This window comes from Diceros bicornis, chromosome 10, assembly GCF_020826845.1.
Source record: "Diceros bicornis minor isolate mBicDic1 chromosome 10, mDicBic1.mat.cur, whole genome shotgun sequence".
In the NCBI taxonomy this organism is placed as follows: Eukaryota; Metazoa; Chordata; class Mammalia; order Perissodactyla; family Rhinocerotidae; genus Diceros; species Diceros bicornis.
The window spans coordinates 61,323,522-61,395,610 of record NC_080749.1 but is presented as its reverse complement, the minus strand read 5'-3'; the positions used below and the strand labels follow the sequence as shown (position 1 = coordinate 61,395,610).

General features: G+C 36.5%; 1 long non-coding RNA gene across 1 annotated transcript; it reads right to left on the bottom strand.

Annotated features, from left to right (window-relative positions):
- Nucleotides 1-31,691: 31,691 nt before the first annotated feature.
- Nucleotides 31,692-52,684, bottom strand: LOC131410543 (uncharacterized). Its single transcript, XR_009221278.1, has 3 exons — nucleotides 52,604-52,684; nucleotides 52,309-52,378; nucleotides 31,692-31,949 (listed from the first exon to the last, which is right to left on the bottom strand). It is a non-coding gene; the product is annotated as an uncharacterized LOC131410543 (long non-coding RNA).
- Between the last annotated feature and the right edge of the window lie 19,405 nt (nucleotides 52,685-72,089).

The window sequence follows — 72,089 nt, the reverse complement described above, 5'->3', positions numbered from 1 at the left end:
CATTTATTCCTTTATTGTGGGATATTTAGAAAAATAAGATGTGCACACATATCATCTTAGCACATGTCCATCTGTCATCTGGAATTGCCAATAAATGTATTGCTTAAATAGTAGTGGTTAAGAGTAGAGACACTGATAATGAGAGAATCTAGCAGTAGATGATATAAATGATCACAGAGCTACACAAAGATAACTACCAGACCAGCCACAAAAACCATAATAACAGGAACAACTCTTGCCTACTTGTTCGTATGCTCCCTTTCTAAGGATTCTTGAGGTAATTTGTATTGTATGAATTCTTTCCAAATAATGAGAAGAAGAAGAGGAGTTAGTAAACGTACACCACTGGAAGCAACTTAATCCTAGAAAACAAAACCCAGATTCGATAAGCCCCTCTCCCTCACTCCTTGGAAGTGGAAGCTACTTTTGCTCTTTATACAATATGTTCATCAAGGATCTTTAGGTGCATTTGTTATGAAGCTGCACCTGAGTATGTTATTCTTGCTGGCATTCTTGAATTCCATGCACCTCTAGCTGATATTCTTTTCTTAGGCTATAGCGGGCTTGTGAGAGAGGCCCTGGCTTAGTCAGAAAGGGAACTCTTTCTGTCTGAATTAGGGTCTCTAGGATGATGAGTGTAGAAGAAGCAGAATTTGGGGGAAGTTCCTTGTTCTTTCTGTACCTGCCATTATGATCAGAGAGTGAAAAACAGAGCAAGAAACCCCTTCTCAAAAGCACCCATCATCCCAGGGATCTCCAGACAGAAATAAATGTGCTTCTGGCTCTGCATTGTAGGAGAAATAAAGCAAAGGAGCAAATAATACATCTTCCATAAAAATAAAAAGATTCCTGTTGTACAACGGTCTTTCTATTGTCACCAAAAATTACCATAATATATAATATATGTATAGCAGTTTTCAGACTATAAGGATTTTCACTACCATATATTAGCTCAGTTCTGTTCTGAGAAGGCTGGAGATGGTCATGCATCCACCCTACACTTGGGCAGTATACCTCCTTCCAAGTTGTTAGAGCACTAATCCCCATATTCTTCATAGAATAAAAGGCTTCTTATCTGATGAGACTGGAACCCACAATTACTTGTTTAACCAAAAAAGTAGGTTACAGCTGGGAATCATAAAAAACAATGCACATAGATCTTAACATATTAATTTAACCTAGGAAATATACCCATTCATTTGTTAAACTTCAAATGTAGGGCCAAGGTCATTTCTTTGGTATGCGGCTGTAGATCCGAGTTGATCTTTTGCACAAGCAAATCCATGTGCATCCTCAGCAAGTGCCAGTTATTCTGTTTTGTTTGTTTTGTTTTGTATATGTGAAATAAGAACTTAAAGATGAAGATGAAGCAATTCAAAGCAGAGTCTATCTAGGTTTTTCTGATTTTTTCCCCAATCTTTTCTGTTTCTTACCTGCACTTAGTCTGAAAGCAATGTTAAAGAAATTTTCAGAACTTTCCAAAGCAATAAATTTAGTGTTTACAGAAATAAGAATTCTTTTGACAATTAAATTTCATTTGTTTATTTCATATTTAATTAAATTTTATAATATCAAAACAAGAAACAAGTGGCATGAACAAGTTTGAGAATAAACACAACTGATTCATGTTAAGAATAAAACTCATTAAGTGGCAGCAGAGGTGTGTGTTTATCCTTAAGAGGAGCCTATTTCCACAAACATCCGGGTGCCATGGGCAGAAGGACTGGACAGAGTGAGCAAGTTGATCAAGTAGGGGTCTATTAAGAGAACATCCATGGTAATTGTTATATTCCAGGTTGCTTCTTAAGAGTTATTGTGGTATATAAATTAGAACTAAATTTGTTTAAAAATTATTTGATATTTCTACATTGAGTGTAAGTTTTCAAAACACAACTATCACTCGGCATGGCCCCAATGCTTCTATTCATACAAAGAGAATCAGCAACTCTACTGGCCATAGACCCTGGCCTATGTGGTATTACTTTAAGAGCTCTAGGCATACTCTGCATTCCACCCGAATATTTTCCTCACCTACTAGTGATACCTTGGAAGCTTTATTCATTTAGGCCAGTGATTCTCAAAATTTAGGGGACATAAGAATTGCTGGATGAACTTGTTAAAATGCAGATCAAAGGCTCTGATTAGAGATTCTGACCATGTAATAACGGGGAAAGCTCAGGAATCTGCTTTTTTAACAAGCATTCCAGATAATCCAAACACTATTCTTAGACATTATTTTGACAAACAAAACTTTGGACGCTATTCAAAGTATCACCATCAAGCATCATGCCCTCCTTCTTTTGACTCCAGCCATCCTGGACTACCTTCAGTTCCCGAAAAAACTAGAATCTCTCTCTTCTCAGCAGCTTTATATGAACAGTTCCCTTTCCAGAAATGATTTCCCTGTACTTTTTGGACCAACTCCAACTTCTTCAAGTGCAAGCATCATTTCCCCAGGGGAATTCCCTGCCTCTGTAGACTAGGTTCACAACTCTTGCCATACACTCCATTGTACCCTTTCCTGCTCCTTTTCAAACATGTACTACTTTTGTTCAGTGTCTGTGTCTGTCTCTTCCCACTCGCCCCCACCTCCAAATCATGAGCTCTGTGAAGGAAGAAACCATGTTCGCCTTGGTCACCATTACATCCCCAATACTTATGGTGCTGGGCAGAGTGGCAGCTCAGCATTATTGAATGAGAGAAGAAAGGAATAAACGTTAATACACAAATCTCCTCATGAGAGGCAATGGTACTTGCAATTCCTCATTTAGCTGCCAATTAGATCCATTTTTAAGAATACGGTTTAATAGGGAAGTTGATATTTATTTTAGGAAAGAAACAGGAAGATGTGAGATTAAAAATTGCTCACTCTTCAATTTGCCCCAGAACTGGATTGAGATAAAATGCTACTTCCCATGTTGAGCTTCAGTGTAAAAAATTTTCCATTCAGTGCTCATATATGGTCTATAGATCATTCATTGATGGCTACTTATCAGCACATGTTTTTATGGTTAAGAGCTATTAAACACTAACCATATCAGGGGATTGGGAGAGGCTCATGGAAATTATCCCTGAAGATCTTAGGAGAAAACATGTGATGGTTAATTACAGATTAGTTTACTGAACGGGCCTCTGCTATTAGATTTTGAGGCGTTCAATTGTGGCTATTAGCATGATCTCTCAGGATAACCAAAAAAATAGGAAAAATTATTTTCAATCGATCTTTATTCATGAAGCCATCCAATATAAATTAAATAAGGCTCCACTGAGTTCTAGGCAAAATGGATAAAACAAAGTGCCTGTCCTCAAAAGGTTTTTAATCTGGTTGGTGATTGCATCAGGTTTTTTCCTAAAAACACCTGTGTAACAAAGAATACCACCTCAATGATTAAACAACAGTAGACATCGTTATGTGCCTGTGAGGTTCAGTTTATCTATATTGTGTTCACTCCTGTGTCTGAATGTAATCTCAGGGTAAATTAACCCAGGCTGGTCTTGGCTGGATCAACTTGGCTCTGCTCCATGTGTCTCTTGCCCTCATCTTGGGATTGGCAGGCTAGTCTGGGACTGCAATTTACGGCAATGGCTGAAGCACAAGAGAATAAACCCAACCTCAGAAGAGCTTCTTCAAGTCTCTGCTTCCATCACATTCACTGATATCCCACTCGCCAAAGCCAGTCACATGCCAGAACTCAGAATCAAGGGGCAAGGAAAATACTTCACCTCTTGATAGGAAAACTGCAAAACCACATAGCAAAGGAAGTGGATAGGAAGAGGGGAAGAAGAATCAGGGCAATTAATGCAATCTACTATAGTAATATAAACAGGGAAACAAAAGATTTGGATCCTGTAACAAACTTTGAGGAACGTCGGGATCAAGCAAATCAAGTTTATTCCTTTATTTTCGTATTCTGTTTTAGCAAAACTCTGGTGACCTATTTTAAAACCTCAGCAGCAAGTCAATATGTTTGCTTAAACTTGCCTACTTGGTCAAATTTAAGACCTCTCTGAAGGATCAAGAACTCTCTATAAACCATTGAGTCTAAAGTTTGCTCAACATTAGAAAAACATAAAGTAGCAAGACTTTTAATAGCAGGGGATAATAGTTATGGAAGAAAAGTGCCTTAACACTATTTTAAAGCTACCAGGTATTAGAATACCACAAGTAGGATGCTCTGAATCGTGTTTTCATTCTTTATTAAGATGCTTTGTGTAATTAGTAACGTTTCTATCAGAATAAATAGTAATTTGGAATACATCCAAATTAAAAGCCCAAATGAAAGAGGAACACTGGTGAGTGGTGAGTAGAATGTTAAAAAGAGTGAAACTTGTCCAGGGTAGATATGTTTGTGCAAGTCGGTGCAATTTAAATGAAATCTGTAGAATCCATGTGGAGTAAAGCAGAATAAATAGAGAGGAAGTTTGTGGGGGGAGGAACCAGAAACCCCAACAGACTTCTAGTCAGAAGGGAAATTCACTTCTAGTTTTCTGAAAACTCTAAAAATCAGACTAAATTCTGTATATATGCCTGTGAAATCTACATTGGCATCTTAAAAAATAAAACAGCAAATATACGTAAAATAAGTCATTATTCATTTTTGTTACTTAGTATCTTATAGTTTTGATAAAGGTGGATGCTACAAAATGGAAAGAGTAACTTCTTGATATAATATTGTAACACTAGTCTTACCGCCCAAGGTGGGGGTGGGGGATTCGTCTGCCCACCACAAAACATGCCAATAGTCAAGAAGCAAGGAGGTAAGAGAGAAAGGACTTTTTAGTACAGCTTTCTAGCAAGAGGAAACATGGCTGACTCATGTCCAAAAGAACCACCTCACAGAACAAAGACTACAGGCCAGTTATATAGGAGACTGGTCTCCGGGTGGGGGAGGCATCTGGTCTCAGGGTGGGGCATCCATCTGATCTCCGGGTGGAGGCAGACATCTTATCTTAGTTTCTGACAGTCTTTTGTTTTACTTGATATGTATCAGAGACCGGAGCAGTATCCTATATCATGATCTTTCAGTTGTCATTGATGATGGCTGTCAGCATAGACTCTCTGCCCAGGGGTCATCACATTCCTAAGGAACTTATAAAACAAAACTTATCAACTTACAGCAGCTGGGAGGGGCCATAAAATCTACAGAGCATGTCTGGGTTAGTTAATCAGAGGTCATTCAAAGTTACAATATGGTTTTTTTTCTACAATATGGCTTCCCTTATGTCAACCTTGTGTTGAGCTGGTATCAATAGGATTGTGGATACTACCTTCCATAGGGAAGGTTGTGAAAGCATTTCCAATATCACTTACAGTAAGTATTCAAGAGAAGGGACCAGGCCACATCGTCTGGATCTAATTTGTTACTGTGCTGCCAGCACCATCTTGCTTCAGTGTCTGTTGGTCGTGTAACAATGATCTGGCACACCCATAAACAGCCACATTGCATCTAGGTAGTGATTATTGGTCTGTCACATTCAAAATTAGTTACTTATATTGTCTAGGAGAAAGTCAACATGGCAGCCCAGGCCTATGCTTACCATAGAAGCAAATAATCGTGGGCTTGGGATAATATAAATATGTGTAGACATTAAGACCTTATCAGCTCCTACAAAACACTTCACAAAAGAAGAAATACAGGCAGCAAAATAAGCACATGTAAAATTTCTCAACATCATTAGTTACTGGTTAAAGGCACAATGAGATACTACTACACATCTACTATACTAGCTAACATTTAAAAAAAAAGAAAACACCAAGTGTTGGCAAGGATGCAGAGCAACTAAAACACTCAAACATTGCTGGTGGGAATGAAAAATGGTACAGCAACTTTGCAAAACATTTTAGCAGTTTCTTGTAGAGTTCAATTATACACCTACCATATGACCCAGCAATTCCACTTCTAGATGTTCACTCAAAAGAAAAAAAAAAGCATCTGTTCATACAAAGACCTGTTTGAGAATGTTTATAGCACCTTTTTTTCAAAATAGCCAAAAACGAAATAACCCAGATGTCTATTAATTGGTAAAAAGATTTAAAAGGTTGTGGTATATCCATAAAACATAATATTATTCAGCACTAACAAGAACAAACTACCACTACATGCACCAACACAGATGAATTTCACAATCATTATGTTCAGTGACAAGCCAGTCACAAAAGGCCATATACTTTAAGATTTTATTTATATGAGAATCTTGAAAAGGCAAAACTACAGGGACAGAGAACAGAGCAGATGCTGCCACTGGTTGGGAGAGGTGAGGGGATTGACTACAAAGGGCCATGAAAGACCTTTTTTGGGGTGATGGAAATGTTTTGTGTCTCAATTGTGGTGGTGGTTACGTAACTGTTTACATTTGCCAAAACTTATCAAACTGTAAAACTGAATATGAGAATTTTACTGTATGTAAATTATATCTTAATATGACCTTTAAAGAAGGAAAGAAACAATGGTAGCTTGGACCAGGGTCGTAAGAGAGGAAAAAGAAAGAAGTGAAGGAGTGAGTGGGAGGTTGACCAAGATAGGGACATAGGAGGCTCCTGAATTCCCCTCTTCCCCATAGACATACTGAATGTACAGCTACACATAGACCAATTCCCTCTGAGGGAAATCCAAAAACCAGCTGAGCAACATCGGGTGAAGGAGAAAATACCCACATTGAAATGGGAAGGAAACACTGAGACACACTCTTGCCATAAACCCCAACCCTAGCACAGTACCATACAATCAAGACGGAACCCCCAACTGCCAGCTTCTCTCTGAAGAGCCAAGGGTTTGAACCCCACACTTAATGCCCTTAACTTTTAAGACTTCCACCAGAGGGAATGGATTCCCAAAACACATAGTTCTGAAAGCCAATGAGGTTTTCATCCACAGGACCCACAAGACTACAGCAAACAAAGGAGCTCTTGTTAACAGTCATGCAAGCCCTGACCGCAGCTGTTCTCCGGGGTCCCAGCACAGAGGGAGCAGGCAAAATCACCCAGCCCCCAGGCTCTTCCTGAAAGGGGCCCATCTGCATACTTTGAAAGCTGCTACCTGAGGGTCAGGTTTCTAATTTAACACACTTCTGGGGCCTGGCTGCGATCTTCCTGAGAAACCAGAGGACACCTCCCCCAAACCCCTCATCTACTTGTAGCCTGCTCCAAGTCATCAATAGCTCCCTGGAAGGAGCTTGTACATCTGTCTGCACCACAGCTTTTTTTTCTTTTTCGGTGTGGAAGATTAGCCCTGAGCTAACATCCTTTGCCAATCCTCCTCTTTTTGCTGAGGAAGATTGGCTCTGGGCTAACATCTGTGCCCATCTTCCTCTACTTTATGTGTGGGACGCCTGCCACAGCACGGCTTGATAAGCGGTGTGTGGGTCTGTGCCCGGGATGCGAACCTGCGAACCCCAGGCCACCGAAGCAGAGCACGCAAACTTAACCACTACACCACCAGGCCAGCTCCCTGCACCACAGCTTTTGTGGCTACTTCCCAAGAGACATGTCTCCAGATTGCCTGGTTCTGATAGCCAGTGAGGCTTCCATAGATGAGTCCCACATATAGGGTAAGCTCCTAAGCGTTGGTCTTAGCAATGGTTTTTTGGATTTGACACCAAAAGCAAAGGCAGCAAAGGCAAAAACAAACAAGTGGGACTAGATCAAACTAAAATGCTTCTGCTCATCAAAGGAAGCCATACGCAAAACGTAAAGGCAACCTATGGAGTGAGAGAAAATATTTGAAAACCACATATCCAATAAGGGGTTAATATCCAGAACATACAAGGAACTTACACAACTCAATAGCAAAAAAACAAATAACCCAGTTAAAAATGGGCAAAGGACCTGAACAGAAATTTTTCCAAAGAAAACATACAAATGGCCAACAGGTACATGAAGAGGTACCCAATATCACTAATTATCAGGGAAATGCAAATCAAAACCACATCTTCACACCTGCTAGGATGGCTATTACCAAAAAGACAAGAGATAACAAATGTTCACAAGGACGTGAAGAAAAGAGAACCCTTGTGCACTGTTGGTGAGAATGTAAACTAGCACAGCCTCTATGGAAAACAGTATGGAGATTCCTCAAGAAATTAAAAATAGAACTACCATATGATCCAGCCATCCCAATTCTGGGTATATAGCCAAAGCAAACCATTATCTCGAAGAGATATGAACTCTCATATTCATTTTAGCATTATTCACAATAGTCAAGGTATGGAAACAACCTAAGTGTCCATTGGCAGATGAACGGATAAAGAAAATACGGCATGTATACAATGGGGTATTATTCAGCCTTAAAAAAGAAGGAAATCCTGGCTTGTGACAACATGGATGAAACTGGAGGGCATTATATAAGTGAAATAAGCCAGACAGAGAATGACAAACACTGCATTGTGTCACTTACATGTGGAATCTAAAAAAAAAAAAGAAAAAAAAATTGAACTCACAGAAACAGAGGGTGGGAAAGTGGTTGCCAGGGTCTGGGGGGTGGAGAAATAGAGAGAGGTTGGTAACAGAGTATAAGCTCAGCTACAAGATAATAGGGTCTGAGGATCTAATGTATAGCATGGTGACTATAGTTGATAACACTGTATTGTATAAATGAAATTTGCTAAAAGAGTAGAACTCAAATGTTCTCACACACACACAAAAGGGTAAATATGTGAGGTAGTGGATGTGTTAATTAACTAGATGAGAAGAATCCTTTCACAATGTACACATTTATCAAATCATCATGATGTACACTTTAAATATCTTACCATTTTATTTGTCAATTATACCCCAATAAAGCTGAAAAAATAGTGGGTGGATGATTGCTATGTTTTTGGATAAAGTAACTAAAATTAAATAAGACAATATTTGTAAAGAATTTAACACCATGCCTGACAGATAGTATGGACTTAATAAACTCTTTTAAATTCTCGTCATTTTTAGTTTGCCTAGGTTAAAGTTTTTTTAGTAAAGAAAGCCCAGTATGAATAATACCCAAGAACTATCTACAACTAGCATTAGGGAAGTTTAATTTTGTCTCTTGACATTAGTATAGTTTTTGCTTCCTTTTTAACAAAACTTTGTAGAAGAACATATAAAATGTTTATTAATTAATTCCTCTAACAGATATTCACTGAGTGGCAGACATCGTACTACATGTTGGGGATATAATCTAATGGTAAATAAAACATTGTCCCTACTCTCAACAATGAACTTGCAACATAGTGAGATTTACAAGCAAACACGTAATGACAATAGAAGGGGCACCTACTATAGTAACTCACCCCCACCACAGACTTAAGGATAGGCGGCAAGAGAGTTTTTATTATGGAAATTCTAACTGAGGATCTGGTGGGTGATTATGAGTACACTGGAAAGGGCAGGTGATAGTTGATTGTGGGAAGATGGGAGAGAAGAACATTCAACGCAAAGGTAGGAGTTTGTTTGAGATCCCATACACAAATGGTGCCCCAGTGCATTCCCAGTGTTTCTACAGTCAAGGCTGCAGGACAGCTGGAACACACAGAGTTGCAAGGGGTGAGGCTGGAGAGACAAACAGGATCCAGGCTAAGTTGGGCTTGGTAAACCATCCTACGAATTTTAGACTTTACCCTTAGGGTAATGGGAAGTCACTGAAGCGTTTTAAACTAGGAATGATCTGTTCTGATTTGTGCTTCAGGAAAATTACATTGGCTTCAATATGGAGTACTGGAGAAGGTGGGGGCCAAATTAATGGAAGGACTCATAGAGGTAGTGTAGCGGGAACAGGGAAAAGGGAAGGAGTCAACAAACTCTTGTAAAAGTATAAAATTCAGGGACTGATTAGGCATTAAGCCTGAAAGAATGGCGATAAGCAGGAATAACGCCCATATTTCTGACTTTGGCAACTTGTATGATGGTGATGCTAATTATTAGAGCTAGGACATACTGGAGAGGGAGCATATTGGAAGGGAAGATGATGAATACGTTTTTGGAGAGTCATACTATAAAAATGCCAGTCATCTGATGTTTCAAGGCCTTATTTTTTTAAGTTAAATGTTTCTTATATTCTGAACTGTAATTCTTATAATGTTAAAGACCTTTAAGCTTCTTGCTTTACAAATTATTTTCTTCTTAAGTTTATTGGCATATTTTTACTAACAGAAATGGATATAGAAGACATTGGAAGCAAAACCTTCCTATTGCAAAAATGGTGATTCATGGCTCCTTTTCTTCTTCTTCCTTTTTGCGCTCATGAAAGAAATCAGCCACTTATCTGAGTTTTAGGCAGAATCAAGTTTTATATTCCTGAAAATTGCCCTCTTTTTTCTTTATTCAGCTTTACCCATGACTTTGTTTCCTTTCTACCTAGCTATGCAATTATTGTAATTATCTGTTTATGTTCATATTGTTTTCTGTTATTTACTACCATGTCCTTCTATCCGAGGACAGAGATTATGCTTAGTTAGTTCAAAGTACCCAAGTACTTTGGAAAATCCTATGAATTATTTGAGTACTTAATCAATATTTGCTAAATGACTACGAAGTCCGTATTCTGAACTTTCTCATCTAATAATTTGGCTTCAAAAGTGATTCTATTTTCTTTATACTTTTTGTCAAATCCTTTAGCATCAATCTATATTATTAGAATAGATGATGAGCTCTTACTCTAAAAATAAATCTTTATTTAATTTGTTTGACCTTATTCCCCCTATTTTCTATTTATTTAACCTTAGTCCTTTTAAAAATTTATGAGAAAAGGCCATTTAGCCTTCAAAATGCTTAGTCACCCAGACGTTAGAACACTTCAGCTGTTTTTGTCCAGGGTGTGAATGAACGGGTGTTTTTTTTTGGGTGGTGAGACCACAACATATTTTCCCAGTTGCAAAAGCACCACCAAACTCATAAACCATGAAAACCAAAATGTATGACTTTCCTCAACCATCACACATCAGTTGCAAACAGTTAATGTGCTCAGGCGAAGCCACAATATGATGTTATCAGACCTGTATGAGAATGTTGTAATCAGAATTTGAATTGTGTTTTGGCATTGGCTATAAATGTGACTGGTGGTGTAGTTCAAACTGGCTCATTTTAGAGTCACTCCACTCGCATACTTTCCTGATACCTGCAAGATTCTTGTGTTTTCTTTTTCTTTCTTTCTTTTTTTTGTTTGTGCTATCTGATCAAGAAAATAGTGCTTTGTGACTTGGGTTCTAGTAAAGGATTTAGTCTATTAATATCCATGCTATCTGAAAAAAAAAATCCATATCTTCTATCCCAAATGAAAGATATAACAAGCAAAAGGAAGGGCACTGAAACCAAATGGTCACCTTGAGTCACTACTAAATCTGATATAGCATAGAAAATAGTTGCCATAGCAGCGAGAATGTCAGTGTTATCTGAGCAAGTCTTATCTGCTGGCATGGCAGAGTTCTTGACTCATGGAGGAATTCATTATGGTGTTTGGGAAAAAAAGAAAACACATTCTAGAACTTCTACCTAGCAATATATGTTTTATAGGGGTAAGGTAGTTTAGGAATTAAAAACCTATGGGTAAAATGTTATATAATGTCAATAAACACCCTGCTTGTTTGGAAGTATCTCCTTTCAATATCATACAATTTTCTCTTATAACTTATATGCTTCTGAACAGAAAAACATCAAGAATCAAGAATCACTTGACTATATTATAGCATTTAGGGACATGATCAACCGGTATATACGCTTCTCCCCTAGAGTACATACATGCATCAAGAGGACCTCTTAGCAAAGCCTAATTCATGCCTTGAATCTCGAATAATTCAAAATTTGGTCCTATTCCAAGGCCTACAGATCTTCTTTTGTAAAAATTAGGTGGCCTTAAAACATTTTATATATTGGACTTTTTTATAAAATGGGATGCATCCACTAATAAGCTTTCCATATTTGAGAAATCACATATTTTAAACATGTGATTTAAAAGCGCTAGCCAACAACTGAGTTAGGAATAAATTCCTTACCTTTCAAAGTTAAGAGATACAGACAGCCTCTGAAGTTGGCCAGGGAGGGACAAAGAAATGGCTTATGAGTGGGAACTGCTTATTTTCTCCTCAGTGACAACACTTGCAACAAGAGTAAGAAGGGCATGGGAGATGTCCTCCATTGTGAAATAAATTAGGTGTTTACCTAGCTCTGGTTTGGTTCTCTATGAAATAAAGAACCTATATCAATTATTTTCCCATATCACCAATTATCTTCTGATAAGAAAAAAATCCAGGTTTCTAAAAATATGAAGTTTTGAAATGGCTCTGTGCCCAGCAAAATGAACTCTTTGGTATTTAAGTGAGCACAGAATGAACAGCAACATTTACCTGATGATTATAGGGAATATGGACTAACTGACAGTTTACCAGATGGAATAAAAGAATTAGTTGATTACGATAGCTAAATGTGCTGGACAGTTAGTGCAAAAAGAATGAACTTCCGGATAAGTTATTATAAAAGTGAAGAAGACAAGAGAAAGAGTAAAAAGAAGGAGAAAATGAAAGCCACAAATTAGAGCAGCTGTGCAATGTGAGGGGTTCCGCCCCTACTTTGTGTCAATACCGATTCAACACCTCCTTAAGGTACAAAGAGCCTCTACAGTGAATGTGACCACGCACTGACACAGAAGCCTACTCTAGAGCCGATATGTAAGTGATAGCAGAGAAAAAACAAAGCAAACATTTCAGCACATAAAGGGTGATGAAGCATCAGATCTCGTAAAACTCAGCTACTCGTTCTCAAGAGACCTGGACAGTCCACATTTAACTCTAGTTTGACTTTAACTGGGCTCAGACGTTTTATACCTTTGAAACTCTTTGTTTAATTAAAATCATATATAAAATATAACATCTGAAAGAGGTAAAAACAGACCTACTTAGGTTATGGATAGGAGATGGTTGGCAGCCCAAAGTCCTACCCACTAACAGCTGTTTTTCCCTCCTTTCTCTATGTGCCAGTGCCCCAGGGAAGTTCTGTGGAATCTCTATGGCTCTGAGGAGCCATACGATGGAAACATTTAAAAAGAAATTTAGGCACTTCAATTGTATAGATTGGAAATATTTCTGCTCAAATTAGACCTACTATTTGTTGACTCCCCAGATCCCTAACAAAAAGACAAGACTTGACAATTGTCAACATCTAATTAACATTGCAGACTCAACAAATCTATTACCACTGTTCTATTCCTTAACTCTCCTAAAATGATAATCATCAACATCATCATCCACAAAGACAAAAAAAAAAAGAGAGAAGCCAATGTCAACAAATTTGAGGATGTTGAAATCTGTAGGCCCCCGGAAAGTGAATTGATTCATGCCACAGATCCCCAAAAAGGTTCGGGAATTGGAGGCGAGAGGTACTGAAGGTGGGCATAAGAAGAAGGGCTACAAACAAGAGGATTGTTAGAGCTAAGCAACCACCTCTCAATTATCTTTCCAGGAAACAGAAGGTTTAATCTCTAACGAGGCCTCAAACTCAAAGATATCTTCCTATAAAAGACAGTTAAAAGAAAGACGTGCTTTCTTTTAGCCCTCTTTCTCAATTTAGCTTTCAGAACAGTGGAAATGGGTGATTCCATATGGAAATCCTAAGACGGTGACTCTGCACCACTCCTAGAGAGTAGCCAGTCTAGAATACAACAGAGAATGGAGGGCTACCAGAAAGGCTTCTCCAGGAATGATACTTATTCTTATTAGCTTTACAGTACTTCATACAATTATGTATGTGTGTGAGTATGATAAAAATCAATTTCATTAAAAATAAAGAATACTCAATGCTTGATTACCATTCAAGTGGAGAGAAACAGAAACATAATTTTTGAAAAATAGATTTCTAAAAATCGTTTATTCTTGCTTTGAAAAATAGTTACCTTCTCACTTCTGTCTTTTCTAGATTAATTAAAAAACATGCTGTGTTTTCAATGACTACTTTGATATGAAAGCTTATAAGAAAGAAAGGACTAACAATAGCTACTGCTATTGTCATGGATGATTCACCCACAGATAATTCAGATCATCTTTTACCATTCAAACAGAATCCCTCATTTGATCACCTATTGCCCAAATTGAATTCTTGGACACATTATACCATTTCAGAGTACAAAAATTTAAAAAAAAAACAAAGAAAGCCAAATCATTTTTCTTCAAACGCTGCATAAACGGAATTTGCCCTCTTTAGAATCTAGAGTGGTTACTTACTTTCTGGCAAAACCATCTGTAAAGATTTCCAACTGGAAATGTATTTTGCGTGATAACCGGTTGAAGTCATGAATCACTTGGTAACTCATTAGAGTGACTAGCATCAAAGGATCCCTTAGGAATTTAGGGGAAATGTAGTTAAGCAATTAATGAAGTTATTTAAAATCCTGATATGGTTGAGCCTGCGTTGACGACTTCTAGGGATTAATATTTATTTAATAGATTGTCAGTTTCCATGCCAGAAAAAGAAATGTGACAGAAGTCACCCTAGTCTAAATGTAAAAAAGGTAGCCCATTTGAAGCATATTTTATTGTGGTAGTTGACATCATTATACTCTGTACCATTATATCACCATACAAAAGCCATCATTCTCAAGCTGAAATTAACATTGCTGTTGTTTTCGATGAGAAGAATTGGCTCTAACTCCAGCAATTTTCTGCAGTGATTTATATTTTAGTAGCTGCAATCTTGCACCAGGAGGGAACATGTCAGAGTATAACTGCTCTCTGATGAGACATAAGATATTAAAATTGATATGAGATGACAAAATGGGAGAATAGCATTGTAGGGATAAAGTTTTCACTTGAGCACAGTCTGTTATGGCTTCATTCCTGAGACTCTTTGCTAATCTTTATGTTTGATTCAGAATCTAGTTCTTCCCCTGGAAATGCACAGGATATGAGCCTGGTGTTATATAATATGCTCTTATCTCTTGAACAAAGTACTGAAAATGTATGAAGTGTTAGAAAGGTTATATATATGATGGCTGAGTTGATTGATAGAATGAAATCTCCTACAGACATTTTAGTAGTTTCCTTAATTGTACCAAGATCTATTTTCATATGTTGTAGCCCCACCTACTTTTATCACTAATCTCTTTTAAAAAGCAATGTAATTAGTCATTTTTATCCTGAAGTTCAGAACTATAAGCTCAGAAAATTTCATAATATTTGATCACATTATTTAGTTTTTAAACTACCTTTATCCCTGAAAACACTAAGAGTCCTCTAAAATCTCTATTGTGGATTTCTCTTGCTCAGCCATGAAACACTCCGAAATAGGGCCATCATTAAGAGACAATATATATGAGTTTAAATTTTGGAAGGGAAGAACTGTATCTGCATTTTTATATCCTTGTAACAATACCAGACACCTAAATTAATGAATAAAGTACCGCAAGTGTTAAAATTTATGGTAACATTATTATTACACACAAATATTAAATACCAATAAATAAATCACGTTGGATTTGATTCCTACCTCTGAGTCTTGAAGAGAATGTCTTTTAAGACTGGGACACTCCCCACGCCCTACTTCAGGATGCCTTTTTACTCAAAGGGCTCGTATTTGATATCAAACACAGAATACTCTCTTGTCTAGCCTCTAACAGAATGGAGTTGCTACTGAAGGTTGGTAACTGTCTCGATTGTACTATTTCCAGCTTGAATATCCCTCGTTCCATGAAAAGAAGTAAAAATAAAATCTTCAGCTTCTAACTTTGCAATGATGACATGGTGGCAGCCACGGTGGAGCGGAAGGGTGGGGTTGGAGATGAAAGAGTAGGGTGCCTTGCTCATCAAAGGCATTAGTCAAGTGGCTGAGAAGGGTGTGGGAGGCAACACTTTTGGAAACAGCAGCCAAGCATCAGTAAACCAGCTCTAACACTTACATCATAATAAGATCAGGATCTTGAAATGCATAGTCAATGCCCTGTGACATGATATATACAAGGAACACAAGCCAGATGTGTGGCAAGTCAGACAAATAAGGTATATATACAAGAGGTCTTTGTTATTATGACATTCAGAAAAAAGTATTTCGTGCTATAGCATCAGTTTACAGCTGACCATCTAGGAATAATCCAATGTCCAAATGCCAGAATAATGTCATCTATTAACAAGTTAAACCTATTAGGTTCATCCCACGGTAATCATTTTTCTCACATGTACAAACACTGAAGATGTGGGTGTATCTGTGTATATAGATGTATATATAGGGTGTATATAACTATGTATAACCTTTACCCTACTTCTCACCATCTCCTTCCAACCTCTCATTTAACAATAGATAAATCAGGAGCTTAGTGTTATTGTCCTTGAAAGGCAAAGTTATTTTGTGCCTGGGTAAGGGTTCATTGTGTAAAGAATGATCGTATTATCGTTTTCAAGAGAAAAGTTTTAAGTAAGATTTTCACCAAGCAACAATTCAGAGACCCTCTTTATCTGCCTAGAGGCTTTGTACCTCTTACAGTGACTCTACCAAGAAAGATTAGAAGACATTAGAACCTCTCTCCCAGACAGTGGAATGTCCAGGTGTCTCGTAGGTATATTTTCTTCTTCACTATGGTTATTCTTCCCCTGATCATAACGGTGGCTACCAGTTATAACCTAGTCTAGTTTGAACACCACCTGACATGCTTTCCCCATTCTCATCCTCTAAATCTAATCTTCCTCATACACTGCTAATATGTCTCCATGGAACTACCATTTAAGCTTGGAATTTTATCTTTTTCACTCCTTTCTCTTGTCTGACATTAGTTATCACAGTTTCTAAACTATTCTCAAGCTTCCATGATCTCTTTCCTTCTGTGATTATAATACTCTTCTAGTGTGCATTCTGGATTCTAGTCTTTTCCTTGCTTCCAACCATCTGTGTGTATTCTCAGTATAATCTTTCTAAAACAAATCTCCTGATTATTTCACTCTTTGCACACCATGTCTTCTTCCCAAACACACAGAAGGACCACATTTCCCAGCCACCAGATTGGAACCATAAATTCTGTCATATAGAACTATGAATTGACACAATACATCACTTCTGGTGATGGAACATGAGAGCCAGTATGCCTCTGCCATCTCTCTGTTTCCCTTCTTTGATGATCTTGGAAGCCATGTCTTCGGATGGCAGCATCATCAGATGGAGGGAGCGTGGATGCTCAACTCACTTGATAGAGGAAAGATAGGACCACTTCGAAGTTGACTTTTCCTGTGCAAGAAATAAACTCTCTTTGACTAAGTCATTGACTTTTCAGGATTTGCCTGGTGCAGAACTTGGGGTTACTTACCTAATATTCTCGGAAACTTTCATTTCATTTCCAGAAAACAACCTATTACTCAGATAGTTAATGTCCTTCATGATCAGCTCCTAACCAACGCAAGCACTGATTAGGTGCCAGACCTTGAGTTTAGCACTTTATATATAATATCTCTTCCATCTTTATAACAACCTAATGAGGGAAACTGAGGTTTCAAGAGGTTAAATAATTTACACTAGCTCACATAGCTAACAAAATGGGTAGGATTAACACCAAAACCCACATTCTTTTAACTACACCCTATTTTTCTCTCTTTTGCAAGTTTCCTTCCTAGAGATGTTTCAAAAACATGCTAGATCAATATGCTTGAGACACCTACATGATATGCCTATCTTTAGTTGTAGGTCTAGTTAGAGATAGGACTTCGGTTGCCCGAGGGTGATTACAAGCACTAAGGAAGTTCTTTCAGATTAGAGGGGGAGCCTATTTAGCCACACTCACTAAAGAATTCTAGAGCATCATGACCACCAATGCAACAGACGTTAGGACTCTCCCATGCTGACGTTCAAATTCATCTCATGATCTTTCAATTAATAGCTGGCAAAGCTCCACTGAAAGCTGTAATAATCCCAGGGGGCTATTCGAGCAGTTCTGAAATGGTAAATGGCAGAAACACAGCATAAGTGAAAGCTCATCAACAATCCTGGGCAGACCCAGTTTCTAGAGCAGGAGCGGCTTCTCGTTCAAAGACTCATATTAGGTTAAAACATCCTATTTTATTTATTTAAACAGAAAGTCTTTGTTGATAGCTACACAACATTGACCAGATATAAGATTTTCTGTGTGTTACTTGGCATAAGGATGTGCAAAAGTTTCCTAATACGACATTCTTGTAACTTGGAAAAATTAGTAACTCCCACCATGCAACCCTTATAGGATCATGTGTTAATGAAGAAGATGCTCTAATAATTAGGCCTAGAGCCCACTGAATGTAACACCTTCCAATTAGCACTCCCCAGCATGAATACCGCCATTATCGTTAAACAACAAAGACAAAAATGGGTATCAATCCACATAACAGAAAATAATTGATGAAGTTGAAGGGCGTGATTATTTGTGATTACTTTACAGTCATGCACAAAAGTAAGAGAACCACAGCTAGTGGTTAATCTCTGGCTACCTCTTTGAAGATAATGAAATTGGCTTCCTACTGATGATTATTCATTAACAATTAATTCTTTCTCAGTGATCTGCCTCATTTTCAGCTTCTCACTACAAACATGCAATGGAATAATTACAAGTGGAAATGAAAAAGCAATTAGTGGCAGATAATGCCAACATCTGATTAAAAAACAGTAGAACAGATTAGCAGTTCCATAACTGCAAGTCTGCTGCCTTCAGTAGGGAGGTGTAAGTCACCCAGTTATACTGCACTTCAAGCTGTGCCTTCTCTTTTATTACCTCCCCTCCATCATGGTCTGCCACATTAAATGCTCTCTTTTATTCTAGAGAGCATTGGATTGTTGTAAATACTTTCTACAGATTATGTAGCGTTTGAGATGATATGTGGTCCTACATGCTGAAATTCTAAAAGGCACTGTCTCATAATATGATGGCTAAAACCTATACTATATATACTTTCATTGGGGATCACAGAAAATACCATTCATTACTTTTGTTTCAACTTAACTCTTATTTAGTTAAGAGTTTTCAGAAGAAGAGCATCACAAAATCAAAAACAAGCATCTTCTTTGAGCACTTTACCTGTTTTCCTACCTACATCCATGGTTGCTTTGGTCTTGCAGATTGGTTCCTAGCCTTGCATAACATGGGACATAAATTGACAGCCAGTGGATTTTTACTTAACATATTTTAAGCGTTAAAATAGTTCTGGCTGCTGTATAAAGAATCCCTCAATAAAAACCTGATAATTTCACTGTTCTCAGTGACCCAGTTGGTGCGTCAGCACTTCATATGATATAGAACTACATGGGGAGTGTCAAAACCATCAATTCAGAAGGTCAAAAAGCAGTTCTCTTTTAAGTAATTTGGAAGATGTGTTAATATGAAGGTCTGGTAAGATTTTATCATGGAACTTGGTATGGTGGGAGTGTAGACCAGCGCTGTTTTAGAAAACAGAGTTTTGAAAAGAGCTATATATTTAACTGTAAAGTCATTTGGTTATATATTATTTTACCAGATCCACAAAGATCAAAAGAATAAAGAAATAAGGTATGAAATGAAAATAAATCAAATTTTGATGAGCTGAAATTCAGCTGGTATGTACAGTATGGTGTTCTTTATGATCAGTTGAACCTCCGTTCAGATTGGTCATTTCTTCTTCAGTATGGCTGTTGAAGATTTTGAATATCATCCCTGAATATAACAAAATATTATTAAGCATCTTTTATGTACCTGGAACTGTGTGGAGGCATCAATATTAATTAGATGTGGTATCCTAGCTCTCCACCAGCTCAAAATCTAGTAGGAGAGAAAGACGTGTAAAGAAATGAGTGGAATAAAATGTGATGATTGTTACATTTGGGGCATTTACAGGGTGTAAGAGGGAGTTCTACAGGGAACAAGCGGAGTGATAGTGACTGGAACAACTTCATGAGCAAATGAGGCTTGAATTAAGCCTTGGAAGGTGACCTTTAACAGAACAGTAAGATTTGTTGCTGAGAGACTTGCTGTGGCCCCAGAAACTCCTGTGGCACAAACTCCAGGTTGAGCTTATGATGGGCACATTCACCTGCCTCTCTTACCATGATGCTCTAGAGTTCTTTAGTGAGTGTGGCTAAATAGGCTCCCCCTCTAATCTGAAAGAACTTTCTCAGTGCTTGTAATCACCTCCAGGCAACCAAGGCCCTATTTCTAACCCCCTAGGCGGTTTTGAACATCATCTATGTGCTGATGATTTCTAAATTTATATCTGCAGCTCTGACCTCCACTCTGAACTCAACTTGTGAACCCCACTGCCCACTCAGCATCTTTACCTTATGTCTAATGAGCATCTCAGACCATCAGGTTTTAACTCACTCTTGATTCCAGTTCCTCCCCACATCTCTCCTTCTCCCTAAGTTCCCCTCATCAGAGAATGACACTAAGAACCCAGGAACTGTCCTAGACTCTTCTCTTTATCTTATACTCTACATCTAACCCATCAACAAATATTGCTTACTCTACTTTGAAAAAGTATTAGAATCTGACCACATCTAATCTCTTCCACTGTTACCATCCTCTTGCAAGCCTCTTTATCCATCACCCAAAGCTCTGCAATAGGCTTCCAACTGGTGTCCCTGTTCCACTCTTGCATAGCTTCTCCACTGATGCAGGAATCCTTAAAATACAAATCTTATTACCTCCCTCTTGAAAAGTTTCAGATGGCTTTACATCTCAAAGTAAAATTCAAAGTTCTTGCCATGACCTCCAAGCCTGGTCATGATCAGTCCCCGGGCCACCTCTCTAGTCTCACTTCCTACCACTCTTCCCATCACTCACTCTTGACTTTCTCATGGCTCTCTTTGTACAGGGCACAAGAGAATAAGTTGGTTCAGGTAACACAATCAAGAATTCAGTTATAGACACATTGTTATCGTCCTTTCAACATGTCCTAGAGATATCAAGGAGGCAGTTGCAGTAAGGATCTGGAGTCTCAGCAGGGGAGTCTGGAACTGGAGATATGCATTTGCAAGTCATCTGCACATAGTGTCATTTGAAACTCTTGGCATGATGTCCCAGGGAGAGGAGATAAGGGATGTAAGACCAAGCCTTGAGGAACCACAACATATCATGGCCTAGTGGAGGAGTATGACGTTATAAAAGAGACTGATAACCAGCCTCTAAGAGGTAGGAAAAAAATGGGGGAAGTGATTTGCCAGAAGCCCAGGGAGGTAAGAAATGCATACAGCTGGTATCAAAAATTCTTTGGAGAAGTCTGGTAGAAAGGAGGCGATGAAGCTGTTGCAACAGAGAAATGTGTGGTCAAGGAAAGAAAGTCATTTTTATGGGTGAGATTTGAACATACTTAAAAGCTGATAAGAATTATACAGTTGAAGAGAGTGATAATAAGTAAAATTTTTTAAAAAGGTGGAAATAAATAGCATCACTAGTCTAAGAAGGTGGGATGGCATGGAATCACAAGCACAGTTGATTCATTTTTGAAGTAATAACTTAGAAAAGAAACATTTAAAGATGTTTGCAAAAAATATTTAACAGTTGATTGTCTAAATACAAACCTTATACCTCAAAATTACTATAAAAGAAAATAAATAAATCTCAGATAATACAGTTAAAGGAAAATAAAACAAAGAAACAGTGAGAAGCAAATAAAATTAAAGGACGAAAGCAAAGTAAAAGAGAGAGAGAAGGAGTGGGAGGAAAGCCCAGTCTGTAAATAATGACAATAAAAATGAATAGGATAAATCCATTATTGAAGTAGATTCCCAAAATTTGGTCAAATACTGAAAGTCTATAGCTACACACAAAAGATCTACAAGAGATACATGTAATAAAACAAAAGCGACTCAGAGTGAATGAAAGGAAAACGTCGAACAATATTTATTTATTTATGGAGCAAAAAGTTTAACTTTTTATAGAGATAGCTACAGTCTATGATGCAAGTATAATTGTCATAACAGTAAAATGCTGAATAAGTTAGTATTGAAGTATTTATGAAGCAAAACTAAAAAAGACAATGAGAAAAAACTGAAAAATAATGGGCAATTTTACTATAGCTCTCTCAGTCTTTAAAAGATGAAGTATATAAAAGCGAATAAGGATGTAGAGAACATGAATAATATCATTAGTAAAGTTTATTTAATAGTTATATCATGAGTTCTATACTCTACAAAGAGGTGATTCACCATTTTTCAAGTGTCTCTGGAAAATTTATAAAATATTGGCCATATGTAATAACCCCCAAACAACTGTTACAAATATCCTGAAGTAGGCATAACATGATATGAACCATTTTCATACATCATGGTGCAATAAAATTCCATAAGTAACTTGAACTTCAGATTTAGACTCAGATCTGCAACCATTACCTTCATTTTCAATTTTATGTGGAAGAATAATGGAGGTTTGCTTACCTTGAAAAGATATGTTTAGTTTATTCAGAGAAGAAATATATCATTAATACACTGATTTGCAAAGCCAATGCAAATTATGCATATGTTCTTACTCATTGTGTAGATTTTATCACCAAAGACATGAAGTTTTTCTTCAAGTTACTGCAGAAAACAGTCATTGTTTGTAATCAATGCTGATATTTTCACAAAGTTGACAAAAAGTAGAGAATTCAATTTGCTTGTCCTTAATCAATCGTTTTATAGCTTCATTAAGTTCTTTCCTTAATTTTTTAAAAACATCTCTGGTAGTGAGAGCTTCCCCCTTGCACAAAACAGTGAGTAGATCTTGTTTCCAGGACAGCAGCTTGAATACACGGAGCAGTCATTCTTGTTGGATACCACTGCCTTAGCACCATCTGCCCAGAACCCAATACATCACTTGCATGTAACTGTTTATCCGAAGTTACCAATGATTTTAAAATCTCTTCTCTAGTTGTAAGCGTTAATAGAGATTGGCCAAACAACACGTCTTCCTGGGCTCTTTTATTCAACTTATATCTGTCAAAAAACAAAAGATCTGCTGAGCTGCCAATATCAGGGAATTCATCTTAGAGTCTCCAGGGAATATTATGGACTTTTTTGTACTCAGCATAATAAATGTTGCTCTACATTTGGGCCGTATCTGTCATTGTTTGATAAATTATTGTATCTGACAGAGCTGCCCCATCAGATTTTTTTCCCTTGCTTTGTCCCAAAGAGCTTCACTTGACTATTTGGCAGCCAAACAGTAATTGGGGTGTCGGCAATTATTTGAGCAGCTCTAACCTTGGCAATTGAACCCAATACTATAAACAAGGCCTCTGCAACTTTTGCAATTTCATCTCCTACCACCCCGTGCTGATGTTTTGGAGTTGCTTGAATATCTTACTGCTTTGCTTTAAAAAATTCAATACTTCCCATGGTAGTCTTTGTACATTTCAAAACTGATGTTTGAGATAAAATGCCTTCTTGCCAGAACATTGAGTGTCCCCAAACACACTACACCTAATGGAAGAAGTTGATGCTCATTGTCAGTCCACTAAAATCCAAATTTCAAATAATTTTCATTATATTTTCATGATATTTTTGTTTTCTTTGCAGCTGGTGTTTTTACAACAGTAACAGGTGGTTTCAGATGGTTCATCCATTTGGTCTTCCTACTATTCTGAAAACATATGACTGATTTCATCGCAATCGCCAGTGCACCTACATTTCCATCAGCATCTTCAGCATTATGCTCTGAAAGACTTATTTATAAAGCACAGATCCATGATAGGTTCAAGAGAAAAGGAAATCAATGAGTATACAGTTCCAGTTGCAATTTATAATTGAATATTTTGCAATTTAAAATAATATGTAGGTGCATGACTGAAAAGAATGTCATAATGATACAAAAATTCAGTATATGAGAATCCATTTTAGCAATGAAACAATCTATATTATATTTACATTCCAATAGTTTAACTACTAAGAGTTTTAATAGCAGCACCATGAAATTCATGTGGGCTATGTAGGTTGCCCACTGTGCTAATTATGTTAGCCTCATCTCATGTGAAAATATTTTGAAATTATAGATTTGATTAAAAGTTAAAATTTTAAAATACACATTTAAATAAGCAACTTTTTAAAAAGTTTGTCTACCACATAAATTATCTTAAATCCTATGGTATGCGTATCATACATTTGGAAACACTATATACCGTGTAAAAGTATAGGTGCTAAAGTCAGATATTTGGTGATTAAATTTCATCTCTAACACTTGCTAAGTGTAGGACATGGAGCAAGTTACATAACTTCTCTGACCTTCAGTTCTTTTACCCACAAAAAGAACAATACTAGTACCTGTATCATAAGATTATTGTGAAGATTGAATGATATTACCCATGCGTAGTGCCTGGAAGATAATAAATTCTTAATAAATCTTGACCATTATGATGATCATTATGATGACATAAGCACTAGATTTTTATAGACTTTTTTTGTTAACTAAGAGTATTAGGGTTTGTATTTGCACGTCAGCCCATTGACTCCAGTCCCTAGGTAATTAAGTAGCAAGCATGTCAGAGAACAAAAGCATAGCTGGTTGTGCTCAAGTGTCTTTTAGCTGGAGGAGTTAATGACTAAAGCAGAACTTTTTATTGTCAAGGTTTTTGCACAGTCTATTTGCATGAATAGTTATATAATTTCCCATGGTCCTGTGACCAATAACATTGATAGCCCATATTTAGTTGAACACTGTCTACACTAGCTGCTTTATAGCTATTACCCAAATGAATTCTTACAACGCTATGACACTGAGCATGTACCATTACTTTTTCTATTTTAAAGATGAGGATTCTGAGGTGTAGAGAAGTTATGTAACTTACCCATAACCACAAAGCTAGTACTAGGAGAACCACTATTCAAACACAGTTCATTTATAATCCCAGGAAATGAGTTTGTGACAATTATATTTTGTTGCCATTTAACAGAAAACAAAGCCCAGAATTCAGCTGCGTAACAATATTTCCTAAAGTTTATCTAGTAGAATCACATCTCCAAAACATTGGAGGTATCTGAAAAACTAAATATTCCGTAATTAATAGAGATTAATTTTAGATTATTCGCTTTAAAGTTAATACATGTATGAATTTTTCTTTGCTGGAAGTTTTATTCATTTTAAGTATACCTATAAAAATATATTAATGACAGATGACAGAAAGGCTTGAATAATTCTCAGCAATTGTTAGGATTATTTTGCTAAGAATTTTTGTACTCCTGGTAGAAGTTCCCTCTGCACCAATTACAAAGTTTCTGACTTTAAACCTTTGGAAGACAATAACTTGATCAAAAAATCATATTTTTAACTGATATGATGGAAGCTTACTAAATCAACGGAGTCCTACTTGCCCTGTTTCATCAGTTCCAATTCTTTTCAGCTGAGATATCATCTGGACAATAGAATGGCATTTTTCACAAGTGTCCTTAATATACATCCATATGTTTTTTTCTGAAGGAATATTGCAAGTTAATAAGCCCTCGTATGCAATCCACACATAAATGCTTAGTCTGATCATACATCCATTTCTTCAATAACAAGGGAGCCAGATTACTCAGTGTTTGAGTCTGAACTATCGCCCAGATAAACTCAGAACCGGGCTGACCCTATTATCAAAGGCTTTTACAGGATGAAGGGATTGTAGCTCAGTTCACATGCTTGGTTCACTTCGCTCTCAGTATAATCACCCAAACTCTATAAGTTGGGTAATATATGTCACTACAGTTTGTGTGAAAGTTACAGTAGTTGTATCTGTTTAAAATGTTGAATACATAGCTGCCATTTTGCCATTGCAAATTGAAAGACTATTCGGTGAGCCAAGCTTAAACTATAGAAAAATTACTGAAATGTTTTCCCAAATTTGAAAACAAAGTATTTTTGTTTTAAAATATTTTAAAACATTTTAAATTTTAAAACATTTAAAAATTTTAGTCTTAAAATTATTCAGCAGTACACAAAGCAACAGTAAAAGTGCAATATTCAGAGTGATTGATATACGACATCACTCCATCATGAAAAATGATGAGGTTATGTTGTACTTTGAAATAGTCTGTCATAAATTTCTATTTTTCTTCCATTTTAAAAAATGCATGTGTTAGTTATTTTACTGGACTCTGAGGAGACGAAGTGAACAAAGCAGATATGTGCCTCTCCCCAAGAAGCTTATATTCTAGCTTGTCAATGCAGTCAACTGATAAGGGAATTTCAGTAATTTGGAAAAAATTAAATCATATAGAAGATAAGCTTTTAATAGCTTAAATAAAACTTGGAGAGTCTCATGGTTCAGTTTCTAGTGTGTTACAAACAGAAAACAATTATGTAGCTAATACCAAAGAGGCCAGAAAAAATCCCAGATGTTTTGAGTAATTTCTTTTTTTTTTTAATTTTTTGTTTATTGTAGTAACATTGGTTTATAACATTGTAAAAATTTAAGGTGTACATCATTATTCTTCTATTTCTGCATAGATTACATTATGTTCACCACCAAAATACTAATTACAACCCATCACCACACACATGTGCCGAATTATCCCTTTCACCCTCCTCCCTCCCCCCTTCCCCTCTGGTAACCACCAATCCAATCTCTGTCTCTATCTGTTTGTTTATTGTTGTTATTATCTACTACTTAAAGAAGGAAATCATACGGTATTTGACCTTCTCCCTCTGACTTATTTCACTTTGCATTATACTCTCAATGTCCATCCATGCTGTCACAAATGGCTGGATTTCATCGTTTCTTATGGCTGAGCAGTATTCCATTGTGTATATATACCACATCTTCTTTATCCATTCGTCCTTTGATGGGCACTTAGGTTGCTTCCAAGTCTTGGCTATTGTGAATAACACTGCAATGAACACAGGGGTGCATGTACCTTTACAAATTGGTGTTTTCAAGTTCTTTGGATAAATACCCAACAGTGGAATAGCTGGATCATATGGTAGTTCTATCCTTGATTTTTTGAGGAATCTCCATACTGTTTTCCATAGTGGCTGCACCAGTTTGCACTCCCACCAGCAGTGTATGAGAGTTCCCTTCTCTCCACATCCTCTCCAACACATGTTGTTTCCTGTCTTGTTAATTATAGCCATTCTGACAGGCGTGAGGTGATATCTCATTGTAGTTTTGATTTGCATTTCCCTGATAGTTAGTGATTTTGAACATCTTTTCATGTGTCTGTTGGCCATCTGTATATCTTCTTTGGAGAAATGTCTGTTCAGGTCTTTTGCCCATTTTTTAATTGGGTTGGTAGTTTTTTTGTTGTTGAGATGCACGAGTTCTTTATATATTTTGGAGATTAAGCCCTTATCAGATGTATGGTTTGCAAATATCTTCTCCCAATTGTTAGGTTGTCTTTTCGTTTTGTTGATGGTTTCCTTTGCTGTACAGAAGCTTTTTAGTTTGATGTAGTCCCATTTGTTTATTTTTTCTATTGTTTCTCTTGCCGGGTCAGACATGGTACTTGAAAAGATGTTGCTAAGACCGATGTCGAAGAGCGTACTGCCTATGTTTTCTTCTAGAAGTTTCATAGTTTCAGGTCTTACATTCAAGTCTTTAATCCATTTGGAGTTAATTTATGTGTATGGTATAAGGTAAGGGTCTATTTTCATTTTTTTGCATGTGGCTATCCAGTTTTCCCAACACCATTTGTTGAAGAGACTTTCTTTTCCCCATTGTATGTTCTTGGCTCCTTTGTCAAAGATTAGCTGTCCGTAGATGTGTGGGTTTATTTCTGGGCTTTCGATTCTATTCCATTGATCTGTGTGTCTGTTTTGTGCCAGTACCCTGCTGTTTTGGTTACTATAGCTTTGTAGTATATTTTGAAATCAGGGAGTGTGATACCTCCAGCTTTGTTCTTTTTTCTCAGGATTCCTTTAGCTATTCGGGGTCTTTTGTTGTTCCATATAAATTTTAGGATTCTTTGTTCTATTTCTGCGAAAAATGTTGTTGGAACTTTGATAGGGATTGCATTGAATCTATAGATTGCTTTAGGAAGTATGGACATCTTAACTATGTTAATTCTTCCAATCCAAGAGCACGGAATATCTTTCCATTTCTTTGTGTCTTCTTCAATTTCTTTCAGAAATGTTTTATAGTTTTCGGTGTACAGATCTTTCACCTCTTTGGTTAAGTTTATTCCTAGGTATTTTATTCTTTTTGTTGCAATTGTAAATGGGATTGTATTCTTAATTTCTCTTTCTGCTACTTCGTTGTTAGTGTACAGAAATGTAACTGATTTTTGTATGTTGATTTTGTATCCTGCAACTTTACCATATTCGTTTATTACTTCTAAAAGTTTTCTGGTGGATTCTTTAGGGTTTTCTATATATAAAATCATGTCATCTGCAAATAGTGAGAGTTTCACTTCTTCCTTTCCAATTTGGATCCCTTTTCTTTCTTTCTCTTACCTGATTGCTCTGGCTAGGACTTCCAGTACTATGTTAAATAGGAGTGGTGACAGTGGGCATCCTTGTCTGGTTCCTGTTCTTAGAGGGATAGCTTTCAGTTTTTCACCATTGAGGATGGTATTAGCTGTGGGTTTCTCATATATGGTCTTTATTATGTTGAGGTACTTTCCTTCTATACCCATTTTATTCAGAGTTTTTATCATAAATGGATGCTGTATCTTGTCAAATGCTTTCTCTGCATCTATTGAGATGATCATGCGATTTTTATTCTTCATTTTATTAATGTGGTGTATTACGTTGATTGATTTGCGAATGTTAAACCATCCCTGCATCCCTGGAATAAATCCCACTTGATCACGGTGTATAATCTTTTTAACGTATTGTTGTATGTGATTTGCTAGTATTTTGTTGAGGATTTTTGCATCGATGTTCATCAGTGATATTGGCCTGTAATTTTCTTTTTTTTTTTGTGTTGTCCTTGTCTGGTTTTGGTATCAGGGTAATGTCAGCTTCATAGAATGAGTTAGGGAGCTTCCCCCTCTCCTCAATTTTTTGGAAGAGTTTGAGAAGGATAGGTATTAAGTCTTTTTTGAATGTTTGGTAGAATTAATAATTGCTTTATATATTTAGGTGCACCTACATTGGGTGTGTAGATATTTACAAGTGTTATATCCTCTTGTTGCATTGTTCCCTTGATCATTATGTAATGCCCTTCTTTGTCTCTTTTTACAGTTTTGGTTTTAAAGTCTATTTTGTCTGATATGAGTACTGCTACCCCAGCTTTCTTTTCATTGCCATTTGCGTGGAATATCTTTTTGCATCCCTTCACTTTCAGTTTGTGAGTGTCTTTAGGTCTGAAGTGTGTCTCTTGTATGCAGCATATATATGGGTCTTGTTTTTTTATCCAATCAGCCACCCTATGCCTTTTAATTGGAGCATTTAGTCCATTGACGTTTAAAGTAGCTATTGATAAGTATGTACTTACTGCCATTTTTTAACTTTTTTTTTTTTTCTCAGTGTTTTAGTAGTCCTTCTCTGTTCCTTTCTTCTTCTATACAGAATTAATGGTCACTTTAGTTTGACCTCTGTCTGAAAGCTGTACTCTTTAAGTCCCCTCCTCCCTCCTTTTATGTTTTTGATATCATATGTAACCTCATTTTTGTGCATTTGTATCCATTACGTTCTTATCATGGAAATAGATAATTTTTCCTATTTGTGGTCTTCTCTTTTCCCCTTAAATCAGTCCCTTTGACATTTCTTGTAGCACTGGCTTCTTGGTGACAAACTCCTTTAATTTTTGCTTGTCTGGGAAATTTTTGATCTCTCCTTCCATTTTGAATGATAACCTTGCTGGGTAGAGTATTCTTGGCTGTAAGTTTTTTCCTTTTAGCACTTTAAATATATCATGCCATTCTCTTCTAGCCTGTAAGGTTTCTGCTGAGAAGTCAGCTGATAGCCTTATGGGGTTTCCTTTGTATGTAACTTGACATTCTCTTGCGGCTTTTAGGATTCTCTCTTTATCTTTAATTCTGGACATTTTGATTATGATGTGCCTTGGTGTGGGCCTCTTTGGGTTTATCTTGTTTGGGGCTCTCTGTGCTTCCTGTACCTGGATGTCTGTTTCCTTCCTTAGGTTAGGGAAGTTTTCATCTATTATTTCTTGAAATAGATTCTCTGCCCCCTTGTCTCGCTCTACTCCTTCTGAGACACCTATAACACGGATGTTAGTGCTCTTGATGTTGTCCCAGAGGTCCCTTAGACTGTCCTCACTCTTTTTAATTCTTTTCTCTTTTACCTGTTCACCTTGGGTAATTTCTTCTAGTCTTTCGTCCAGCTCACAGATCCGTTCTTCTGTATCCTCTACTCTGCTTTTGAGTCCCTCTAGTCAATTTTTCATTTCCAGTATTGTATTCTTCATTTCTGATTGGTTCTTTTTTATATCCTCCATTTCTCTGTTGACATTCTCACTGAGTTCATCTATTCTTCTCCCCAGATCAGTGAGCATCCTTAACACTCTTAGTTTGAACTCTCTGTCAGGTAGGTTGCTCATTTCTGTTTCACTTAGTTTCTTTTCTGGGGTTTTGTCCTGTTCCCTTACTTGGAATGTATTCTTTTGCCTCCTCATTTTGCCTCTTTCCCTGTGCTTGTGTCTATGTATTAGGTAGGTCAGCTACATCTCCTGCTCTTGGATAGGTGACCTTATGTAAGTGATGCCTTAGGAGGCTTCCAGTGTGCTTCCCTCAGTTCTCAATGTTCCAGGGGTGACCCCTATGTGTGCTACATGTGTCCTTCTGTTGTGGCCTGTTTGCTCTCCCTGTAGGCACCCAGGGAGGCCGAGTTATGCTCCTGGCCAGCTGTTGTAATGCTCAGCTGCTTATAGTTGTTGTGGGCCCTTCATTCTCTTTATGAGGTGTGGGGAGCCCCAGCACAGTTGGCTGCAAGTTCTAATACCACATTTGTGTTGCAGTATTTCTTTTAAGTGAGTAGGTCCCCAGCGTGGCAGGTTGTTAGGCTCAGGGCCTTACAATTGCTATAAGCTTCCAGCCTTTAGGTCTCTTGTCAGCTCTCTGAGGATTGCAGCTGGGTGGGGCTGGCCTCAGGCACAGGAGCACCCAATTGTTTCAGGCTTTGGAAGGTGGAGTGAACCCCCTATGTGGGTCTTTGAGAAACACAAGTCTTCTGCAGCTGACAAGCCCTGCCGCCCACAGGTCCACACACACAGTCAACACAGTCCTGCCCCGTGTGAGTGCCCCGACCTCCCGAAGCGGACTCTCCATGGCGGGAGCCCCACACACTCCGCCACCCCCCCACACTCTCCACTCCCTCCTTGTGCACACCCTGCCCCACTAAAGTCGGCTCAGTTTCCAGGCTGCAGAGAATCCAGTCACCAATCTATGCAGGCCCACAAGTTGCCTGAGGGCTTGTTGTTGGGTGGGGCCAGTCTCTAAGGTGGGCTGCCTGCCCTGGCTGAGCTGGATTAAATCGGTGCTCTAGCGGGTGGGGCAGAGCCTGGGCTAGCAGGCCTCAGGGAGAACTCCAATGGCGTCTGTGCCAGCACGCCCACACCAGGCCACAACAATGGCCGCCGCCAATGTCCCAGTCCCTGGAGAGGTCTCCCCCCTCACCGAGATGCACACAGGGCCTATTAGGTGAGTCTGTTTTCACCACAGCACTGTACACCTTTCTTTCTGGTGATTTTAGGATGCTTTCTGAAACGGGTGAGTTTGCGTGCGGGCCCTTTAAGAGCTGGTTTTAGTTTCTTTGTGAACTAGCTTTTCTGGGGGTGCTTCCCAATGTTTTAGTAGCAGGCACAGTCAGATATTATGCCGCTGGTCTCGATTGTGCTGGGTCCACAAAGTGCCCACAGCGGGGGCGCTCCCCGGCCAGGGCCCGGCACCTCCAGGGAGGCTGCGGACCTGTGAGCTGCTCCCGGCGGCCATGAAGCTGGCGGCTTGTGAAGGCGGCGTTTTTCTCTCCAGAAGGGAGTCTCTGCCTCTTCCACCTCAGTTAGGATTGTCTGTTGTTGCAGGACTTCCTCTTATCCAGTTTTCAGTTCTGTCTCAGGGGTAATTTTTCCACAAGTATTTGTAAATTGGCTGTGTCCACGGGAGGAGGTGAGTTCCGAGTCTGCTTACGCCGCCATCTTGAGTTCACCCTCCTTGAGTAATTTCTTCCTTCCTAAAAATAGGTAGATAATTTTACAAGTCACAATTTGATTTTCCTTCAGTTTTTTTTCTCAGTCATCAGTATTTTATCACCACCATACAATAAGAAGTGGGAGTCAAAATATGGGGCAGAACATTGTGGCAAAAAAGGCAATAAATTAATTATGAAAAATGATAGAAAAATTGAGAGGCTGAATATGGGATCCATGGAATACAACAATGAATGATAAGAATCATCTTTTAGTGGCATTTTATAAAACTGGGCTTGTACAGAAGGGCACAGAAGATTCTAATGGTTTATTTACCACAGTCTATTTGTGTGTTACTGGGAATATTTGGGCCCAGAAAAATCTGTTTTTGTGACTTGTGAAGACATAATCTTTGAACCAGTACTGTTGGCCACATTTAGTTTTCATAGCCATAATACAAACAGATTTGCAATTTTTATTTGCTCTATTTGAAGTGTTCTAAATGCTTTTACTTGGCCAGGTTTGGAAGACAACCAGCAATATGAATAAGGTTTCTTTGTTCCAATAATGATTAAACAAATTTAACTAAGCAAAGACTCAAAAAATTTCTAAGTATTCCTTTAATAGAAAATTTCCCGTGCCTTCTACCTTATTTGGCATTGTTCAGCAAAATAAAAATCCCTATCTAGTTAAGAAAATGGAAAACTTAGCTTCTAAAATATTATTGAAAAAAAATGCCTTTTGAAAAATTTAGTTCCTTGCACAACGCTATTTTGTTTTGTTTTGTTTACCTGTTCTGCAATAACATTTATTCATTTTTATATGGGTTATTTTGCAGTTTTTTTTAATTTTATCTTTTATTGAAGTATAATTGACATATAATACTATGTTAGTTTCAGGTATACAATATAGTCATTCGATATTTTTATACATTATGAAATGATCATCACGTTGTCTAGTTACCATCTGTCACCATACAATGGTATCACAATATTGACGATATTCCCTATGCTATACATTACATCCCCATGACTTATTTATTTTATGACTGGAAGCTTTTATCTCTTGATCTTCTTCACCTCTTCTGCCCATCCTCTCAGCTCCCTCCCCTCTGGCAACCACTAGTTTGTTCTCTTTACCTGTCTGTTTCTGTTTTGTTTTGTTAATTTGCTTATTTCGTTTTTAGACTCCCCATATAAGTGAAATCATATGATATTTTTCTTTTTCTGACTTATTTCACTTAGCATAATAACCTCTAGGTCTATCCATGTTGCTGCAAATGGCAAGATTTCATTCTTTTTAATGGCTAATATTCCATTGTATATATACATCACATCTTCTTTATCCATTCATCTGTAAATGGACACTTAGGTTGCTTCCATATCTTTGTTACTGTAAATAATGCTGCAATGAACATAGGAGTGCATATCTATCTTTGAATTAATGTTTTCATTTTCTTCAGGTAAATACCCAGAAGGGAGTAATCAAAACAGTATGATACTAGCACAAAAATAGACAAATATATCAATAGAAAAGAATAGAGAGCCCAGAAATAAACTCACGCTTATATGGTCATTTAATTTACAACAAAGGAGACAAGAATACACAATGGGGAAAAGATAGGCTCTTCAATAAATGGTGTTGGGAAAAATGGACAGCTACATACAAAAGAACGAAATGGGACCACTTTCTTACACCGTATACAAACATAAACTCAAAGTGGATTAAAGATTTAAATTTAAGACCTGAAACCGTAAAACTCCCAGAAGAAAACATAGGCAGTAAACTCTTTGACATTAGTCTTAGCAGCATTTTTTTAGATGGTCTCCTCAGGCAAGTACAACAAATGCGAAAATAAACAAATGGGACTAAATCCAACTAAAGGGCTTTTGTGCAGTGAAGGAAACCGTCAACAAAACAAAAAGGCAACCCACTGAATGGGAGAAGATATTTGCAAATTAAATCAAAAATATATAAAGAACTCATACAACTCAATATCAAAAAAACAAACAATCTGATTAAAAAATGGGCAGAGGACCTGAAGATACATTTTTCCAAAGAAGACATACAAATGGCCAACAGGCACATGAAAATATGTTCAACATCACTAATCATCAGGGAAATGCAAATCAAAACCACAATGAGCTATCACCTCACACCTGTTAGAATGGCTGTTATCAAAAAGACAATAAATAACAAGTGTGGGCCAGGATGGGAGAAAAGGGACCCCTCATGCACTGTTGGGGGGAATGTAAATTGGTGCAGCCACTATGGAAAACAGTATGGAGGTTCCTCAAAAAATTAAAAATAGAACCGCCATATGATCCGGCTATTCCAGTTGCACAATTCTATTAGGCTCAGAGGATTGGAGCAGTGGTTCTCTACCTTGGCTTCGTATTAGAATGCAAGGCCTTAAAAAAACAAAAGTGATGCTGGGGTTCCAGCCCAGAACAACTAACTCAGAACCTCTTAGTGGGGCCCAGGTATAGTTTCAATATTTCTCAGGTGATTCTAATGCACATCAAGTGTTGATAACCACCATGCTAGACAAATAATGCTGAAGGGAAAGGAAGCGAAGTACAATGAAATCTGAATGTATTAGACCATTGGTATCTAAGAGAAATATAATCTGAGTAATTTAAAATTTTCTAGCAACTGCATTATAAAAAGTAAAAAGAAATAGGTGAAATTTACTTTAACAATACATTTTATTTAACCCAATATAACCAAGATATTATTTCAACATGTAAGCAATAAAGTTATTAATAGGATAGTTTACATTCTTTTTTTGTACTAAATCTTCAAAATCTGGTGAGTATTTTATGCATATAGCATACCCCAATTCAGAATAGCCATATGTTAAGTACTCAAGAGCTACATGTGCCTAGTGGCTGCCATATTGAACAGTGCAGCGCATACTTTGCAATGTATGACTTATAAAACCTTTAACTTCATTGAAAAATATTTACTTTTGAATATATAATAAAAGATTATGTGAATTAACCAATAATATAATACTTAGGCATATTTTTAAAGAATTATATTCTTTAGATAAATTCGGGATGTAGATTCCCTCCCTTCTTTCTTCCCTCTCTCTCACCCTCCCTCCCTCCCTCCCTCCCTCCCTTCCTACCTTCCTTCCTTTTGTTCTAAATATATATTTGTCTTACAAATAGGTACACACTCTATATACCTTTGCAATTATTTCTATGGTATAACACAGTATAAGACTGGCTGGGTTTGTATAATGGCCTCACTACGTTCTATCTCAGTCACTATAGGAAACCTCTCCAGACCCCAGGGTTTTTACCTGTAAAATGAGATTAATAATAGATAATAAATATACTTCACAGAGATATTATGAGGATTAAATCAATTTATACAAGTCAACTGTTCAATGTTATGTATTATTATGATTTTAATAGCTTCATCATTTTATTAGCATTGTTTTATTTATTTATTTTAATACTTCTGTGTCATTCCACACTACAGACATAGCAAAATTTATTTTACTGGTTTCTATTAACGACATTTGGGTTCTTTCTAATCTTTACTACTGTGAAACTGCTCTGGTGTATATCATTTTACATGCATCATTTTGCACACGAACCTGTACATGTAGAGAATAAATAAATATCTAGAAGTGGAGTTTCTAGGTCAAATTTTATACACTTTTTACATTTTAATGTATATTGCCAAATTGCTCTTCACAGAGGCTCTCCCTAATAACAATATATGACAATGTCCATTTCTCCTTTCACAGGATGTCAACAATTTAAGGTGTTTTTTAAAATGACATCTGACATGCAAACTGATTTAAAACATATTTCTGTGTTTGATTGAAGAAAGTGTATTGAACTGACTTTGAATGAAAGAAAATCATCAAATATTTTATTTTAGGGTTTTAAAATGTAGATCTTAGAACTCTTAGAGAATTAAGAAGAAATAAAATATAGAAGAAAAATAAGAAGAGATATCATCACTTAATTTCTCCAATATTTTTTCTATCTGAATGGAGAGTACCAATATTTCAATGTCTCACAATAATTAACAGGTTAATTTCACTAATTTATCATTTTAAAAAGTTTAATTATTTCCATAGATCATTTTGGATCCCTTTACATTCAATTAGGAAATAAAAGTAGTGGACCTATAGTATTATAATTTAATTTATACAACGTTATGATTTTATAACTAGCTCATATTATTTAAATAACTTGTCTCAAAATTGGACTTGTTGATTAATGATCCGTGAATTCCTACAGACTATGATTATAAAGGACTAATGATGAAGCTCCTGGGGGGCTCCTTTGTCCTGATTCTAGTTAGGCCTGTTACCCCTGGGTCAGGGCATGAGCTGTGCCAACGGTGTGTGCTATCTAGGGCTTCTCTCTCATTAGCAAGAACAAGAAAAAATAGGATGTCCAGGAATTTTCTGGCAAGACCATAGCGTGAACTCACAGTTAAGCAAATTGAATAAACCTGACAATATATACCTAGAAAGGCAAGTTTTTAAAAAGATTATGCTCTAGATAGATTGGGGATGACTTTTTTTCTTTCTTTCTTTTTCTTTCCAGTTGTGGCCACTGAAGCCTTGCACACCTGCTGCCTCTCCTGGCTTTGTTACTCTCAATAAAGAAAGAGATTCCTGTTGAGGAGTGAAAGGTTAAATGCCCAGAAATATTGCACCAAAGCATGATATTGTAAAGGAAGAAAATCAGCTATAAAATAGCTTCACTGAGGGAGCTGTTGTTCAGGGCAGGTTTCATCTTGGAATTTTTCCAAATACCATATTTAAAGGAAAAATAAAGAGGCAAAAATACAGCACTGAGAATACAGCACGGGAATCCTCCTTCCTTTATGATTTATATAAGCCTTATCATCTTATGAGTTCTTCCTGAATAGGATGGATGGATGGATGGATAGATAGATTTTTAAAAATACATGTAAATATGGAATAGGTATGAGCTGATGAGAAAGGGAGAGAGGGCCTAAAGATAAAAGAAAGTAGGACAAACTGTTGAAATAATATCTGAAGGGAAGGATGGAGCGACCACATGACTCCCTGAAAAATAAACTACACTGTTGGTAATACTTACAAGTCTAGACTCTCTATAGTGGATAACGACAGAACTATCCATGTCATATGCCTCCTAGGAATAATCCATGTGTTCATCTCCAGAGTGACAACACTGAGCTATATTCTTTTTCTTAATATCCTCCTCATAAATTTACTTGAAATAAAAAGCGGGAAATCTTAGTAGACAACCCATCTACTTGTAAAAGAGATATATATGACAGAGAGTATTTATCATGACAAACCCCATTCAAAAGAAATTAAATATATTAGGCTGGATATTTTTATATTTTACATTTTAGTCTTAATTGTATCCATACTCTCTACTTCTGTATTCATTTCTGTAAGGTGTAAAAAATGGAAAAATATAGTATACTCTTGCTATTATGTTATATAAAATGTTAGTTACATATTATTTTCTTTGTCATATTATAGGTACAGTATTTAAGCTTTATTGCCTCTTATAACAAAAAGAAAAATCAGGATTCTTTAATTTGTCTTTCTCCTAAGTTTTATTATATCTGAATACCACACTTAAAATGATCTCCCTTGGGGCCCGCCCCGTGGCGTAGCAGTTAAGTGCGCGCACTCCGCTGCTGGCAGCCCGGGGTCAGATCCCCAGCTTGCACCGATGCACCGCTTGTCAGGACATGCTGTAGCAGCGTCCCACATAAAGTGGAGGAAGATGGGCATAGATGTTAGCTCAGGGCCAGTCTTCCTCAGCAAAAAGAGGAAGATTGGCATGGATGTTAGCTCAGGGCTGATCTTCCTCACACACACAAAAAAATGATCTCCCTTTAGGTAAAGTTGTAATTAAGCTTGAAAACTCTATATGAGAAAATTAACCTTACACAAAAAAAGTTTTGGATGTGTTTGCCTTTGTAAAATTAAATACCCAGATAAGGAAACAAGGAGGAAAAAGGAAATGGGTTTTATAACTGCTATAAATCAAAAGCATATTCAACTGTGAAAAAAACAAATGCCCAAACTGTACTATTTCAGGGAATGTTCCTATGAACAAACAGTTGATTTATGAATTGATATTGCATTTCCACCCTGTGCTATAAAATACTGACTCTTACAACTGACATCACAAAGTTTTTGTCTCTCATGTGTTACGTCCCTGGTCCTTCATCACAATCAGACGTCTCTATGCTGTGTCTCTTGATCACCAAGAGAAAAGACAGTGAAGCCAAAGAGGTCACCCAAACAGAGTTAAAAAAAAAAAAGTGAAAGTTGTGTGCATTAAAATTCAGGAAGGCCAAAGCACCATGTTAGAACAGAGAAAGGTACAGAGAATTCTGAACACTGATAGTAAAGAACTTGTCCTCCTACTAGATAAAACAATGTTGAGGTAGATTTTTTTTTATTTAAAGTGGTTATAATCATTGGTTCAAATTGAGAAATTTAACGAGTCTGGTAATACTTTTAATAAAGTAAAGAAAAAATAAGCATTGAAAATCACAATGTGAGAAAGGAGAACTCAAAACATGCATTTGACTGCAGCTCTGAATTTTCAGCAGTGACTGCTATTTCAAAGGTGGTGGCACAGAGCAGGTGTGGAGCAGGTGTGATGCTGATGGCATCTGCCATCTTCCTCTTTAGAGTCTGCTGCTGCTGGTATCACTTTTGTCTTTGCGTATCTCATACTCAATTTCCTCATTTATAAAGAGAGGGTATTTGATGGGGTGGTTTCTAGAATCTTCTTCAGATCTCATGTTCTTAACTCTATGCAACAACCTTTTTGGGGTAGCGATAGTGTGGGAGGAGATGTGAGTAGAGGGAAATAAACCTTTGTTGACCATTTACTTACATTAGCTTATTTCATCCCCCAAACCACACTTACACAATACAATCCTTCTTCTCTTTTTGTCAGATCAAGAGCTAGTGCTGAGAAGCTGTGTAGCTTTCCTCATACAGCTAAAGGGAACAGAGAGTTGGAAGTCAAATCAGAGATCTAAGGCCCTAAGCCCTAGCACTTTCCATGCCAGCATGCTGCTTAACATTTTATTGACTTTGCCCAGAATTGTCTGTGAAGATCCAATTCGAATATCTTTAGATTAACAGAAACTCCTTTTCAAAATTTTAATGTTCTCCCTCTGCTGCTGTCAAGCCCTCCAGCTGATGTTCTGCTTTTCTGAGACCGGTGTTTATGTAAACTATTGACTACATATGTTTCCTCAAAGATAAATTTCTCTATGAGAAGAGCTGAAAACATTACTTGAAGAAACCTACAGTTTCCTTAAAGGAGGTGAATAAATATGTTTACACCTGCTTTTGTTTTTTATTCACTATTACATAAAAACAATACTCCGAGGTTCCTGCAAATTAGAGTGAATTTTTGCAAGCCTGTATGATCAAGGCTAAGCCAGCTTATGCCTAGCAAAGGGAAAAGCCGTTGCAAGAAGTGCCTATTACAGCTGTAGTTCTCCTCCCTGACCCTGTGTGGTGGTGGAGCTGAACACCAGACTTCCACCAGCCCACCTGCCAAATATCTGTAGTGGAATTAATATGGACTGGAAAAATAAAAACCCGTCAGCCCTCAGGCACCATGCTAGACACAGGTGTGAACTAAGCAGACTTAAATCTCTCCTTGAGGAGCTTAGAGTATAAAGCTTGATTGTCCAGTAGAGTCTCCACTAGCTTCAGGTGGCTATTTAAACATAAATTAATTAAAAATTAAACAGAATTTTAAAATAAGTTCCTCAGTTGCACTGGCCATATTTCAAGGTCTCGATCGCCACCCTATTGGACAGTCCACATTTTAAGCCATTTCTATCAATACAGAAAGTTGTGTTGAACAGTGCTGGTGTAGAGAGAAATTGACATCTAGAAGCATGGAATGAAATCAAGGTTCAATTGCCAGGATAGTAACTCCAAGCAGTGTAGGAGAAGATTCAGAGAAACGGCATGTTTTCAGGTTTGGAAGGAGACTTGGAAACAGAAGTAGACAGATATACATACATACTGAAATTCGAGATGTACCTCTGTCTATTTCTACAACGTCACTAGTCCATCTCTTTATTATATGCCAGTACCTCACCATTTCAATTATAGACGACTTATAGTAGGTTCCATCTGTTAGAGCTAGTGCCCATTTATAGTTTTTGTTCATTTTTGTGCTTATTTTTTTTTTTTGAGATATAACTGACATATAACATTGTGTTAGTTTTAGGTGTTCAAAGTGATTTTATATATATATATATATATATATATATATACATATATTGCAAAACGACACCACAAGTTCAATTAACATCCATCATTACAGTTACAAATTTTTTTTCTTGTGATAAGAACGTTTAAGATCTACTCTTTTAGCAACTTTCAAATACACAGTACAATATTATTAACTGTAGTCACCATACTGTACATTACATCCTCAGGACTTACTTATCTTATAACTGGAAGTTTGTACCTTTTGACTCCCTTCACCCATTTTTCCCACCCCTCAACCCCAGCCTCTGGCAACCACCAATCTATTCCCTGTATCTATGAGAGTTTTTTTTTTTTCAGATTTCACATACAAGTGAGATCATACAGTATTTATCTTTCTCTGTCTGACTTATTTCACTTAGCATAATGCCCTCAAGGTCCAGCCATGTTATTGCAAATGGCAGGCTTTCCTTCTTCTTTATGGCTGAGTAATAATATTCCATTGTATATATATACTTCATAAATATACATATATACACACATTATATATGCACATAGGTACATGTGTATATATATACTTTATCCATTCATCTGTTGATGGACGCAGGTTGTTTCTTGTCTTGGCTAAATACTCAGAAGTGGAATTGCTGGGTCATATGGTAGTTCTATTTTTAACTTTTTGAGGAACCTCCACACTGGTTTTCATAGTGGTTGTACCAATTTACATTCCCATCAACAGGGAGCAAGAGTTCATTTTTCTCCACATCCTCGCCAACACTTGTTATTTCTTGTCTTTTTGATGATAGCAATTCTAACAAATGTGTGATGCTCTCTCATTGTGGTTTTGATTGCATTTCCCTGATGATTAGTGATGTTGAGCACCTTTTCATGTCCTTGTTGGCCATCTGTGTGTCTTTGGGAAAATGTCTATTCAGATTCTCTGCCCATTTTTTAAATTGGATTGTTTCTTTTTTTAATATTGAGTTGCATGAGTTCTACATATATTTTGGATATTAGTCCCTTATCAGATATATGATTTGCAAATATTTTCTCCCATTCAGTAGGTTGCCTTTTCATTTTGTTAATGGTTTCCGTTGCTGTGCAGAAGCTTTTTAGTTTGGTGTAGTCTCACTTGTTGATTTTTTCTTTTGTTGCCTTTGCTTTTCATAGCAAATCCAAAATATCATTGCCAACACCAATGCCAAGGAGCTCACTGCCTATGTTTTCTTCCAGGAGTTTTATGGTTTCTGGTCTTATGTCCAAGTCTTTAATCCAATTTGAGTTGATTTTTGTGTTTGGTGTAAGATAGTGGTCCAGTTTCATTCTTTTGCATGTGGTTGTCTGTATAGTTTTTCTTTTTAGTGTTTTCTTGGCTATTCTTATCATTTCTTTTTCTGTATGAGCTTTAATATCAACTTATCTAACTTCATAAAAATATTTGTGGATATTTTTGTTTCACCTTTCATATTTTATGTATTTTTAAAAATATTTTTCCATAATTTAACCTAAATTTTTTTTCAGAGTATCTTCAGTTATAACAATGGATTGTGTTTTCTTTACAGAGTACAATTTTTGTAATAAATCAATAAAACCTACTTTTATATCATTATGAAATAGTTATTTCAACTTCAAATTATGTAAATAACATATACTGAGCCTATTGTGTGTTGAGAACATTACATGCATTCCTACTTGATAAGATCCTCACACTAAGTAGAAATTATTATCTAGTTTATAGATGAGAAATCTGGGGCACATAGAGATTATGGAACTTTTCCAGGATATTTAAGCTGGGTCTATGTAAAATCAAAGCCCACACATATTAAGAATATGAAATATTGCTTCCTTTAAAAAGTAACACTTATCAGAGTCCAAGTCATCTATAATTCCAAAAAGTGAATGCACTTGGTTTCACTGTGTTACACAAGCTGAAGAGAGATACAGGGATGATTTTTCTGAAAGTGATTTTAAAAGGTCAATGACCACTGGAATGAATATTATAGTCTAAAATAAAATAATATCACACAGAAACTCAAGAAAGTTGGGTTGCAGCCTGGTCATTGTTATTGTTAGCCAGGCACATTTTCTTGGGACAATCAGTCCCTTTCAATAACTCGCCTTCTACTATGCGGGGGGATAACATGTCTACTCAACCTCTCAGAGTTCTCGTGGCAATAAAATGAGCAAACATGCATAATAATACATGGAGATAATAGAAATATTTAGGCCAATGGTGTCTATAAGCCATTTCAAAAGCTGACCTGGCAAATTAATATAATAGCTTTAGATAAAAAGACAGTTTAATCACAGGCCACCTCTTCTCTCTAGATCACTTTGCCTCACTTAGTACTTTTTGTTCTTTTTATGCTAAGTCAAAAGTGTGCCTAGATAGTCATTTAATATGTTACTAAGCAACCACATTTCTTCAATTTGGAAATAGCAATACTAATTTGTGCTGCCATGTAGACAATATTCGTCAGAAGGTCTAAGAATTTCAATTATTTTTATGTAGAAAAGTCTATTAAGAGTATTTGGAAGGACAAATTCTTACAAAATATATGTGGCTTTCATTTTCAGTACTATTTCCTATTTTCATTTAGCTTTTTCTCACGGGACTTACTTCTGCTTCTAATATGAACATTTGAAACACTAAGTAGACTTTCAAGAGGGCCATTTCTTATTTTGCCCAAACTGCCTTATACATTTCTAGTTTCATTTCTGAGTTGGTATTATCAGTTTTGAGGAGGAATTTATAGTGAGTAGCTGGGAGGAGGGGATTTACTTTGTTCCATAAAATAGTGCCTTCCTGATCCATAATGTCTTTTATTTGGAAATTTTTTTAAATGAGTTTTTCCTCTAGAAATACAGTGTTATAAACTCATGAGGCATTGTCTTGCTTTTTGGGCACTTCCATCTTCCTGCCTCTGTCATGATATCACCATTTTCCCAGTTATCTTAACTCACTTAGCTCTTCTGTTCACCATGTCCTTTCTGTTCCTTTACGAGAGAGCCACATCCATTTTATAGACGAGAAATATGAGGCATATAGAGACATGCAACCTCTGAGGCCCAGGGACTTTAAGCTGGGTCTGTCTAAAGTCAAAGCCCATGCATATGAGAGAACCACATATCTGTCACTTCCTTCCTCGTCCAGGCCATTCCAGTTTAGGACTTGATTATCCCAAAATTAAGCTAGACTAGCCTCAATGTAGCTACTTTCTGAGCCACTACACCTCGTTTCATGGCCCTGCACAAAAATTCCCCTACACCACCATTCCTCTCCCACCAGCCCTGCCTGGAATTTTTTCTCTGTTTTCTCTGACCATTTATACCAGGGATTCTCACCTTGGCTTAATATTAAAATCACCTTTGTAGCTTTTAAACGGTATAAATGCCTGGGTTTCACCTCAGACCAGTTAACTAAGATTTTCTTGGGGTGGGACCTGGGCATTCACTATTTTAATGTGCAACCAGGGCTGAGAATGACAATCTTAAATCTACACATTCTTTAAATACCAGCCTGAGTCCCACTTTCTGAACTATATCAACCCATTCAGCTCTTATGATCCCCTGAATGCCTACCTTATAGTTCTGTATATTACTAGTATCATTTATAATTATTTCAGATTTTTTCATTCATTCATTTACTGAATGCCTATTACCTGCAAAACCTCATCTTATGTCTGTCATATATGTGATTTTCTCTCTTTAACTAATTGAAACAACCTTGAAGAAATAAGTTAAATCATATATTTTTTTCTCCAACCAAAACAGATCTAATGCAGCTATAAGCTGATATTAGATCTCAATAAATACCTTTTGGTGAATAGCTCTTGTTTTATGTTTTATTCTTTTATCCTCCCAGCTTTTCAGCAAATATTTATCGAACTGCTAATTATGTGGAAGATACTTTGATAGTTTTTTTTTTAAAAAATAATCTTCACCCTGACCGACTACACAAACATACCTATTTACTTCTTTTATGGCTTTCTATTTCATGTTTTGAAGTGATTTTTACTCCTTTCTATATTGAACAATGCATCCTAATAAATTTATTAAATACTTCTTATATGTCAGACATTCTTCTGAGTTCTTTGCATCCATTAATTCATTCAATAGCCCAACTTTGTGAGATTGTACCTTCACAGCGAGCACCTTCCTAGAGGAGAAATGACTTTGCCCAAGGTTACCTGGACAGTAAGAGGCAGAGCTGGGACTCCAGCCCAGACCGCCTGGCCCCAGAGTCCACCACTTCGGCCTTGGCCTTCTGCTGCTAAAGAGACACTTTTCCAGTAGAGAGCTATTTCTTCAATTCAGGGAACATAGTCATGGTTTCCTTAGATCTGTTGGGTTATTTGTAGTTACTAACTTATTGGAAGAATTCTAAAGTAGTTGTAAAGCTAGAAGTGGTTCTCACTCCGGTGTTACTGATGTCATTAAAATATACTGCAGAGTAAGTTCTAAGAAATCTCCATAGCCAATAGGAATAGCCTAATTGTTTTAAAGTTTTGTCACTTTGGATTATTAAAGAATATTTTGAATCTCTACAACTGCCCGCAGTTTAAGGTTTGCATTCTTAAGTGGCTAGGAACAAACTTCTCTCTTCTAACTTCACATTTCATGAATTTTGAGAAGAGGAAAAAAGCAAAGGTTTCAGTTACTAGGTCAACAGTCTATAAATGTACATCCTGTCAACTGAAACAGAAAATATAAGACCAGAGGATTCTCAAGAATGAAGAAAGGGCAGAAGATTTACAGCCTTTTCATAAATACCTTTGTTCTTTTAGACATTTTTCTTTCATCTCCCTTATATCATTTTTCTCCCTCCCATTTTTCCCCCTTTTCCATAATTCATTACCTTTTCTATTTCTTTTTCTTCTATGATTCATTTCTGAATCTCTTTTGCAGCTGTGAACAAAATTCTCTTCAACATGTATCTTAAGTAAAGATATTACAGAAAATTTTAAAAAGAGTAAATTTTCTTTTTCTTGCCCCATTAATCTGCCTTCTTTATCCATTCCATTCTGCTCACCTCCTCACTTTTGTCTGTCTTTGCTCCCTGGTAAAGTCTCCATATCTCACTCATTACATATGTGAAATCACAAAGCATCTCCTTGCAATAAAAACCAACTTTTGTATTAGGAACACCTAACTTGTCAGCAGTTAGAAACTGAGTGCTTCTTCCTCAGTGAGATGTCAATGCTGTTCAAAGCCCAGCATTTACTCAATAAATTCATTATCAAGCTTCTTACCAGGCACATTTAAGGTATGAATTAGGAAGTAGTTCTTGAAGTCAGATATTTAGGCAAAATTGAGAATTAAATCAACAGTGAAAGGGAAGAGATAAGTAATATGAAAACTCTCAGATATGTCTACTCAACTATGCATCAAGTGGGCATGAACATTTTAACTGAATTGTCTGTAAGGGACTAGGAGAGCCTTCCAGGTCTAACTAATCCTGGTCGGAAAATACTAAAATAACTCATAGTGGCAAAGAAAATTTGGAGTAGCTTCTTCTTGGACCCTATGAACTGGCTGTTTAGGACAACCCTACCCAAATGTGGCCCACTTGTGGAAACTCGGCCTACCCAGAAACCCTACCAACAGTTTTGTACACCATAACTAAGAAAGTAGGTAAACATCCATAGTAAGTAACAAGTAGGGCATTTCCTCCTCTGTGGTCAAAAGGAGAAGATATTCATTACTAAGCTACAGGCAAAGCAAGTATTTTTCCCTTCATAAATATGCAAGAAGTCCATGGTTAGTGGTTCTGTGTGAGTGTGTGTTGTGTATGCACGTCATCAGTATAATGAATAATATTGTTATTTTTGTCTAAAGTGCCCAAGGATCTTTTAAAGATAAGCCCAAAACTGTCAGAAATAAATACTTCCACTTCACACATAAAAATGGAACTACAACTGAGGATTGAGAACTCTCAGCAAGAACTATATTCATGTATATTTACTTCACAAATATTTATTGGGCACTTTGTATGTGATTTGCAAGACACTAGTAGGTTCTAAAATCAAGTTGTCTTGAATTCCTCTATTGAGTGCTATGAACTGTTGACCATCATAAGATTAATAAGTCTTTTGCAACATTAGCTTAATAATCTCTTTGCAGGGTGAAATTGTATTTGTATTTTATTTGTCTAAGAAAGTAATAAACTTTCTATAATCTAATGGAAATTTGGAACAGTCTTGCTCATAGCTGTGAAGAGATAGACAAAACTAGAAATAAATCCATAACTGATCATCTTTCACAAACAGGAACTAACATTGTTCTTTATCAACACTCACATTGCCAACTGCACACAAACTATGAAGTGAGGAAATGTTAAGACTTGTGCTTTCCTTACAGATGCAACTTTGTCAACATACCTCAACTGTTTTAACACATGCTCTTCGAGATAAGAAAGCACACCACGTTACAGAGATATGTATTCTTCGAATTGGTACAACAGCTTCAAACCGTCATTATAGCTCTCCAAACCACAAACACTGCCTCCACCATGCGGGGAGAGCAACTGAAGTATTTTAAGCAATTCTCTTGTACAATGGTTTCTTTTCTGTTGGCAGTTACTCTGAACCTCCGCTTTGGACTGAAGATCAAGGAAGCTGTGAGCTGTAAACCTGATGCCTCTCACCTGCTTACTCCCGTGTAATCCTTCCAGCCATCCATAAGAGGACTCTGAGGTGCGTCCCACTGCACTTTGTGCGTTGGGGCCACAAGGAGGCAGGAGACAAAGGCTCACATTTCACACTTGGACTTTACTCTACATTTTAATTGTTTCCAAAGAGGTATTTAACTGAGCACACTAATACCACTCAGTTTAAACCATGGCACTTGCCAAGGTAAATTATACTTAATATACAACATGATTTCCATAACTCCAATGAAAGGAATAAGTGGCTCTCTCTTGAAAATTATTCCTTTCTTTAAAGTGCATTGTCAATACCAATGATTAATTTAAAGGTGAAAATAACCAAGATTTTTTAAAATCCCAAAGTTTATGGTACTGTAATGGACAGACCACAGTTTTTGAGGTCAGGATAATCCCAGTTTGGATCAAATTTAGGCCCTGTGTGCCCTTAGGCAATTTACCTAGTATCTCTGGGATTCAATTTCTTTGCCAATAAAACAGGGAGAAGAAATATCCATCTCATACATTTGGTGTGGGGTTTAAGCGAGACCAAATGTCTGGCTTACTGTGGACACTCAGTAAACGTTAGTTTTCTTCCCTAGCGTGGAATAAAATCCCTCAGTTCACAAGCTTTATTTATCTTTGAACAACTTTTCTATTATTCATGAGGGAAATTACTAAATTTAAATTATAATATTTCTGAAGCAATTTGGGGGGCTCTTCACTTTCTGAAATAACACACATGGTGATCTCAGGGTGTTTAAACAGCAATGTAAGAGGTAGGAGTAATTTAAGTCGAAACAACCACTTAAATTCTATTATTCAAAGTTCTGTGGTAAAATGAAAAAAGAAAGTTACATACTAATATAGTAATTGTCCTTTAAAGCCCTGTTTTCCCTTATAGCATAATGAGCCTTCACTTACAGTCAGAAAAGTGTAGTGTGTTTTCCTCAAGCTTTGTGAAGAATCTGAAATTCATCATCACTACACAAACAGAAACTAAATTTTTTTTAACTTAAATTCTAGAAGACAGTGAAAAACATCCTGTAGCCATACAGAGCAGGCCCCCATCTTTCCTGGAAGAAACAAGCTTAAACTTCAGTCTGTGAAGCTCTATAGCTAAATAAACTCACAAATTTACATCATTAATGGGGGCGATTGACAGAGAGACTCAAATCTCTAGTTTTGGCAGAGACTTCAAAGAATTGCACAAGTCAGGCTTAGACTTACCACAAAAACCAGTTTGTAACCATGGCTAACCGAATAATGTCACGGTAGCTGTGGAGTCAAAGATAACAAAGGGGTCATTTTTGCCTCCCCTAAAGAGAACGGCTGCTGCTTGATGACAAGTTTCCCTTTACTGCCTGCTCTTTGGGTGCTCTGCAGACATGGCCTAAAGAGGAGGGCAGGTAAGACGTGACTCTGACTCTTGGATAACACAGAGTGACAGCTGGAGGCTGAGACTCCAGGTCCCTGGATGTCTTGCAACCCAGCTACCAAGGGTTGAGTAATCTTTTCTGTGCCCTTGACTTCAAATTAATCAATGAAACCTGCTTAGATATAGCTGCCAGTCCTTTCCAAACTGGCATGTGGACTCGAGTAATTTTGAAGCCAGATTCTGTCTGGCCTGGGGTAAGCTACTTCCTCATCTGGAAATGAGGCATTGTCCTAGTTCCTACTGTATAGGGGTGTAAGGATGGTTAACTGAGTTAATATTTGTGAAGTACTTGGAACACTGGCTGATCCGCAGGAGGCTCTTTCATTGAGTTTCTTAAATAAAAATAGTACGCCTCCCATGAATAGCTCCAAGGTACTCAGAAAAATAATCTCAGATTTATGCTAAAATCTTAGTCTTCAATTAGGCAAGAAATCAACCACATTTTTTAATGATTGAAATATTATTTTACTTATTTTAACAAAAGTATTAATTAACTATCTAACTGTATATATAAAAAGTATATATTTAAATAAAATATGTAAATATATAAATAACACACACTATACACTGTTTGTTATCTATTTTATTTACTATGCTAATGTACAGGGCTCTACTTGGAAGGTGCTCAATTTAAAGTTCAGATTAAAGAAGCGTTTACTCAGTGTGTGTCTATGTATAGAAAAATAGAATGTTTTTGTATTGCTCATAACATTTCTATCCTACAATTAGTTAGTTAAGGTTATGATTGACTCTTGCCAACACATCATCTATACTGCATTATCTTCAAGTAGTAAAAAATCTGATTTTAGAAAGCTGGCTATGCAAAGTAGAGTCATTGACTAAACAACCCATATATAAAGACACAAAATTATGGTGTAGTCTTAACTTGAAATAATCATATTTGTGGTCTTCAAATTTTTTTTTTTACATTTTGTTTTTGTGACAAGATGTGGTTACTTTATTCATTAAAAATGTTGTAAGAAGATGATTTATAGTGAAACATAGGACATAGGGACTCTCATAAGTTACATAAGAACTTTTATATGTCTCTTACATATTAACTTCAAAATTCTTCACTCTTGTTTGCAATTAGGAGTACTGCAGAGCTGACAAGTGGCTTCAGTTTTTCTCCTCTGTGAATGACATCATGTTGATGGACCTACTGGTGGATATTTGAGTGTATATATTTAAAGCATCGTGGGATATTTTTTTATTTGTTTTTTAATTTTATATTTGAAATTAGACTATGTCTAGAAAGAGAAAAATATATAATCATAATCTAATAACCAATTGAACAACAAAAACAAAATATCAAATCAATGATTATTTTACTCAAAGCCATACCAAATACGTGTTTAAGTGATTATTCATGTTTTACTCATTGAATTTGTCAAACAGTTGATTGAAAAGGCCAAACCAACATCTGATTTTTACAGTGTATAAAATTATACGTCTCAAAAGAAATAGCTTTTCCTATGGCTTATGGTCCGATTTACAGAAGCGGAAAGCACTGAAGAACTATGTTCTCATGTTCGTGCTGAGTGAAAATCAATCAACCTAGTGGTCTGAAATCTTTCCTATGGATTAGAGGGAGCGTACTGCTATCTTCTTCTTACTTTTAATCAACTTTTAGTTTTAGTTTCCTCCAGAGTGGGAGCCGTATCTGATTCACCTATCTCCTATGAGTATTTATCATATATTGTATATAAATAAAAGTATGCTAACTCAAATGGGGCAAGTTGAGAGGCCATACATGCAGCTCACTACAAAAGGTGCTGAACAACACAGATGTGTTTAAGTTATCACACTATTTGAGATATAGGCACATGGTATTAAATATCTTTTTTTCAATACTGAAAAGTAAGAATCATATTTAGAAAAGCAATATTTTCTTATGTGGGGATACAAATTCTACTTTCAAAAAATTTGTACCATTATTTTTCTAACTCCTCCAATAAGAAGTGCTTCTCGGAAATCATTATGACCCTCAACTTGGGTAGACACACTATTTCTTAAATATACATACACTCACACGTGCACTATGAGTGTCCTACCTATTTCCCTCTTGGGCTGGCATTCCTTGCATAAGCTGAAAATGATTCTCCAGCTATCAAAGCAGTCTAATATTGGATAAGAGCTTGAGTTAAAATCAAAGCTTTCAAATGGGGTATTTTGGGAACCATCAATAAGCTGACTTCATAGTTGAGATGGGGGATCACTGTTGGGTAAGGTGTACACATTGCACATATATGGGTTTAGCCATATACAGGGATGGGACTTTTATGCCTAAATTAGTCATTCACAGCTAAAGAACAATACCAAACTTTTGTTTAAAACCAAGGCATAGGATACAGTCTGCTTGAGTATAATAAATAGCATAATAATGGTGGCTTAATTATAAAGACATCTTGAAAAAATATTACATAAATGATATTTTCACTAAAAAACTATTGCAGTAATCCAGGAGAAATTGGATGAGGGTCTGAATTATTGTAATGGTATTGAGATTAGAGAGAAGTGAACAATTTTGAGACACAGTTAGGTGATAGAATTGGTTAGGTGATAGTCATGGTGGTCCATTGGGTGTAGGAAAAAGGGAGGAACCAGGATGATGATTAGGTTTAATGTTTCACTGTACGGGTGGATACTGGTACTATTTACTGAGATCGGGAGCACAGGAAGAGAAGCATACTTGGAACCTCGAAGGAAGGAGAAGATTGAGAAGATGTGTGTAGTTTAAGATGTGTTTGAGGTACGCATGGGACATCCAAATGAGGACAGCCAGTAAGCAGGATGTCATTGATATACGGAGCTAGACTGGGAGTCGAGATTTGGAAACATTAGAACGCAGTCAATTATTGAAGCCATGAGTGTGTATAAGGTCACTCCGGAAGATAACGTAGAGTAACAAGAGGAAAAGCGTAGGAAAATGGTTCTCTATACGATTAAACTGATCACTAAGAGGTGTTCCCTTATAGATATATTGAAATATTGAAAATACATACTCTGATAGCATTAAGTGATGTTGGTTAACAACAATGTAGAGCTGGCAAGATTGTAAATTAATTTTGCTTTCTAACTCCTTCAACATCCTTTTGTTGCACAGTGTGGTTTCCTTCCAGTTACCACACATATAACTCCCTGGCTGTTGAGGCCAGTCAGTTTCACTTTATGACACACAAACAAACATGTGGCATGAGGTTAAATCCTCCTAACCACACATCTTGTTATTTACTTGTGTGTTAGAAAACAGACCTGCACAACCAAGTAATTCAATTGGAATTTTAAAATCTTCTAACTTCTCATAGATAAAATTACCTGCGCAAATGATTCATATCATACACATTTCTCAATTGCCCATTTTTCAACTTCCTCTCCAGTTTATCCACATCAGCCAACAAGAAAAAAAATAACTGATTTGAGGTTTTACTTTGTGTCAAATCTTTGGTGATCAAGACCTTTAAAAGAATTCAAGACCTCACTAATCACAGATCTTTATCTCTGTTCTTTGTCTGGTCTTATCAATTACAAAGGACATTCTGCAATCTTTAAATTCTACATTGAACTTTACCAAAGAAGCAGGATTCCATGCATATCTTATGAATTAAATGTTAAACTAAACCAATGTGCCACAAACAAAATAATCCCATGCCATACATGTTACTATACACAATTCTTAAAGTATTTTCTGAGACCATTAGCATTGTAATAGTTGCAATATACCATTATGAGATTGGTCCATTTTCTTTTGGTAAAATTTTTTAATAGTTCATAAAACGTGAGTTGTCTCATAATATCTAATTCATCAACCATTCCTATCCCTTGTGATTGAAGCCAGGGTTCCCAGTTAATTTTTTTTAAAGTTACCTCTTAAGCCTGGTGAAAATACTAAATACGTAACCCCTTGTCACCTTCACACACGCAGAATTAATCTTCGTTTATGTTTTCATACATTATAAAGTTGCCTATGGGAAAGCCATTGAATCCTCTTTCTCAGCTACAATATTATTAAGTTTTATGACTTAAAATACATCTATATAAAGTCAGATTGCTTTTGAAAAAAGGCTAAAATAAGGGCATAATACTCACTATGATGGTATAGATATATCACACTTCTGCGATCTTTGGTGTCTTAAGGTATTTTTGACTTCCCCTGGATCTAAAAAGAAACCAAAATGACATGCATTCTCTGAATATTTAAGGCAGGAACTGACTTTGAGAGAGTCTGAGGTTACTGTAGAGTTAAGAAATCATGTAAGCTTGGATACTTTTGAAGTGTTTTCCTGGCTGTTTCCAATAAAGTGTAAAGCTACGTGGAAAATTTTAGGAATTGTCATTTTTTAATACAGTAATATTCAGACTCAGAAAAATGGTAGGGAAATACCTTGGTTTGATCCAAAAAAGAGTCTAATTGCTTCTTCATGATCAAGTGAAGTATTTTTGCCTAGAATGAAAACAAGAGAAAAGCGTATTACCTACTCCCCATATACTCCAACTGGTTTGACTTGTCTTCATTAGCATCACCTTTCTGTAATGGAATGATACGTAGCTGGGTGAACAATGATCATGACTATGATGCGATTTGATGGTCCAGTATTTCCAATCAGGCCAGGTGGCTCAGTATTTCCTTATATTTTGTTGAGTCCAAATTAAAGGAAATGTTTGCTCTGTCCTATGTGTAAAATAATAATTATTTTAATATATTTACTTTTTACTCACTTTAGTCTTGAATATTGATGGGCTAATCTGTTATAAATATTCAACCTTTAGGTTGCCACAACACCGTTTCTATTGCATTTGCTGTACTGTAATTTAACAGCTTATTTATCTACCTTCCTTTGAACTAGGAGTTCCTCGAGGACAAGAATATATGCTGACTGTGTCTTATTCATCTATATAAACTCAACATCTAGAAAAAGAACCCAGCCCATAACAGGTAATAATAATAAGTGTTTGCAGATAAATGTATTAGATATTCAGACTAAATGGATAATGATGGTATTAATTTAGAAAGAGAATAGAGACGCAATATGCAGAGTTAACAGCATATAGCTTCTGGCACAATCAACTATAGGTTTAGCATTCAAATCCATCATTTACTAACTGTGTGAATTGGGCAAATAATTTAACTTTCCTGAACTTCAGTTTCCTTTCTATAAGAGGGGAACAGTAATGCCTGCCTTTGAGGATTACATGAAGATTAAATGAGGGAATGTATATAAAGAATTTATCACTGAGTGTGGCTCACAGTTAAGCTCTCGATAAAAGACAGCGAAACAAAACAAACTTGTTTCAACAAATATTTCTGAAAGGAGTCTAGTTTTTTCCTACTGCCTGTTGTTTAAAAGGATCTGGACATTTGCTTCAAAATAGTCGACTAAACACCCATGTTTATCTTGCCTCTCTCCCATGATCCTATTTCAATGACAGTAAAGATTGACAAAAAGAATAAATCTGTGACAGTGCTAAAAACAAAACCTCAAGAGAGTGAGAAAACAAGCCACAGACTGGAAGAAAATATTTGCAAAAGACACATCTGATAAAGAACTGTTATCCAAAATATACAAAGAACTCTTAAAATTCAACAAGCAGAAAATGAAAAATCCAATTAAAAAAATGGGTGTAAACTTGAACAGACATCTCACCAAAGAAGATATATAGTTGGCAAGTAAGCATATGAAAAGATGTTCAACACCATATGTCATTAGGAAATTTCAAATTAAAACAACAATGAGATACCACTACGCACCTATTAGAATGGCCAAAATCCTGACAACACTAAATGCTGGTAAGGATCTGGATCAATACCAGCTCTCATTCATTGCTGGTGGGAATGCAAAATGGTTCAGCCACTTTGGAAGACAGTTTGGCTGTTTCTTACAAAACAGAACACAGTATTATTATATGATCCAGCAAATATGTTCCTTGGTATTTACACAAATGATTTGAAAACTTACGTTTATATCCATACAAAAACCTACACATGGATGTTTATAGCAGCTTTGTTCATAATTGCCAAAACCTGAAACCAACCAAGATATCCTTCAGAATGTGAGTGGATAAATAAACTGTGATACACCCATACAATGGAATATTATTCAGTGCTAAAAAGAAATGAGCAATCCAGCAATGAAAAGACATGAAGGAAACTTAAGTGCATATTATTAAATGAAAGAAGCCAATCTGAAAAGGCTACATACTATATGACTCCAACTATATGACAATCTGGAAAAGGCAAAACTTTGGGGACAGTAAAAAGACTGGTTGTTACCAGGGATTAGAGAGGAGAAAGGGATGAATAGGCAGAGGATTTTTAGGGCAGTGAAATCATTCTGCATGATATTACAATGGTGGATACACACCATTATACATTTGTCAAAACCCATAGAATGCACACCAAGAGTGAACCCTAAGGTAAACCATGGGCTTTGGGTGATAATGATTTGTTAATATAGGTTCAGTAATTATAACAAATGTACCACTGTGGTGGGGAAAGTTGATAGTGGGGAAGGTTGTACATGTGTAGGGACAGGGAATATATGGGAACTCACTGTACTTTCCACTCAATTTTTCTGTGAAGCTAAAATTGCTTTAGAAAATAAATTTTATTAAAAAAAAAGGAAAAAAAACAAAACCAATATTTTCTTATGGTTAATTAAAATATAAATGCCTATAACTGCAACTCTGTTATTTTCCTCAAAAATGAAACCAAAAAAAATTCTGGTTATTCACATACAATACTATTTGTTCTTATTATTGTTTGCTGTTTTAACTTTGTTAAATAATCAACCTATTATCATATGATGATATTAATGGCATCACTTCCAAATATTGTACATTCTATAACTATTGGTTTCTTAAAGAGTATCATCACTGATTTCTAAATATTTCACAACATCCTCTTTTCTCTTAGGGTAAAGTATTTCTGGATTCTCTCTTGTGTTTTGAGGTAGCATATCTTCAAATATACACAGCTAAGTGATATATTCCTTTATAGCTTATAAAATGCATTAGAGATTAAATTTTTATCCGTCCATATCCCCTGAAGTATACAAATAGGAGCCTTATATATCAATCTATGTCAGTTAATGGTTTTCTTTTGTAAACTGCTACTTGCTTTAGGTTCCTATTTTATTAAGCACAAACACCTCAGAAATGATTCAGATGTATCAATATATCACTGTAGATCTATAGAAATCAATTTATAGATTAACATTCATCATTTTTATTTCCACGGAGAAGCAATTAACCATTAATTGTAACCTAGTTTGAACCTTAGTCGTTAGGTCATTTGTTCTCTTTATTGCTGTCTGACCCAAGATGGAAATGAAAATATTGATTTAATTTTTTAACTCTCATCCTAAGTCTCTGGACACATATTTATAACTCTCAAATGACACTAAATTTGAATCCTATAATTAAAATGTGGCCTCAAGAAAATTTTCAGAGCAGTGTCATGTAACAAAAATAAGACACACATGCACAAAAAAGAGAGAGATCTTATATGAGAACAAAATAAAGAGGAAATTTGAAAATCTATTTCTTGTGTTTCACCCCCCCAAAAAAAACCCATAAAACAAAAATTAATATTATATAAAATAGAGAGAAAAATGAAGAGAGATGTATCCTCTAAAATAATTTCAGTTTGGTATAAAACTTGGTGAAGCCGTTGATTTGCTGTGACATTCTAGATGGAAAGGGACCATGAGCCAATGCATGCGAGCAGCCTCTAGAGGCTGGAAAACAACAATGACCCTCAGTTATGACACTTGTCTTCAGGGGGAAAGTGATCTGCATCACCCCAGATCCCTACATGGTATGGTTTCCAGGAATGCATTTGGGATGTAAACAAGGGCTGCCTGTACTTTTCCGGGAAGCAGAAATGATATAAACCAGTATTTGACTGAACACTGAAGTGCACCCAGCAACCAGCCACTGAATCATGGTACAAGACAAATAGGAACTAGGCAAAGAGCACTAAATGGAATTTAATGTATTGCTCCCTAACTTATCTTTGTTGATGACTCTGTAGGGGGCTAATTATTTTCCTCAATCCTGTGACAAAAGGAATTGGAGGTGACAGGAAGAACAATAACAATTTGGTTCTCAGTGAATTCTTAATAAATGATTGTTAAACTGCAAAAAAAAAGATAAGCAAAATTAACAAACCTTTAACTATACTCACCAAGAAGAAGAGAGGAGACTAAAACAAATAAAATCAGAAATGAAAGAGGAGACATTACCACTGACAGAAAGACAAAAGATCATAAGAGACTGCTTTGAACAACTATATGCCAACAAATTAGACAACCTAGAAAAAATTGGATAAATTCCTGGAAATATACAATGTTCCAAGACTGAATCATGAACAAATAGAAAATCTGAACAGACCGATTACTGGTAAGGAGATTGAATCAGTAATCAAAAACCTCCCAACATGGGCCAGCCCCATGGCGTAGTGGTTAAGTTCAGCGTGCTCTGCTTTGGTGGCCTGAGTTCATGGGTTCAGATCCTAGGTATAGACCTACACCACACATCAGCCATGCTGTGACAGCATCTCACATACAAAATAGAGGAAGATTGGCACAGATGTTAGCTCAGGTCGAATCTGCCTCAAGCAAAGAGACAAAGATTGGCAACAGATGCTATCTCAGGGCAAATCTTCTTCAACAACAACAAAAACCTCCCAACAAACAAAAGTCCAGGACTAGATGGCTTCACTGGTGAATTCTACCAAACATTCAAAGAAGGATTAATATCAATCTTTCTCAAACTCTTCCAAAAAATAGAAGAGGAGGGAATACTTCCAAATTCATTTTATGAGGCCAGCATTACCCTGATACCAAAACCAGACAAGGACACCATAAGAAAAGAAAATTACAGGCCAATATCCCTGATGAACATAGATGAAAAATCCTCAACAAAATGTCAGCAAACCTAATTCAACAATACATTAAAAAGATCTTAGACCATGAAGAGTGGAATTTATTCCAGGGATGCAAGGATGGTTCAACATCCACAACATTAATCAACATGGTACACCACATTAACAAAATGAAAAATAAAAATCATATCAGCAACTCAATAGATGCAGAAAAAGCATTCAACAAAATTCAACATCCATTTATGATAAAAACTCTCAACAAAGTGTGTGTAGAGGGAATGTACCTCAACATAACACAGGCTCATATAAGATAAGCCCACAGCTAACATCATACTCAATGGAGAAAAGCTGAGAGCTTTTCCTCTAAGTTAAAGATTTAGACAATGATGCCTCTTCTCCCCACTTTTATTCAACATAGTATTGGAAGTCCCAGCCAGAGCAATTAGGCAAGAAAAAGAAATAAAAGGCATCCAAATTGGAAAGGAAGAAGCAAAATTGTCACTATTTGTAGATGACATAATATTATATGTAGAAAACTCTAAACGCTCCACCAAAAAGAAACTGTTAGAACTAATAAATGAATTCAGTTAGGTTGCAGGATACAAAATCAATATACAAAAATCAGGTGAGTTTTTATACACTAATAATAAGCTATCAGAGAGAGAAGTTAAGAAAACAATCCTATTTACAATTACATCAAAAAGTTTACCTAGGAATAAATTTAATCAAAGCAGTAAATGACCTGTACACTGAAAACTATAAGACACTGATGAAAGAAATTGAAGAAGACTCAAATAAATAAAAAGGTATTCCAAGCTCATGGACTGAAAGAATTAATATTGCTAAAATCCGTACTACCCAAAGCAATCTACAGATTTAATGCAAAATTCTATCTCTATCAAAATTCTATCTCTATCAAAATTCTAATGGCATTTTTCACAAAATAGAACAAATAATCCTAAAATTTGTATGGAATCATAAAAGACCCCAAATAGCAAAGCAATCCGGAGAAAGAAGAACAAAACTGAAGGAATCATGCACCCTGATTTCAAACTATATTACAAAGCTATAGTAATCAAAACATTATGTTATTGGCACAAAAACAGACACGTAAATCAATGGAACAGAATAGAGATCCAAGAAATAAACCCACACATATATGGTCAATGAATTTACTACAAAGGAGCCAAGAATATACAATGAGGAAAGGACAGTCTTCTCAATAAAAAGTGTTGAGAAAAGTGGACAGTTACATGCAAAAGAATAAAATTGGACCACTATCTTACTTATACACAAAAATTAACTCAAAATGGATTAAAGACTTGAACGTAAGACCTGAAATCATAAAACTCCTAGAAGGAAACATAGGCAGTAAGTTCCTTGACATCAGTCTTGGTGATGACTTTTTAAATTTGACACCAAAAGCAAAGGCAATAAAAGCAAAAATGAACACGTGGGAATACATCAAACTAAAAAGCTTCTGCACAGTGAAGGAAACCATCAACAAAATGAAAAGGCAACCTACTGAATGGGAGAAAATATTCGCAAATCATATATCTGATAATGAGCTAATATCCAAAATATATAAAGAATTCATACAGCTCAATAGCAAAAAAAAAATCTGATTAAAAAATGGGCAGAAGATCTGAATAGACATTTTCCCAAAGAAGACATACAGATGACCAACGGGTAGATAAAAAGATGCTCAACATCGCTAATCACCACGGAAATGCAAATCAAACCCACAGTGAGCTATCACCTCACAACTGTTAGAATGGCTATTATCAAAAAGAGAAGAGATTACAAATGCTGCAAGGATGGGAGAAAAGGGAACCCTTGTGCACTGTTGGTGGGAATGTAAATTGGTACAATCACTATGGGAAACAGTATGGAGTCTCCCCAAAAATTAAAAATATAACAATCATATGATCTAGCAATTCCACTTCCGGGTAGTGATCTGAAGAAAAAAAAACACTAACTTGAAAAAATATATGCACCTCCATGTTCATTGAAGCATTTACAGTAGCCAAGATATGGAAATAACCTAAGTGTCCACTGATGGCTAAACGGATAAAGAAAATGTGGTATATACATACAATGGAATATTATTCAGACATAAAAAGAAGAAAATCTTGCCATTGTGACAACATGGATGGACCTTGAGGTTATTATGCTAAGTGAAGCAAGTTGGACAGAGAAAGACACTCTATGATCTCACTTAAATGTGGAATCTAAAAAGAAAACAACCAAGCTCATAGATACAAAGAACAGATTGATGGTTGCGAGAGGTGGAGGGGGGCAGGTAAAATGGGTGAAGGTGGTCAAAAGGTACAAACTTTCAGTTATAAGATAAATGAGTCATGGGGATATAACATACAGCATGGCTACTGTAGTTAATAATACTGTATTGCGGGGCGGCCCCGTGGCTTAGTGGTTAAGTGCGCCGCTCCGCTACTGGCGACCCGGGTTTGGATCCCGGGCGTGCACCCACGTACCGCTTGTCCAGCCATGCTGTGGCGGCATCCCACATACAGCAACTAGAAGGATGTGCAACTATGACATACAACTATCTAATGTGGCTTTGGGGGAAAAAAGAAGGAAGATTGGCAATAGATGTTAGCTCAGAGCCGGTCTTCCTCAGCAAAAAGAGGAGGATTAACATGGATGTTAGCTCAGGGCTGATCTTCCTCAAAAGAAAAAATAATAATACTGTATTGCATATTTGAAAGTTGCAAAGAGAGTAGATCTTAAAAGTTCTCATCACAAGAAAAGAATTCTGTAACTATGTATGGTGACGGATGTTAACTAGACATATTGTGGTGATCATTTTCAATACATACAAATATCGAGTCATCATATTGGACACCTGGAATTAATGTAGTGTTGTATGTCATTATACCTCAATTAAAAAAAAAGAGGAACTTGGTTAACAAATTAAGATACAACAATAAAATGAATACTAAATTTCCATTAAAACATACAAGAGAGATCTATATTATTTTATGTGAAAATAAATTCCTGTCATATTATAGGGTAAAAGATAAAATTTAAAAAATGTTATAAAACCAAACATGCAACTGCATCCCATATCAATTATAATTTAGCTTACTTCTCTTGAGTGCTTACCATGTGCTAGACACTGAGCTCCATACCAAGTGCTGCATATTTTAGTACATACATGTGCGAGCACATACCCATGTAGGCGTGTACACAGGCATCAAACTTTTATTACCTTTGTGGAGTGGGAGCACTGGAGCAGAGGGTGGGGAGGGAGAGGGTTGACAGGTAAGGAGGTTCGAGAAGGATGAGGCTCCCTCACTACTACACAGAGCAGTGTTTGCTTGAATTAGTTTTATTATGGACTTGTATTTGCTTTATTATCAGGAAATAAATCAAAGATAGTTTCATTTTGAGAGAAAGAGAAATAGAAATACGTAATACGTTGTTAATTCTCAGAAAAATTATTCGTTATTTTCAGAAAGATTAACTATAATTTTTGCGTGTATTGCTTTCCCAAATATAGTGCTTTGTTCATCTTTGTATCTCATGTAGTATCTTTATGTGAACAATTACTAATAAATGGTGGCCTAACTGAATGACATGTTACTTTTATTAGAAAGTTTTGGAAATGACACGGTTTTGCAGATTAGATCAAGTTCCCATTACATTAAGAAATTAGCACTATAGAAGTATGCAGTTTTAAAAAATATGTATTTCTCCATAATATACTTATTTCAAATAATAAACAAAAGTACAATTTTAGTTTTTTTAAATAATGTAGCTCTTTGGACATTTAATATTTTCAAACATAAACATCGCTTTTATTCTGCTCCCTTTGGTGAAGAAGTTTAAGCAAATTTATAAACTACATATTATAAATAAATATATGTATGCACATGCATATTTTGCATCTTTAACATATATATTCTGAAATTGGCATATTTTTAGATCATATAAGAAAAATCATTTGTTTTACAAGAATGGCTCCAGCAAATGGTAATATGCCATCACTCCCACCATCCTGTTTTAGTCTTGGGCTCACAAACACATAATTAAAATGCTTTGTCAAAAATAAAACACCTTGACTCTAGGGTCACACTTATTTACTAAGGTTGAAAATACAGATAATGACAAAAAGGGTTCTTAAATTCAATTTTAAAATTCACAAAGGGTCCGTGCCACAAGAAATATTTATCACCAAAAGATTGACTTTCTGCTTTTCTGTATTGCTATCTTTTTCTCCAATTATGTTATAAAATATGACCACATCACCTCCAAAGGAGATCATCCCATTCAATCAAACGAAACCAAATAACTTGAAAAGTTCTTACCTCCGTGGGGTGGAGAATTGGCCTCCAACTGTCAGGAGGCTGTGTTTCAAGGATACTCTTGATTAAGGCCTTCAATGTCTTTTGAAAAGAAATATCAAGCGCCAAATAGTATTGCACTGAAGTCACATACAGAAATATGTGGATTTGAAAATCACAAATACAGAAGACTGAAGGAGCCGTCATTTGACACCAAGTCACCCTCCTGAAAATAGTGTCCTTCCTGTGGAAGTGAGTTAAACAATAAATAGCAATGTTTGCTTTGTAAATGCCTGCACTCTCTTCCGGAATATGCTGCTAAAAGGATTTTGACTGAGCATTCAAGGATACAGGGAGTCTGGCGTGTAACAGGACTATCTTTTATCAGAGTTTATGTACTTACATGCTACAATGCATGTCTCAACTTCTAAATGAGTCCTTAAAAACTGCCATTTTGATTCAGAATTCATCTATTCAGTAAATATAATTTGGAAAATTACATAAAATATGATCTTTCATCGCTAAAAACGGTTGGATCACAAGATAAGGAGGTATTGAATGACTAAATGACTCTCTAACTGCATTCCTTCCTCCTTAATACTAAATAAAAGTAGCCAAAAAAGAATGAGTTCATCCTCATTATGAATAAGCAGGAAAAAAAAAATTGAGAACTGAGCACACCTACATTAAAAGAGGACGTTATGGGATAGAGATGTAAGATAAGTCTTGTTCTCCTCACACTGTTTTACAAGGCATTTTGTAAGTATTTTTAAAAATTAAATCTCGTTCTTCGCATGGACAAAGATTGTTTAGGATTAGTTAAAGGTAAATCTTTAACAGAAAAATCACTTTGAAGAAGAAAACACTTCAGTTGTTGTGTTTTTGGGTATAAGTTTCAGAGTGATGAGACTTTACCACATCTGCAACATTGCTTGCTAATCGAGCCCATAGAAACATCACATCGGGTTGGTACTTTGGCTAAATAAAAGGTCTGATGGTGAATTTTTAAATATCAAATTAAAATATCATCTTATCTTAAAAAAAAAAAAACTTAGAATGTGCAAAATGAACCAGAAACCAAGAAGTAACCGTTTGGCATCTGGTAGCACTTAAAAAGATAACAAAAAGAAGACAGTTTGGACAATTATTCCAATATCTTATACTTTGTATCTATTTATGAAGGGGGAAAAATAACAAACATATCTCTATACATTAAATGTACAAAGTCAGAATTAACCCGGTTTTAAACTTCCATATTTTCTGAAAGCTACGTGTAGGGCCCAGCAACATGAATCCTAGACCACAGGAGTTGTGAGTGAAAAATGTACTCACAAAGTCCTAGTATGACAAAAAATAACAGGGACCTATGCAGATTGTAATCTGATGAATTCTGTGAGCAGGAGGAAAATGGAGGCCAAGTATGGCAATGATGTTTTGATGGAGAATATACGGATTGTTCTGTGGTTCTGGAGGGTGAGAGAGTGGGTATGTGGGGGGAATGAATTTCTAAAGCAAATTCTATCTCCAAAACGTTTCTGAGGATTGGCTTAGTTCATTGTTTCGTGACTTGTCTGATTGTATAAGGTTCACCTAGCACTCTTGTTAAAAATATTGATTGCCAACAACATTCCCCCTGCCCCAATTCTGATCCAGCAGGGCTGGAATGATGCTATAATCTGTATTTTTGATAAGACTCCAGGTAAGTCTTTAATAAAGTAGATTTAGGAAAACTTTTACTAGTCTCTTTAATTGTTCAACGTTACGCTTGACCAACGCGTCTGATTACTAAACATTCAGTACTGAATAAAGAAAACTACCCTCATTCAAGTAAGCAAGATCTAAAACAGAACAGATTTTACATTACTTCAACAGGCACTGGTCAAAAATTAGAGTGGTTAATTAATGTCATTTGCTCTGTCAAATAATCTATTATTATTATTTTGTCAGCAATAATGCTAGTAAAAGTTTGTTACTAAAAGTTGTAGTTATTAACATGGACATGTTTTCATTCAAATAAAAGAATTAAAGGGCCAGCCCCAATGGCCTAGTGGTTACATTCAGTGTGCTCTGCTTTGGCAGCCCAGGTTTGATTCCTGGGCATGGAACTACACCACTTATCTGTCAGTGGCCATGCTCTGGAAGTGGCTCACATCCAAAAAAAAAAAAAGAGGAAGATTGGCAACAAATGTTAGCTCAGGGCAAATCTTCCTCAGCCAAAAAAGAAATACGTTTGTTGTTACATCTCCAGTCTTTATTCCATTTTCCCAAATCTTCTCCAAAACAACAATTTAATAACTCTCAACGTGCAGCACTGTTACTTACACTTTTAAACCTTTATTAAAGGAAAGTAACCCCCAGCACAAGTAATTCTTCTTATCCATGATCATTAAAAGTATTTTATATTGAGTAGTCCACTGAGGACTTTGGTTTACTCCCTCACATTATTACAAGGATACCAATCCTTCCTAAAGTGCACGAATCTACCCTTACTTCAGAGGATGAGCTCAAACATTCTGTTCTCGTTAGAAAACATTGTCTTTTGTAAGATGGCTGCATTCGTCTCTTAAGTTGCTCTAAATTCTTCCTTGGAATAACAAGCTGGACCACGAAAAGCCTACATAGTCGAGCTCCATAAACTTTATCCTTCATGGAGTCGACTCCGTTGAGTTGACTATTAATGACAAGATTTTGGCTTTTGTCAAGTGATTAAACGCAAAATAACACATTACTATTTTTGCTTCGGGAATATATTATTGAAAACATGAATCCTTATAAATCCTTATCATGAAATGCCCACTATATAAATCCTCACATAAGAAATCCCTTGAAGAAATTATTGTTAAGGAAAACTCTGCTTTACTTGAATAGTTGGTATGTTTTTTCCTTGTAGATACTGAAAAATCATATAACTGGACATATTCCTCTTTCTGAGTGGCAGTCATGAATCTTGAAGCCAAATACGAAGCTCAAGTTTGAAAGCTCAAATGAAGTAACTATGTTAGCCCTAATGGTATACAAAGACATACCTCTCACACAAACCCACACAAAGACACATACACCCACACATATACTAACAACGGTTTCCCTTTTCTTCCCCTTATATACTAAAAATAAAAAATCCTGATTCTTTTCCTCTATTTATCATTTTCCTAAGTTTTTAAAAGAATTCATCTCAAGTATTTTGTGGGACAAAGAAGGATTTTCTACTTCTATTCTACTACTAGTAGTACTACTACCAGTGCTAGTACTAACCAACAATCTACTGAACGTGTACTTTGAGCTCAATTATCAAGTGAGATAATGATGATCGTTTCTGCATTACAAATGAAGCAATGGAACTCCAGAGGGGTTAAATAACTGGTCCACAGTGTCACCGACAGTACAAGTCAGATGCAGGTTTTGAAGCTCGATCCTAGGTCCTAATTTAATCCCATATACTAACCACTGTGGTATGTTGTAAATGTCAAACATTGTGATATTGAAGTAACTAGTAAATTCTATCAATTTTGACAGTACGATTATTTGAAATCACAAACAGTTGTTATATATCAGTCTTTATTTTCCACTTTTGGTCAGTGATATTTGTGTCTTACAAACACAGCTTAATACTCACTCTATTGGTTAGAAGCTATGCCTTCTTCTTTTCACTTTATAACATAACTCAGAAGCTCAGTTCACAGTTGTGAAAAAGGAAATTGCCAAAACATTGTCAACTTAAAAATAAGTACCAATTAAACAAAAAGAGATTACTCTCATGTTACTTAACTATTCTAGACTGAAACTTAATACTCCTGGTCTTAAGAAGGTTTAACTCATACTGCACTGGACTCCATAATCAAATGGCTGAAAGCGATATTACAAGATATATATAGTGAATCTACCTTACCTGATTCCCCTCAGATCCTAACACCTAATTCTAAGCTGCCATGTACAAGAAGTGCACTCTATTATATTTGCCTTAACATAAAGTTAGTTTCTTTGCATTACTCTCCCTTGAAAAGTGGCTCTTAGAATGGCAAGTAGAAGGTGACTGTCTACATTTCCTGCTAGTAGTAAGCATAAATTAGGCTATAGATTCTTGGAATACTGCCATGAAGACAGGTGGTCCTCTACATTTTTATTCAGAGCTCATATTTCTAAGTGCTGAGAAGCCACAATGATAGATGACATAAAATACGTGGCTAGATATTCAAGGAATTCGTTTAAGTCAAGTATTCATCAATTCTGTCTTCTAACATTTGCTCTCTAGAGTTAGAAACTGGATTTTCAGATGCCCTAGTCTGTCAAGTCATGTCATGTTAGACCTCATAGACCTCAAAGCTTTGTATGGAATTTTCTATAAGGCCTGCTCATCATTTCAGTAGGGAAGGGAAGGCTGTTCTTATAAGTATGAACCATAAAGACCAGCAATTTAGACCAGGTTTCTCAAGCTATTTATTAGCAAAAGTGAGACAAAAGAAACCAGTTTTTAACCTTGCTTGCATTACATATGTAGCTTGTACTTTATTATTTTACACGTATAACTTGATAGACAAAGTTAGTCTTCTTTTAGTTACAGTTACTTTTATTGTTATAAAAATGAATCAAGGTTGTGCAAGTTCCATATATGCCCAATTTCTACAAGCCAGAAATCACTATCAATCATTCTATCATTCTATCAATCACTATCAAGTCATGCTGCTTCCTTAGCTTTCACATCTCATTAATCACAAATGCTACTAATTGACCTTCCTAACAGTTTCTCAAACCCATCTTTTTCTCTCCATCAGCACTGACATGGTCATTGTTCAGGCTACCATCATCTCCTGGCCAATTAATTACCATTGTCTCCTAACTGGGTCTACGTCTATTCTCTTTCCATCCACCCTGCAGACTACTGTCACAGTGTTATTTCTAAGAGCCAGGCCTAATCAGGCCCCTCCCTTGATTAGAATCCTTTAATGACACCTAATAGACTAAAAGAGATAAATCCTAACTGCTCAGTATGTCACACACGGCCCTTTAAAATCTGGCATCTGCATACCCTTCCAGTCTTACCTCTCATCACTTACTCCACTCCTCCACGCCAGGGATTAGCAAAATGCTTTGCACTTAACAGACCAGCAGTATTTGTTGAATTAAGAATTGAATTGTTTAAAAACATTGATGTACAGAAAAGTTAAGTAACTTTCTCACTATCAATACAGCTGCTACGGCCACCAAACAATTTTTCACTACTTTCCAAATCCATAAAATAACAAAAGAGGTATGCAATTGCATTGCTCTTTACGTAATATGTCCATTAGCTCACACTTTAAAGAGATAAGTGTTTAGTCGTGAGTGAAATTTCTTCCTCCCTTCTTAAGACAGATTATAAAACTTGACAAAAATGGGGCCAGACTTTGAGGCAAGTTAAGAAGTTGTTCGCATATTCAGATTCTCTGTTACTGCCTTCCTCAGTTTGGCATTTCGCTGTATAGGCACATCTATTCAACCTATGTGCTGTGAGTGCCTTGCATATGCTTCCTCTATGGGCTATTCCAGGGAAATTACCAGCTTTCAAGTGAAGTCTTAGACTAATGTGTGGGCTCCAAGCAACTGTGTGCTACTCTACCATGATCCCTTATGTCTTTGACAATTTGCAATTCTATAAATCACAACATAAACATAATTTTAGAATAATTTTATTCATATGTTCCAACCCTCATAGGAAATTTCACTGTGCTTAATGCATTTAATAAATCATTAAATAAACCAAATGGAAGTAGAATGTGATATAAATAGACATGAAAGGCTTTCCCTGGATGAAATTTAAGTTTACAAATGAGCCAGGAGACTTGACCAATAGGAAGGCAGCCAGAATGTCTCTAGGGAGAGAAAAGGCCATATACAAACAATTGCATATGGTTCAATGTTAAAATGACTCCTTTCTATTTCCCTTGACATATTGATACAACTATTTAGCCTAATAAGTTTATGTTTCAGTTGCTCAGAATCTTAGAACTTTTTAATGTTACATGGATCATCATAAAGTGATAACATTTCAGGCTCATGTGAGTTCAAAATAGTGAATTATGATTCTTTCTGCCTGAACACTTTAAAACTCTCACTGCTTTTCCTCTCTTCTGGCCAGAATCCCCAAACTTTTAGGCACATACAGTAAATTAAATATGATTCCTGCCCTTGGTATTCAGTGCCAATATGTGTTGGAAATTAAGGCCTGGAAATCTTCTGATTTTGTAAAAGTCATAGATACAGCTAATTATGTCAATAAATGTTATGAGTATCCTTAACACCATCACTTTCAATTAATTTTATTAAAAAACATATACTACGCAGCACTTTATGGCAAAAACAAAGTTACTATGAACAAAAGGTAGAATAATTTTCTCTAATCATGTGGACAGGGAAGATTCAACCAATTTTTCTCTCTTGCATCCTTAAATGGTGTGGTCATATTAATGAATTGCTGGGTGGACAATAATGTTTAATGAAGAAAGAGAACATGGAGAAATATACTCATTTCCCTGATATACTGTTTAAATCAATATTTTGCTCTTTTGGTTTTATTTGGGATTATAAGGCCCAGTACTGGCTTAAATACAAACTAGTTCTTAGAAAGCTACCTAATCTCCACTAACCTTCAATTCCTTAATCTGGAAATTAAAAGGGGTGGATTGGACCACTTAATCTCTAAATGTTCCCTAAAGCCTCTTCTACTTGTAGAATTCTGCAATTTCATTATTCTTCTTATACTTACAATTTCTCAATCCCACTGTGCCAATTTTTACACTTGTCAGAAATGTCTTATTTATGGTTCAATGTTAAAATAAATAGCTTCTTTGCATCAACATTGAGGGAGCATAACATTTTCTTATTATTCAAAAGGAAGAAGCACAATCCCAGACAGCCAAGATATATCATAAAACCTCTTACAATTGTTGTCACATATTTATCATGACCACACCTTGAGAGTGAGGGAATCTAAATCCTTTATTTCTGATTGGTGAGACCAAACAGTTATCTAGAGCAAAAAAAATTTTCAATTGGCCTTTCAAGACAGTAAACAATATTGAAAAACTTATAATGGCCATGTCTAACATTTAGGTAGTACCTATCTTCAAAAGACTCAGTGCTTTCAAAAAATATGATCTAAGTAATCTTCACATATGGAGTAGGAATGAGTTTCTTATATGTATCAATATGATGGAGCTAAAGCATCAAAAAAGTTACTTGATTCTTTGCTTAAAAATAGCAAATGAATCCAATTGCTTTCTACTGGGTAAGAAAGAAAATATTGTTTAGTGGAAACTATGTCAGGATGTCTGCGCAGCCCACATCCTCTTCTTTAAGAAGGCCCTCCCACTGCCACTTAAGAGCCATTTTTGTCCTTTGCTCCCTGCCCACAGCTGATTGGACCAAGAGTGGAAACCCTCTCCTAGCATAGTCTATTCATTGGCTGAGCTGTTAAAATCAATATTCCTGATAACTAGGTCAAGAGACACTAGCCAGTTGGTTAATGGCACTCAAGCTGGAAGGCCAAGTAACCTAGGAATGGATGCCATATGCACCTAAAGTATCAAGAGAAGGAAGGAGAGAAGGAGGGAGACAGACAGGGAGGGAGGGATAGAGAGCACCGTATTTCTACCCTTGGGTTGTACTAACAAAAAAAATTCTACAAACCCAATTAATTCTCCTCCTTAACTCAATTAATTTGAGTTGATTTTTTATTCTTTGTAACAAATCCTTCCCTGACTAATATCAAATGACTCTAAACTCAGTCCATGATTCTCTTCCAAACCCTCTTTTACTGTACCAATGTGGTATCTAGTAACTCCTACCAACATTGGCAAAAGCAGATAAGGGGATTCCACTAGGTATAAAACAGTCATCTAGCTCCATAAATGATATCTCTGACCAATCACATTCAAAAAGATATGATTTTTTTTGCGGGGGGGGGAGGATGATTGGCCATGAACTAACATCCATTGCCAATCTTCCTCTTTCTGCTGAGGAAGATTGGCCCTGAGCTAACATCGGTGCCCATCGTCCTCTATTTTGTATATGGGATGCCACCACAGCATGGCTTGATGAGCGATGCGTAGGTCTGTACCTGGGATCCGAACCTGCAAACCTCAGGCCACTGAAGCAGACTGCACAAACTTAACCACTAAGCTACTGGGCCGGCCCCAATGTGATTTTTTTTTTTTCCTGAAAAAGATCAATGTCCTTCCCAGTCAACTTTGAGAAAAAAAGACTCCGAAGAGTGACTCTTTGCAGATCCTGGATTTTCTCTGTCTCTACTTTCTCTGCAGAAAGTAAGCTCTTGCTCTACTACTTGTAATTAGAAAGTACCTATCATGAAAAAGTGATGGAAACTAAAACTGATTCATAAGAGTTTTTGTTATTTCTAATTATTTCCTAAGCCCAGGAAAGCACAAAACTACTTTAAAATGTTTTTTGCTTTATACATTTTAATAAACTAGCATGGGAAATGGTTTAGCTTGTGTCAGTTTTGAGAAAGTACAATATTACTCCTGACTTCAACAATTGATCCTCTAATTTAAATCCTTTTTTCTGAGTATGTCCGTCTGGTTGTATGGGTACATACAGGCATATGACATTGATTAGAAAAACAGACCCATTATGAATAACATCGAAGAGGGATTCATAATAGAGGTTTGACCTATCACAATTGTGGGAGCTGGTTAAACAATCTTTGTAACATTGCTGCTTCTGCGTCTTGTGCTGGGCCTGAAGTTGTCAGAGCAGCTCGTAAGGAAGGACAGATGGACTTGAACTGGGGAGGGCAAGGATAAATGGGAACAACAGTCAGTCTCTCAAGGCCTCCAACTTTGATGACGTGGGGGTCCTGCAGGAGAAGCTGGTGTTTTTCATTGCAGAGCTCAAGACAGAGCTGGCTCAGGAATCAGAGCAGCTGAATATCTGGCAGGAGCTAGAGAAGCTGCAGTCCCACCGCAGCCCCACGCCAGCAAGGTGAGCCAGCAAATGAACATCAACACGAGAGAGCCGCCAGCAGAGCACGGTGCCCTGAACTGACCTTCTGAGCATACAAGAACATGCCTTCTGCTTCCCTCGAGACTACCAGATCTCACACACTGTGTCTCTTGCATCCCATGTTAACCTGGAAGTGGGGAGGTAGGGAGTTCTGGGAAATTTATTTCCAATTCAGCTAAGCTGACATAAGGCAAATCCAGCACACTGTGGTTGTTGCTTACTAACATCCTCTTACCGATGAAAAACAAAGCCCAAATCTTAACTTCTTCACTTATTTGACAAGTTATACTTGTGTTGAAAAAAGAATAACTATAACATGGCCAAGTTTCAAGTTTCCATTTTTTTCTTACCGGGAACCTACGTCAATAGGTTAATAACTAAAAAATAATAATTATGGTTAATAATTAATATTGCTGAATTAAATTTGATTTGATTAGGTAGTTTGCAAGCCATAACCTAGTACTTGACCTGATCCTTTCTTTCTATCTGTGTCAATGTCTCTTAATCATCAGGTTAAGCCCATATTTACTTCTCATTTCCTTTCTCTTCCCAGCTCTTTCTTGAGTAATTGCCAATAATGTACAACATAGTGCAATCTATGGTTGGTTCCCACAGCTCTTTAAATTGTTCAAATTGTAAAGAGAGGCGTCTGATGACAAATAGCTTGGACTTCTAAAATATCCATCCAAACGGAAACTGTGTTACTGGAATTCTTGTATTGCACTCGTTTGAAGGCATAAACACAGCACTTACTTTGGTTTATACTGGCTGTTTGCAAAGCTTTTGCGGGTTGTACAGTTCATTTTTTATGTAAGATAAATCAACTTGTCTCCTACTGCTGGTGGAGCTCTGTTTTCTCCAACACAGTTTCTTAACGTTTGAGAAGTTATGGATCCTCATGAGAATGCATGAAAACTATGCACTCTCTCTCAAAAAAAATACAAATAAGGGGCCGGCCCAGTGGCGCAAGCGGTTGGGTGCGCCCGCTCCGCTGCGGCGGCCCGGGGTTCGCTGGTTCGGATCCCGGGCGCACACAGACGCACTGCTTGGCAAGCCATGCTGTGGCGGCGTCCCATATGAAGTGGAGGAAGATGGGCACAGATGTTAGCCCAGGGCCATCTTCCTCAGCAAAAAAAGAGGAGGATTGGCGGATGTTAGCACAGGGCTGATCTCCTCACAAAAAAAAAAAATACAAATAAATACACACTGTATACAATTTTAGAGGAGTCAGGGACCCTCTGTAGCCCATCTACAGATCCTCTGAAATACTCATAGACCCCAAGCTAAGAAATCCTATTCTTGTTTAATGATGATGGTAATGAGGAAGAATACTTGAAATCTCTAGCATATTAGTTCAAATGTATGTTACATTGAAATCTCCTTGCAGGGTTGGGGAGGGGTACTTATATCACATTTTAAAGAGACCTACGAGTATTTACACTAGACAGTGACTGTCATTCTGAAGCTGTTTTGGGGTTTAAAGGCTGCCTCCCTCCCTCCAAACTGTGTCTTTTAGATTTCATTACCGCTTGACCACTCACCTGGCATTATAACAAAGTGCTTTGCCCTTAATTGACGTCCAACTCATGTATTTTAATACATTTTAAATTACCTAATAGTACATGGATCTTTTATTCTTCTTTATGAAAATGTTCTCAAATTTCCTAATCATATGTTTCCAT